General features: G+C 35.7%; 6 protein-coding genes across 11 annotated transcripts; 4 read left to right on the top strand and 2 right to left on the bottom strand.

Moving 5' to 3' along the window:
* The first annotated feature begins 3,848 nt into the window (after window positions 1–3,848).
* On the top strand, window positions 3,849–19,285 carry LOC143471072 (putative vesicular acetylcholine transporter-B). 2 transcript variants are annotated; one of them, XM_076969418.1, is made up of 17 exons: window positions 3,849–3,963; window positions 10,037–10,108; window positions 10,680–10,892; window positions 12,354–12,472; window positions 12,688–12,741; window positions 12,862–13,042; window positions 13,553–13,730; window positions 13,917–14,061; window positions 14,503–14,625; window positions 14,824–14,922; window positions 15,159–15,314; window positions 15,482–15,632; window positions 15,838–15,948; window positions 16,049–16,138; window positions 16,239–16,461; window positions 16,707–16,889; window positions 17,658–19,285. In XM_076969418.1, the coding sequence occupies exons 2-17, from the start codon at window positions 10,037–10,039 to the stop codon at window positions 17,837–17,839; spliced, it is 2,280 nt and encodes a 759-aa protein (XP_076825533.1). In that variant the 5' UTR covers window positions 3,849–3,963; the 3' UTR covers window positions 17,840–19,285. The 2 variants fall into 2 exon arrangements, with proteins under 2 accessions (XP_076825533.1, XP_076825534.1); XM_076969419.1 differs by lacking the exons at window positions 10,037–10,108; window positions 10,680–10,892; window positions 12,354–12,472; ... (11 more) ...; window positions 16,707–16,889; window positions 17,658–19,285 and adding an exon at window positions 4,942–8,001.
* Window positions 19,286–21,231: 1,946 nt separating this feature from the next.
* LOC143471359 (chymotrypsinogen B-like) lies at window positions 21,232–24,666 on the top strand. Its single transcript, XM_076969821.1, has 10 exons — window positions 21,232–21,414; window positions 21,659–21,810; window positions 21,941–22,107; window positions 22,200–22,300; window positions 22,391–22,554; window positions 23,076–23,197; window positions 23,485–23,682; window positions 23,762–23,862; window positions 23,934–24,049; window positions 24,237–24,666. Exons 1-10 carry the CDS (start codon window positions 21,342–21,344, stop codon window positions 24,462–24,464), a joined length of 1,422 nt encoding a protein of 473 aa, XP_076825936.1. The 5' UTR covers window positions 21,232–21,341; the 3' UTR covers window positions 24,465–24,666.
* A 1,442-nt stretch (window positions 24,667–26,108) lies between these two features.
* LOC143471358 (sialin-like) lies at window positions 26,109–35,854 on the bottom strand. Of its 3 annotated transcripts, none has more exons than XM_076969820.1 (13): window positions 35,641–35,854; window positions 35,347–35,492; window positions 33,772–33,888; window positions 33,553–33,639; window positions 33,207–33,440; window positions 31,359–31,533; window positions 29,454–29,575; window positions 29,205–29,366; window positions 27,583–27,699; window positions 27,328–27,451; window positions 27,073–27,206; window positions 26,575–26,690; window positions 26,109–26,499 (listed from the first exon to the last, which is right to left on the bottom strand). In XM_076969820.1, the coding sequence occupies exons 2-12, from the start codon at window positions 35,380–35,382 to the stop codon at window positions 26,589–26,591; spliced, it is 1,410 nt and encodes a 469-aa protein (XP_076825935.1). In that variant the 5' UTR covers window positions 35,383–35,492; window positions 35,641–35,854; the 3' UTR covers window positions 26,109–26,499; window positions 26,575–26,588. The 3 variants fall into 3 exon arrangements, with proteins under 3 accessions (XP_076825935.1, XP_076825933.1, XP_076825934.1); XM_076969818.1 differs by having other exon boundaries at window positions 26,575–26,701; window positions 35,641–35,853; XM_076969819.1 differs by having other exon boundaries at window positions 26,575–26,701; window positions 35,645–35,853.
* Window positions 35,855–37,438: 1,584 nt separating this feature from the next.
* On the top strand, window positions 37,439–40,312 carry LOC143471378 (chymotrypsinogen A-like). Its single transcript, XM_076969841.1, has 9 exons — window positions 37,439–37,455; window positions 37,650–37,748; window positions 37,841–37,941; window positions 38,037–38,200; window positions 38,722–38,843; window positions 39,131–39,328; window positions 39,408–39,508; window positions 39,580–39,695; window positions 39,883–40,312. The coding sequence occupies exons 1-9, from the start codon at window positions 37,439–37,441 to the stop codon at window positions 40,108–40,110; spliced, it is 1,146 nt and encodes a 381-aa protein (XP_076825956.1). The 3' UTR covers window positions 40,111–40,312.
* Window positions 40,313–41,754: 1,442 nt separating this feature from the next.
* On the bottom strand, window positions 41,755–51,477 carry LOC143471356 (sialin-like). 3 transcript variants are annotated; one of them, XM_076969816.1, is made up of 13 exons: window positions 51,287–51,477; window positions 50,993–51,138; window positions 49,418–49,534; window positions 49,199–49,285; window positions 48,853–49,086; window positions 47,005–47,179; window positions 45,100–45,221; window positions 44,851–45,012; window positions 43,229–43,345; window positions 42,974–43,097; window positions 42,719–42,852; window positions 42,221–42,336; window positions 41,755–42,145 (listed from the first exon to the last, which is right to left on the bottom strand). In XM_076969816.1, exons 2-12 carry the CDS (start codon window positions 51,026–51,028, stop codon window positions 42,235–42,237), a joined length of 1,410 nt encoding a protein of 469 aa, XP_076825931.1. In that variant the 5' UTR covers window positions 51,029–51,138; window positions 51,287–51,477; the 3' UTR covers window positions 41,755–42,145; window positions 42,221–42,234. The 3 variants fall into 3 exon arrangements, with proteins under 3 accessions (XP_076825931.1, XP_076825928.1, XP_076825930.1); XM_076969813.1 differs by having other exon boundaries at window positions 42,221–42,347; window positions 51,287–51,475; XM_076969815.1 differs by having other exon boundaries at window positions 42,221–42,347; window positions 51,291–51,428.
* LOC143471357 (coagulation factor XI-like) lies at window positions 51,433–55,949 on the top strand. The gene is made up of 10 exons (XM_076969817.1): window positions 51,433–51,714; window positions 52,941–53,020; window positions 53,232–53,394; window positions 53,487–53,587; window positions 53,683–53,846; window positions 54,367–54,488; window positions 54,772–54,969; window positions 55,049–55,149; window positions 55,221–55,336; window positions 55,520–55,949. Exons 7-10 carry the CDS (start codon window positions 54,875–54,877, stop codon window positions 55,745–55,747), a joined length of 540 nt encoding a protein of 179 aa, XP_076825932.1. The 5' UTR covers window positions 51,433–51,714; window positions 52,941–53,020; window positions 53,232–53,394; window positions 53,487–53,587; window positions 53,683–53,846; window positions 54,367–54,488; window positions 54,772–54,874; the 3' UTR covers window positions 55,748–55,949.
* The last annotated feature ends 1,439 nt before the right edge of the window (window positions 55,950–57,388 follow it).

Here is a 57,388-nt window from a genome sequence, read left to right as displayed (position 1 = left end):
AACTGGTTTCAATTAATGGACAGCCTCTATTCTTTTATCTCAAACTCTAACTTATTAGGCTATTGTATACATCATTTGCAAAGTCCTGTAAACACCAAAACAGACATTAAGTTAAATTTCTAGTAAAACAGTGATGCTTTCTGACGCTCTGATTTAGACAATAGCTGCAAATGACTGTGTAACTTTAAATTTAACTTACTGCGCAATGATTGGAATTTGCGATTAACCGCCCTTTTTTTGTAAACTTTTATTGAACGTTTCTACTTGTTGAGTTCAAGCTCTTTTCACTGTTGAAAAGAAAAACAGGTGAAAATTAAAATTGTAGGCTTATTTATTTAATGCAAGAAAACACTTTATTCAAGCTTCTATAAGTATTTTTCAATCTTCAGATCTCGTATTTGTATCAGTTTTAATGGGCTATCAGGGCCAAGTGGTTTGGCTGTACCCACATGACATTTTTTGGGAATGATTTTCCGAGCTCATACGACGATTTTCCGCGTTGTATTTTCTGTAAGTTAATTCGAAGGTGATAACATCCAGCAGTTAACCTTACGTCATTCGGAATAACGTTTGGCGGAAAAGTGCTAAGAAAGAAAGACTGTGAAAATGGGCTGATCTGATGTTATGGATCATCTGTAAGATGCACCTGGGTGAGCACACTGTGCATCTAATAATTCCTGACATACAAGCGATTGATTGTAATTGGTCATAATAAGCTCTAAACCTAACTTTGTTGCATAACGTTAAGATGATTTTAAGTTGGTGTGCGTATCGATTAAATTAGAAGTATATGATAACTCGTAAGAATAAATTGAGTGGTCTGCATTTTCTGAATATTTAACGTATACAAGATAGTTAAGTAAAAACTTTAAAGACGCTAAATAAGTTTTGTTATTTCCAGACAACATGCTGCAACATGACTCCAACCAAAAACAAATTTGTGCTCGCTGAAACGCAATAAAGATGTGAAGAAAACCTTAAACGCGATATTATCGATTCGCGCTATGACGCATTTCACGCAGAATTGCAAGAAGTTTCCACAAAATGAATATTTTAATGCTATAACTTAGTTAGATAATCGACAACCGCATTTGCCGCACCGGGAAACTTAGGTTAGCTGATCGCTGTTACGCTCGATTTTAAGCCAATCAATGACTAGTTTAATGAATAATTTGGCTAGTGCTTGCTAAAAGGTGTCTGAATGGATACGCCCATAGATCTATACATACCGCTACTAGAGTACTACCAAACCTATGGCTATATAGTTAGTATGGCATAAAACAGTAAATGAAATGAATCTTGATCGAAAAATTCTCACACAGCTACTTTTTTGACGAGGGCATTATACAAAGATCTTACATATTAAACTAAGCATAAAAGGGTAATAAAAGAAAATTTTTTATCAATTGCTATTGAGTGATAATTGTGCAAGAATGACGACGTCAGCAACGCTACGATAACGGCGACGAACGCCCACATTGCGCAGTCGCATAACGACTAATGGAGAAAGTGTGTCACTTCGACATTCCCAATGAGAGGTCCCTCCCAAAGGAACAGAGATATTTTATCAGACAAGTGGAAAGGTTGATCCAGATTTCTACGTCAATCTTCTCTTTTTCTTGATGTACAATTTTCTTCGTGCGCATTTTGTGTGGTGTGTTTTCATCAATCAAATTTGTTTTAATATACTAACATTGCTGTGCGTATTGTGTTTGGTGGCTGTACCTATTTACCACTTCTAAAGTTATTGTATTAATGTCTTCTGCCGTTTGTTTGTTGTTGTTTAATTGTTAGTGAGCATGATTTTTAATCCTTGCGTAAGGGTTTGCACCGTATACTTTAGCTCAGCTCATTCAATGATCAAACTAAACGTTGCAATCACGTATCTCAAAAAGAAAGTTATGTTTTTTATCAGGCTAAACAATGTGTAATGCATGTTAGGTAGTTACCTTATTTTACTTGAGGTATAATAATTATCACAACAATATCTGAAGCTATACAAAGTAATTGTAACATAGCAAACCGAATTACGTGTAATCGTTTAAACTTTAAAGAAAAAAAGATTCAAATTTTGACTAACATATAAGCAAAAACAATTGAAACTTTACAACTTTAAAATTTAAGTCAATATCCGCAATTTGACGAAAGTTATTTGCGAATTCTGGCAAAATTTCTATTTTCAGTATTCCTTTCAATTATATTCCATTTTATCGACATTCCTATTCCCAAATGTCAGGTTAGACAAATAACAGAAAAGAGAGTTTCGTGTTTTTGGCGTCGAGTGACATCCTGTGCATAAAAATCTGATTAAACGGACAGTTGCTACCGATCACAATTTTTATGTTAATTGCTTTGGGGGTTGAGATGAGCACCAGACACTTTTCTAAATTGAATCAATCACGTTAAGGGTGCCATTGTCAATTAATATAACAGAGAATGACAATGTTAAGTTACTCGTGTAAACCTCTTAATTCGGTGGATTGGAAGACGAAATTTGTGCACGTAGGCTTACGGTATAACTTAGTGTAAGCATCAACGTAACCCATTAATAGAACGTGGATGTTATATTAATATTTTGATCAATTACTTTTACTGTATACATGTGGCTGTAAGAATCTCAATATTTTGCTGTATGGATAAGTTAGGAAAATACTTCCCCAATCTTGAACGTTTGTTACGTGAAAGTGAGAAACAACTATAGTCTCTAAATAGGGCCAAAAAGGCCCACCACCATATACATGCAACAGCATATGTGTGACGTGTAAAATCAATACTGAGCAACCCTTCTGCGATAAAAAGGAGAAATTACTATTATGTTGATTGATATGGTTTTAGCGACGAAAGTACAGTGCAACTGACACTCAATAGCTTAGAAAAGATTTTATGATCGGACAAAGTTGTTCTTTTTTTCCCCAGCTTCTAGTTTTAATTTTACTAAATACTTTCTTCACCCTCTGGAGACAGCGTAAATAATTAACCTTGAGAAGTTTGACATACAAACTTAATTAGGCCAAGAAATGAAAAATGGAGAACGTTTTATTTTGTTATGATCCATTGTTGCTTCAAAACGCTCGTAAAAGTTTTAGAATACAGTCTAAATAACTACCCTGATAAAAATATTGTGACTTTTGAATAACGTTTTTCTACAGAATGCTTTTATATTTTGAAGCAACCGCGGTTTGATAAGATTTAGGTGTATTGTACGTATCAATTCGCAAAAAATGCATTAAGTCGGAAAATCTTTGAATTGGTAGAAAAATTGCTTAATTACCTGATTAAGCATTGCGTCACGACCAAAGTGAAGTCGCTTTACGAAGTAAAACCAAAAAGCGACTCAAGGTGAAAAAAGTTCAGCACGTGATCAGATTACCTTTATATTGACCAAGCAGCACAGATATGTTTGTCAGAAACGAATGTAGTTTTATTTTGATGATCTACGTCATAAATAAAGGATTTGGTTAAAACGTTTTGTGACTTTGGCTTAATATGTTAGATTATTGTGTCAGACTTTTATATGTGTCAGATTATTTTATTTATCAATTAAGATTTTAAAGTCGAGTTGTAACTTTGTAGCACAGTGTAGAGAATAGCACGATATCCACAACAAATATCTAAAAAATAATTATACATTTTGTAACTTGAGATTTTTGAGATCACATGGATTTGATAAATTTTATGACTTTTGATTTGATATTTGCATCTTATCATACGTGTTCGTTTGCAAAAGCGTGATGCAGCTATCTAAACCGATTTAGCATTATAACATTAAACACTGTAGCTAAATTATAAAAATATTTTTATGTTTCGTGGTGGAAATTAGTGGTAATAAAAAATGCTTTTTTGTCGACAGAAAATTAAGGCGACATTGCTTTAAAAACAAAGATATTTGCACTGGATTTTTCTCAATTGCTGGATTACAGCGTTCAGTGCTGTACTTTGCCACATCGAATACATCAAGCAAAAGTAAATAATATTTAATAAGAAGTCTATACTTTCTAGGCTTATTCAATTTTTTGTTGTGTGGTTTTTACAGTAGATCATATTTTTTTGAAATTTGTGTGGTTTTAATTGCAAGTTATTTTTGCTTATATTTAAAAAAAATTGATATTTGGGAACAAAATACTGTAAAGACAAATCTCCACTTTAACAACAAAGCAGAAATGATTAAAACCATCCAAAATAAAAATAAAAAATCTTGATCTCGTAATTTTGATACAGTTTCTTGAATTTTATACTAACACTATACTATCAAAACCCACTTAAACCCAAAATTATCCCAAAAAATTGAATTACTTACACATTTTTTGTTTTTGTGCTTTTATCCTTTGTTCTGTAACATTTTTCCGGGTAGTTATATTTACGTGTTGCCATGGAAACTAGTGACAAGTTTTCGATAAAAATATTGGAATCAAACTTAACCAGAAAGCTTGGAAAGATTATATAGCTGTTACCAGTTTGTAGAGTTGCAAAGTTTTCCGTCACAAAACGCCCGATATAAGTCAACTGCCGTACCTGCGCGTTATAATATTGATTTTTCCGATTTTCGCTATCAATTGAATTAAACAAAAAGGATCAATCTGTGGCTCCCAGACTAGCAACATAACGCTCAGCCGCATGGCCTGTCAGTCTGGAAAGCCAGTTGTACAATAACTCTAGGTTTTATATCCTGCACCATTCTGTAGGCATCCGCTTTTTTCTCAGTTATCTGGTAGTGGATTGTCGGTTTTTCTCTGAAAACAGTGCTGGTCCCTATACTTAAAAATTATATTAATAACGCTTTATAGAACACATGAATATTTTCATATGTTATAAGTTTATAAGTGAATGGCTGCTAAAGGCATTGACACAAATGAGTTTTCGGGGCTAAAACTTGCAAACTATGTTTTTAAAATAATTAGCGCACAATCTACTATGACTCATTTGTGTTTTTGCCTTTTGCAGGTGAAACAAAACAAGCGACTGCAAATCAGTTATCTTTCCGACGCATGTTTTCCAGTTCTGCAAAAGCCATACAAAAGAGTTCAATTTCAAATATTTTCATCTGATTGGTAAATGTGAAGAAGCAAAATGGAAGCCACATGTCGTTTCCGTGGTTTGGTGTACACCTTTGTATACAAAGGCATAAAGACGCTTCGGGATCTGTGCGCCCCAATACGCAATCGAATCAGTGACACCAAGTCCCAAAAACGTTTGATTCTTTTCATAGTTTGTGTCGCTCTTCTTTTGGACAACATGCTTTACATGGTCATAGTACCAATCATTACCGAATATTTTAAAACGACTAAAAATGAAAATTTAACCACCACAGCATCGCCGCCACACCATAACGCAACTATAGCAATGCAAGGGTTTTCTGCTGACATGGATGGTGACGAAAGCTTTCTACTTCAAAATTCTTCAAGCACGTTCACTCAGCTTATGACAAAATCCTTCCAGAAAAGTAAGTCGATATTTCCCGATATAAAACCTCCCCAGCCGTACGAAGGGAATGAAGATGCATTAACAGGTGTTTTGTTCGCGTCGAAGGCTATTGTCCAGCTAATGGCAAACCCTTTCACGGGCACTTTTATTGATAGGGTCGGTTACATAACACCGTTAACCCTCGGCTTAATGGTGATGTTCATATCGACTAGTTTATTTGCATGTGCTGAGAGTTTAGGCCTCCTTTTTCTTGCTCGAAGTATGCAAGGACTTGGATCTGCGCTTGCCGATACCGCTTCCCTTGGTCTTATAGCTGATAGATATCACGACGAAGCGGAGAGGTCAAAAGCACTTGGAATAGCTCTTGCTTTTATCTCATTCGGAAGTCTGGTTGCTCCTCCGTTCGGGGGAGTTTTGTGCGAGTTTGCCGGAAAAGAATGGCCTTTTCTCATTCTAGCAAGTATTTGTATGATGGATGCTTTACTTCTGCTCCTGGTCCAGATTCCTGCATCAGACGAGCAAAAGGCAAAAGATGGAAATGTCCCGGTGGGTACACCCATTTACAAGCTCTTTGTTGATCCTTATATTGCCGTCATTGCAATTTCTTTGACGATTGCAAATTTTCCTTTGGCGTTCCTTGAACCAACCATAGCAAAGTGGATGGAAGATACAATGAACGCTTCAAAGTGGAAAATAGGTTTAGTGTGGTTACCAGCCTTTCTACCACATGTTATTGGGGTCTGTGTAACAGTATACCTTTCCACTAAATACTTTCGCTATCAATGGCTTTATGGAGCACTTGGACTCGTTTTGATTGGCGTTTCAACGGTTGCCGTGCCTACATGCAAATCATTCGTGATGCTAATGCTACCCTTAGCCGTTTTGTGCTTTGGCATAGCCCTGATTGACACTGCACTGCTGCCTACTTTAGCTTTTCTTGTCGATGTTCGTCACACTAGTGTTTACGGAAGTGTATATGCGATTGCCGACATATCGTACTCTGTTGCTTACTCTCTTGGTCCCATCTTGGCGGGACAAACTGTCCACGTACTGGGGTATTTGAAAATGAACATTGGTATCGGTTTGTTGAATATGATGTTTTGTCCGTTGCTATTATTTCTGCGTGAAGTTTACGACTGGACCCCAGACAGAGGCGAACGAGTGACTCTGCTCAACGGAGAAAGTGTTCATGAAGAGATTGAAAGTTCCACGAGTCGAAAATCTGACAAGGAGTCGGAATCTGTCTGCGTGGTTCATCACCGTCGAAAGAGTTCAGTCACCTCCAGCGAGGCTATCGACAAAGATACCGCCTCAGGATGCTCCCTAATTCACAAAATACCTTCACAAAACGGACATACTGATATTGAAAAATTAACCGATACTGGAATGGTTGCAAATGAAGACAAAATTGTAGAAACATCAATAGCGCCTCGTCCTCGGCCCAGAAAGGCATCGTTGGTAAAACAACACGATCTTCTTGATGCCCAAGCGACCGTAGAGCTTTACAGCACGACAAAGTTAAACGGTGAAGTGGAAGCACTGATCATCAAGAAATCAGCTAGGAAGAGCTTTCCCTCCCAGACATCTTTAAGCCGAGGTGAACTCAAACATTTCGCGGATGAAAACGGTGTGGGATTTCATAACCCGCTCTTTGAAAGTCCCAACCGACATTCGTCAGATGTCGAATAAAAAATGAAATAATTATAAAAAACTTAATAACCTTTTTAATATATCGACACATATTAACTATTACATAATTAATAATATCATTAATTTGTTGCTTGGCGCACGTAACATTTCAACTCTTTATGTAAAGTTTCAGTATATGAAGTGAAGTGAAGTAAATGAAGTGTTGCTAAAGGGATGTTGCAAAGTTTGTTTACTTTTATAACGCTAAACGTAGTATAAACCCCGCCATTAACTACTTTAAGCATTTGTTGTTAAAATATCTGTGACTCTAGTTTTTGATGTTGTCAAAAACAGCAACCTTACAAATATAGTTCGCACAAAACGAAACACGGTTTTTGTCAATGATTTATATCCGTTTTAGATTCATATCAGTTACTATGTGAACAATTCTTTCTACTATATGTCCCTACGATAGGGTGCAGATATGTTCTATTTATTAGCAATGAAATTATTTTGATAGACATGCAGGTTTCAGCAAGCTTTTTACTTTGGTTTTACATAATTTTAAATCAAGCCATGTGTCAAAAATATTTGGTCGACATCAGCAAACTAATGCTGAAAAAATGTACCCTGGTTTGCTTGTCACATACATCATGTTTTACGAGAAATGATACATGTTTATATTCCCAAAACAATGTTTTAAATACGCTAACAAGCTCCTGTTTAAAGGGTATTTGTCTGAAGTTGCCAGAACACTTTAATAATTCATAAAATCGAAATGTTACAATTTTGCGCCGCCAGCTTATGCCGGAAACATCGTAATAGTATCGGCTACTGTACTTTGCCAAACATATGTAGTTATAATACTGTTACTGTCAAAGTTTAGAGAAAATTTCAATCTGATTGTGGGCTAGTTTTAAAACATACGAAAGGATGGTAAATACCAAGAATGAAGTGCTCTCTGTCAAAGATTTTGGAACAAATCTTTCTAGCTTTCAAACGAATGTAAAACAACCCCTTTACACAGCAGTAAGTTGTCCATCACAATATATTGTATATACGACTATATTCATACTTTCAGATAGTAATCCAATGAAAACATAAAGACATTCATATTATTCCGATTTGAATTATTAATATATCAATCGTCTTGTTAATTAATCACCTCTGGTACGGAAAAGAAAAACACGTTCTTGTCAAACTAGCTATAAAATATACTATCGACCGTTTTTCTCCGCCGCCAATCTTGGCAAGATTTCATCAATTATTCATGAGCAAAGAATCCAATATCACTTTAAAAATTGCCTCCTAAGCAAACCAAGTGTATTGAGCTATATAGGCCTAAGCGCTTAACTTTTCTACGATTTTTTGCCTTAGTTGAACTTGGAGCAAATAATCTGTGCAAAGGAAATTTTCGAATAGTAAACATTATGAATTTTATAACGTGTTAATGTTTAACTTCGTGATATCAAATTTATGTAAAATATCTTCATTATAAAGATGCTTTAAATCTTTATAATAATGTCGATTAAGCAAAAACATATCAAGTTATTCACACCAATGATGCCATTTTGTGCAAGACAACAATGACCAAGTGCTGAATACTGTTACACACTCTTGCCATGAAATGTTGAATAACAAGTTGTACAATTGCAAAATGTGATTTGCAAGCCATACTACTTGGTGTCGACTATCTCTAAAATATCTCTTTTTAGTAGGTTATAGTCATGTAAAAAAACAAGATTAAATATCTTTATTGTTATTATAATTAATCGATCAATATTTTTAAACTATTATAAACATATTTATCGATTTGACTGACCGTAAAATAGCTCAAAAAGTATACCAACAAGGGTATAATTTTTTGTTCTGGGTTCGCAAGATAATTTCTTTGTTTGCTTGCTTTTGCTGGAACTGTTGTTTCTATTGTTCTGGCACTAAATTGAACCTGACAGGAAAATTAAACCGGATAACATTTCCCTACTGAAATCATTAATCAAGTAATTTAGGTGGAAGTGTTTTTGTTGGAAAAGGCCGAAAGAAATAAAAAAGCGTCCTACTTCCTAAAACGGGGAAATATTTCGTTATAAAGCTATTTTTCTAAGTGTATGCCCATAACAAACATATCGCAACTGAATTTCGAATTTGCTTACGGTCTTAGGTTAACGTCGACGCTAAATTGCAAACGAAAAATCATTGAGAAAGCATTGTGGCTTTTTTCTATTCTTGTTTTAGAAGTAATACATATACAGTAGTAAATGTCATCACTAAAAATAGCTGGGAAAGAAGGATAAATTGCATCGGTGAGCTGCATTATCCGTTTATTTTCGTTGACTTTCCTCTGCTAATTTCATGAAGAGCAATCCAGAAAGAGGCTCGGCATTTCATTGTAAGCCATGACGTCATTATTTAATAAAAGTTGAAAATATTGATTGTTTTCAAAGTGTTGCGTCCCAAGAAATGTCCGACCAACATAATATCTGTAGATTTCTATAAACTCTTTTGAAGATTACGATGATGAATTTTAGTTTTTTTTTAAGGCATTGTCTTGTTGTATACAATTTGAACCAATGAATTATGCAATTGCGCAAGCATGTTGTTCAACATATCATTGCTAAAAAGGGACAGACGTTTTCTACTAAGATAACTAATGATACTGTATACAGTGGTTTCACAAGCACCCCTGAGAAAGTTACCGAATCATTGCAACTTTTAAAAACGAAGTTTGAAAGAACGGAAAATTTCATTTTGGTAAAAGTCACAATCAACCTTTTTTTCTGGAAAATAGCAAGACATGTTTTCAAATTTTCAAGACACTTTTAGGAATCACAAACCGTAAGAACGCAGGATAACAGTAAAACTGATCAAAGTAAAACCTTTTGTTTCTTGATTGGTGACTATCGCTACAACGTTGACATGCAACAATAATAACTAAACTTCAATTTTGAATACATTTATCAAACATTCAACTGTCTTTCGATCCAAGATGCCAGCAACTGATGCAGCTACATTCAGACGAAGAAGCACAAAACGGATAAGTCAAGAAAGTTTTAATGAGGTAAGTGTTGTCCTCCACCCTTTGTTGTAAGTGTCTTGTAAAGTACCTTTGTCAATCGAAATATAGTTATACAGTTAATAATATAGTAATATAATATAGCTTTCAATGAAATAAAATTTCTATCTTCGGTATAGAATTGTAAGTCGGAACGAGCTTTTCGGGTTCGGGTTCGGGCTTAAGTTTGAAAAAAATTCGGCCCAGATTGGGGCCCGAATTTATACTCACACTCTGCCATATCTGCGTCGTAATTTTACTTTCTTTATACAAATTTACATGTGCACAAAGTGTTAAAATCCTCCCGCAGAGAGCTAGGGCAACTTAGAAGATAATGACAGTAAAAGAATGGCATCAAAAATGACTTTCATTTATTCAGTAAATTTAACTTTTTGGCCTAATTCGGATCTCAAAGAAATTTTCGGGTTTGGGTTAACAACATGAGGCCCGTTTGCAATCCTGCTTCGGTATACAGTACGTTAAATATTTGCAAAAGCTGGCTTTATGAAACTTGGTGAAGTTTTATTTTTCTTCTCTTTGAATTAATTATTTAACGACACACTAACATTATTTTCAGAAAGACGAAAATGAAAAAGTTCGTCTCCCGCAACTTCCTATTCCTGATCTTCAGGAAACACTTCAACAATATTTGCATTGCGTGAAACCGCTGGTGAATGAAACACAATTTTCCATTACTAAAAGCATTGTCGATTCTTTTGGACGTTCCGATGGATTGGGACCGAAAGTGCAAGAAAAACTTCTCGAATTTGCTCAAACCAAGGAAAACTGGGTAAGATATCAATACAAGCAACCTAATCACATGAATACATTTGTTACCGGCTTTTCCTATTGCTGGTTCGAATAGACCTGCAGCTCACTATATCCGATTGTATTGCGAACGGTAAAACAAAGGCACGTCTACCAGCAGTACTTGTATCGGTAGAATGATCACTCGTTGTAGCAACAGACAAGGCGCAGCCTAATTGACCAGTGCTTCCGGCCGGAGGCAGACAAGGCCGCGGAACGTCAACAAAGCGTAACAGGAAAACAACGTTATGTTCCTCCCCTCCAATAAATTTCGATTCGGCATCGTTTGAATTTGAACGACATCATTTGGCATGCTGATTATATAGGCCACACATACGGCAAATACCACGACAAACTGCAAGGCAATCACAAAGCAACAGCCACTACTTTTGTTACCCTGATGAATTTGTGAATTTTAAGAAAACCCTTTCGACTACGTAAATTATAGTGGGCCACGTAACCAAGGTTCACAAAAACGATTCTTTACAAACACTGCAAAATGGTGCACTAGTGACAGAAATTACGATTATTATCACAGCAATAAAAAAAAACGAAATTCAAGGCACAGCATTTATATACAGATAATGTAAACACAAACATTTCATTACAAACCTAAGCAAAATTAAAAATAACTTGTTGTAAAAGAAATTTAAACATAAGATGACTATACCAGCACAATAGCACAAACACAATAAATTGTATCGATGAGGGACAGTTCATATGCTTCATGCCAATAACACCACAAAAGTTATAGAAATATAAAACGGTGGGATTGATGGATAAAATAGGCCGTGTGTAAACGGATTCGAGATAAAGTAGAATCATACTTGGGACTGTGTTATTTAAAACGCAAAACATAGAAAAAATAGCCAATGACACAAAAACAGCATAACACAAATAAACAATTAATACGTTTCGACATCTGGGTGATGAATAGGACGACGTGGGCTTCGGCGAAGTCAACCGTTATTTCGGGAGTTACTTACGTCATTAAAATCGTTATTCTCGTTACGATTTGCATGTAATCAGTTATTAAACAAGTAAGCTCCGGTCAAGGGCATGTCCAGTTGCTGGTGAAAACAGACCCGCAGCTCACTATATCCGATTGTACAGAAAACGATAAAAACAAGGCACGTCTGCCAGCAGCACTGGTATTGGTAGAATGATCACTCGTTGTGGCAACAGACTATAGGCACAGCCAAATCGATCGACCAGTGCTTCCGGCTGAAGGCAGACAAGACCGCGGAGCGAGAAATCAAGCGTAACAGGAAAACAACGTTACACATTTACGGAATTTAATTACGTGTCATAAACACAAATTAATAACTTTGGATATCTTTTGTTTATGGTTGGTGTTTGTTTTAAATATAGAGTTCATTTATTGCCATTAAAATTCAACAATTATGTTAACTTTCATTCTGATTAAAATACGTTTCCTGTTTAGGCAAGCGAGTGGTGGTTGAAGGACATGTACCTTGACTGCAGGGCCCCTCTACCTATCAATTCCAATCCTGGCATGGTACTTCCTAAACAAGAATTTTCTGACACAGGAAGTATGATCAGGTATTAGCTGTATATAGTTACATTTATCGGTTAATATTCTTGATGTTTACGAAAATGCGATTGTATTATAATTGCACTATTTTGTCCACAGCTTTTTTATATTTTTTAGAGGGCGCGTCTGCTGTACCAAAATGCACAGTGATTACTTAATTAGGGCTGACAGAAACAAAGTAACATTTAGACAAAATAACCATCGTTTACAACTTTTTATTTAGGTATGGTGCCAAGTTGACAGCTGGACTTCTAGATTTCAAAATTATTCTGGACGCGTAAGTAACGAGCTAGAGAACAACGAGTATTCGCACAAATTTTTTTCTTACATAAAAACATAAACTGCACTTACACCTTAGATACTACGATTTTGCATCTTTTACTGCATTTTTGAGTAGCCGTGCGCTTCCGGAAGACATAGCCAGGGGTCAGTTGGCTGGTCAATCGCTATGTATGGAGCAGTATTACAGGTTGTTAAGGTCTTATCGACTGCCAGGCTTCGGCCAAGACAAGTTGGTCACATTCAAATCGTTATCAGTCGACGAGCCAGACCATATTATTGTCGCTTGCAACAATCAGGTTTGAATCACAAGTTGATACCAATACTTTCATGGCAACAATAGAGTTTGATGGCGAATGCAGTACTATACACTTTGAACAAAAAAACTGATATTGTTATAGTCCGATACATCTTGTTATAAAACCATAAACTATACACAAATAGATTGAAAACTAGAGAGTTTCGGGGCAACAAATCAAAAACGAGCACTTGTTGTCTACAAAACTATTTAACGGTCAGGCGCATATGCGTGGAGCTTGTTAAAAGAAAACAAAACATATATGTTCATTATGACGACAAAAAACGCCTTAAACGAAAGTAAAGTTATTGTGTTAACATGTGCTTAGAATAAACTATTCCAGTATATTTGACGGGTTTTAAGTTTATTCTCTCAAATTAATTATTTAATGATTTAAGTATACTGAACATTATTATCTGATATTTCATTTCAGGTTAGGTATTCTTGTTCCAACGCCTACAGTGAAAGCATAGACGATTGGAATTGAGAACTATTTTCTCTTGTGTTGCAGTTCTTCTCTGTACCGGTAGCTCTGGGCTCATATCGGCTCACCGAAGCGGACTTTGCGGTTCAGTTTGAGAGAATAATGCAAATGGCTAAGTCCGAAGAGGTCGAAGAACCTCCCGTAGGCGTGCTGACTTCAATGAATAGAAGCGAATGGTCTGAGGCAAGAAATATCTTAATAACAGGTCAGTAGAATACAAGTATGATGTAAGATAATTACCACATATTTATGACTTACTTTAGCGGTGAATGTGAGAAATAAATTGATATGTGTAGCTAAAAACAAAAAAGCGACCTATAGATCAGTCACCTGCATTAAACAACAAAAACGCTATTTCTTTGTGTAAGCATTTTGTTATTATCGCTTATAGATCTAGTTAACCGGACTTCGTTAGATGCTATGGAACGATGCGTTTTCGTTCTCTGCTTTGACAGGACAACAAATGCCGATAGTGACCTGGCGATGGCACATCACATGCTTCATGGTTGCGGACCCGAACATAATAGTTGCAACAGGTAATTTTGGAAGAATTTAATTACATTAGTTATTGTCATGCTTCATGCATCGCCGGAATTGTAAATGCCACGTTATAAGAAGCAAACTGTACGAAATTATCATGTAAATGCTGGCATACTTTATTTAATGCTCTTCCCAAAACTTTCAAATTAAACGAATTAAACTTTCAAAAGCCTAGTCTGAGAGCACTGTAATTATTAATAGTCTCAATTTTTTCGTTTTTATTTCTTAAGTGGGTAGGTCTAACTAGATTATTCTGGTATAGGCTATATACAGTACATTGTGTACAAATTGTAAGTGGTCCTATTTGCAAGATTTATCATTTATATGCAAAACAGTCTTTATACTAAGAGTTTCTCTTGTTCCCGATCGTTTTGTTTTCTTGTTTTTGATTTAAAGCTTAGAATATAAAAGTAAATATCTCACGATATATTGTGCAGGTGGTACGACAAGACAATACAGCTCGTTGTAACACCAGATGGCACAATAGGGCTATCATATGAACACTCAGCATCTGAAGGCATTGCTGTCATAGCTCTCATCGAACATTTGCTAAAATACATGTTAGTATTAAGGGTAATTCAAAGAGAACATAAACGTGTATTTATGGATATTTTTCAAGTTGTACAGTAGGTTCGATACGTCTTGTAATCATGAGATAATTTTAACACATCCCAGCAGCAAGCGCTGGTAGCATTTTAAAGGGCATAAGCGATATACATAACTTCTGCTCATTGAAAGATGAACGTCTATCTTTCCAGGACAATGCGAGAGAAGAAAGGATTGTACCGATCTACTTCATCCCGGGAACTACCAATTCCGTTGCGGCTCAAGTGGGAAATTGATCGGGAAGTTTCAGGGCAAGTGGACGTAATCTAAAATTTCTTCACTACCAATTGTTACGTCACGAATTTTAATTTTTTTTGTCTTATTCAACTTTAAACCCTGTTGTTCATGACGAAGAACAATTTGTGTAATGCATAAAATGTTATAGCTTGATAAGTTACCTTATTAACAAATCTTTGAATCTATGTAGCTTTTGCTTTATGTAATCTATACTGTGAGTTATCGTTGCATTGTTTATGAAAACTTGAAGGTTTTTGGAAGCTGCAAAGTCCAACTCGAGCTTCGTTTCAGAAAATTTGGACATAGAAATATTTCGCTTTAAAGAATATGGAAAGGAATTCATAAAAATCCAGAATATGAGCCCAGATGCATACGTACAAGTGGCATTGCAATTGACATACTACAAGTAATTTATGCAAATTTAAAACATTTCATCAATCAGCTCTCCATCGATTGTAATATTTTTCACATTTCTTTCTACCATAATTAAAAACGAAGAATGATCAGAGCCTGCGCTCTTCATTGTCGTATTGCACCGAACTCTACGTATAGTCTAAAACGTTTGAATTTCAGTCTTTACGGACATCTCGTCTCGACTTACGAAAGCGCCTCAACGCGACGTTTTCGAAAGGGAAGAGTGGATAACATTCGGGCTGCCACTGTACAAGTGCTTGATTTTGCCAAGAGTTTTACCAACCTGGACGACTCTGGAAAAATAACAATGGTAACCTAAGCCTTGACTTGCATTTAGTTGCAAGTTCTTCGCAAACGAAGTCGAAGTTGATTTTATAGTTATGCAGTCGATGTAATATGGCAGAAAAGGCAGATATAGTTTATTTAAACAGAATTTCCCAACATAAAAAGAAATATTTTTTTTTGTTTTTAAAATGGCTCTTATGGCATACAGTAAGATTGGTTGCGTTCTTTAGGACGCAAAGAAGATGATACTGTTGCGGAGAGCGATAAAAGCACAAACTGATTTTACAATCGCTGCCATCACTGGGCATGGAATTGATTGTCACTTGCTTGGCTTAAGAAAGGTCACAGTAACTATCTTGACAGCAGTCATAAATTTACGGCTGCGGACGCTTTTGGGATGATTCATAGTCGTTAAAAACTTGTTTTGTTTGATTGATGTAGATGGCTGAAGAGATGGGGCTCGGTGTACCTGATATTTTCGCTGATCCGTCTTATTCACTTTGCAATTATTTTCAATTATCCACAAGCCAGGTATGTTTCCAAAGCTTAATTTATAACTAAACCTCTATAAACAACAAAGGTATATTTATTGCACGCTTGGTCTTGCACCACAGATGTTCTACTTTCTCAGATTCCGACAAACACGGATTCTTTTATGTGCTACGGCGCTGTGGTACCGGACGGGTATGGGGTTTCTTACAATCCTCATAACGACTCGATTGTGTTTTGTGTATCTTCCTTCAAGAGCTGTCAGAGCACAAACTCTAAAAAGTTTGTAACTGCTCTGGGCGAATCGTTGAAGATCATGGCCAACATCTGTCTGTTGTGGAACCAACGACGGTCGTCGAGTTTAGGTAGGTTTTTCAATATAGGTGTTGTACTTTTCTGGCTAAATGGAATCGGTGGTTAGTTGATTACTGAATAATTATTTATTAATGTGCTGTGTTAGTTGTTTTAGGTTAATGTTGTATTAAAGTTTACTATAACTCGCATGACGTACAGAGTATTTGTTTTCACTTGAAGGTGAAGAGCATTAGTCTAATTTTTTATACTGCTTTACAAATTTGCTTTTAATTTTTAATGTCTGATTCTATCGTAGAAACCATTAGTGCCCCAAGCAATTTGCCCCTACATCGTAGGCTGCACACACGCTCATGCTCGGTAGAGGACGATGATAATCTTCGAGAAAACGAAGAAGAACAACAGAAAACGGAAAAAGAGGCTAAACAAAGAAGCTTTCTACGCCAGAAGAGCTTTACAAACTCGAGACAACCAAGAACACGTAATTTTTATACCATAGTAGTAACGCGATGATAAAGTTTCGATACCTTATCTTAGGCCATTGCTCTGCAGCCTTTCCACTCTCGACAAACTTAGAAAAATTGCAGTTTCGTTGACACACCTCAACTATCTAATCATATATCTAAAACTATACATAGAATAAAAAATGTTTTTTCAATAAGATGTTGCCTGTTGTGGCTTGTTAAAAAATACTTGTTGTAAGTATGTTCGCCATATGTTTGGCTGATAATTTCAAAGAACAACTCGAACTTATTGTTTACTACTATTTTGGGTTGTTATCCTTTTGGACGGGCCCCGTTTGCGTCATCTATTAGCCTATTTAGGGAAAAGAAGATAAAGCTTTACCCTCACCAAAATTTTAGGTTGTGCAAAGAAATGTTTTGCGTAAATAAGATACGAGTTTATTACTGCAAGGTGTGTTGTATTCCGCTTTGCCAATCGTTCTGTATTTTACCGAAATAGTTTAAAGTCTTCTCCTAAGGAAAAAACGTATATGTTCAGATTTCACTGTGACACACCTGTATAATATCGACTCGCGACGCACGGTTTGAGGAGCACTTTGTAAGACAACGCATTTCGAAATTGAAAGATATACGTGTGTGTTGTATAAAGGAGTGAATGTAACAGACCTGAAACAAATTTAAAGTACAAATCAGTTGCCAGCAAAGTAAAAAACGGCAAGCGTACAAAGTTTTAAAGACACGGACAAAGAACGAAATAGGCTAATATGGTGCATTTATGTGTTCAGTTCATCGTTTGTCCACTCTCTCAGCTATTCCAGTTTCTCCACAAAAGAAACTTGATCGAAGATGTAGCGATGTCGCAATCAACAGGCCTCTGAATCAAACGACGGACGCGACACTAAACGATCTAGTAATCCCGGCCGATTTATTAAGCCTTATTCGTCAGGCCACAGAGACGCAACAGTAATTCTAATAGGGATTTACTGAATCACCTTTTCATCAAATCTAGTGTAAGCTACATTGACATTCTAATTTATCATCGCGTTTGTATTTGTGATTGTCAGGTTATACCATTTTGTAAAGTATTTATTTAACAGTTAATTAGGGCATCCTTCATTGTTTTCAGATGTTTGTAAACAATTGCTAAGTACGTGATTTACTGTTGTGCTTTTTTATTTATAACACTGTTTAACTTATTTTAAACTTTTGACGTCTAACTTTTTTACTATCATTGAGTCCACTTATTTGGTGCGATTTATGTTGCTGTGATGCCATTGTTATTTTACCAAACCTCCATCATTGAATATATTGCATGCAATAACGTTGTATAACCCTTGATATTTATATTTTATATTGTATTTATTTTTCTCGGTTTTATAGAAATCTCTTTCATCGCTTCTGCTCTTGTTACCGTCCTTTCAAATCCTTCATTCTTCAAACTCTTAACGAATCACGTGTTTTTTAATTTCCCAAAGAAATAATCTTTTGAAGAGTTACCTGCTCTGCATTGATTACATCCTTAGGACTCGCTCAATACTACCTGCGGAAGTAAAACCACATAGGTTGCTGACGTCACCATGCCCTCAACCTCAATTGGCTTACACAATTTATTGACGTTGACACCTGTGCTTCAGCGGTGTATGTACTCTACATAGATACATACCTGCAAAATGAAGTGTTTCTTTCGAAACTTTTTCTATTAATTTTTAGTGTTATATTAGTGACGTACATGTCATGATCATTACCTTAACCGTCGAGTAAAATTCTCTTGTTAACGTTTCTCGTTGACCTGAACGCTGGTGAATTTCTTGAAGCGCAATGCTGTATATTTAAGATTGTTACGCCAACATAACAAGAAATATAAATTTAACCTTGTTATTTTCATTCTTGGGTTTCAGTTCTCTTCGGAATATTTGTAATCGGAAAGTTTATAGAACTGATGAGCCTATCTTTTTCTATTTTCTAAATTTAAATATCTTCCAATGTGCTTTAGCTAAGTGGATCGCTTTGCACACACCTTGCCAAGTGAAAAGTAGAAGTGATCGAGTTTAAATGTGACATCATAGTGAAAACGAGACAAAAGACGAATGGAATTTTATGATGTCATAAGAGTTGACACAAGTGACACACACGAAAAAAGGATTCGTGAAGCTTATTGCAAACTTAAACGTATTGTATACAGTGCAGTTTAAGCGCCTCAGACGTTCACCTTGTAGTAAACTCACGTCACAAATCATTTAGTTACAAGTTTCTAATATGACAAACAGTTTCAATTTCGATTTTTGCGCGAAATACGAAGGTTAAAAATAAAGATGAGAATATCTTTATTCTTCCTTTTCGTCTAGCGAAGTGTTTGAATGGTGTAATACTATTATGTTACCTGATAAATCCTTACATCACGTACAAGTCACCTATAAGTTATAACTACATGGGTGATTAAAATAGAACGCAATGATTAGTAATGGTGAACGCAATGTCATGTTTTGGTCGTCAGATGTTGTGGATCGGCTTACCAAAATCTTCCGGCTCAGTAAAGAGAAAACGAAAATATATTTCCGAATCAGCAAATACGACCATCGTCAGTCGTTCTGTTATTGTTTGTCTGCGAATTGTAATCTTAACGCAAATTAATGTTATATTAATATGCTTTACATACGTTAAATGTTTAACCGCGTTTAATAAAAAAATAGTGGTGATAATACTTGTGGCGACAAATTAAAGAGCAATATTTAGTGTTCTGAAGGAGCTGTCGCGACCAACATACAAATTACATAGTGAGCAATTCGCAAAGAAATTAGCACTTGCTGATTCGTAATGACTATTTCTCCTTATGAAGGTCACATGGCCTGTTGTTAAAGGTATAGGCGGTTAGGTTAGGAGAATAGGTATACAAACAGTTTATTTTAGCTATTTAAGGTTTTATTGGAGTTAGATTTAGTTTAGTAGGTAGACTTAGGCTAGGTTTCGGTTACTATGTTGAAACATTAAAGTTAGGTCAACAAGGAACTGTGAAGAGTAGGTTCAAACGCATGATTTATTCCAGTGAAATAGTGGAAGCCTTGCTTTCAGAAAAAAAAGAGAAAAAGTTTTCACCAGCAAGCCTTAAAAGAAACGACACGGCCAACATAGGAAGCAATAACACCAAGAATTTCAAAGGCATGCAGATATCAGTAGGCGTTACGTATTTCAACTTCTGTTCAATAATGATAAACGCATTGGTCTATTTCAATCACAGGAAATTACAGCAGTGATAGGAAAAAGACTTTGAGATAAACCAGATAGGTAATATCAATATGAAGGGTTTAGTCATCAGTCAGTGTTAAGCTAAAACAGAAACCTTCATTTATCAAACTTGGTCCAATGGTTAATTCGTAAACAACACAATTTTGCTAAACAGCAAAAACAGCTTCAGTAAGATATAGTCAAGCTGAATTATGCCTAAACAAATATGTTTACGCGTAATTCTGCTAAATTGAGCAAAACTAAAGCACAAAATTGACTCGAAGATGCACCTAATATTTGATATTCTTTCGTTACGTTAGGTACCAAAACGTTTGTCAAGACCTGTGTTCAGAAAAAGTAGCAGTCCTCGTATAAGGCCCCAATAAAAAACATAGTTTGAAAAGGGCAGTGATCTGTGATTAGCATCAGTATAATTCCGGTATACCTACATTATGTTTTTACGTTATCTTTTATATGTAATCTATTATAGTATCCTAGTGGTCAGTGTGCAGTCCATGTTGCACGCTTTGCCCGTTTGTACAAAGCACGAAGTACACTTAAAATAAGGGCAAAGAGCAAAAACTTTCATGGTCTACAAACCGCAATTTTAATTTTAGGAAACCAATCAATAACTTGCAGGATCTGTAACGAAAATCGTATTTACTTTAGCGCGGATAAAAGAAAACAGCTTACACAAAGTATACGTGGGCGGATTTTTGTTGGCATGGCAAGCTACTAACAGTAATGGCCCTATAATTCAGAGTAACCTAAAATTAAATCTTGTTTATAATGGTCGCCTTCGTGATTTTAGAGAGCGTTGTAATAAACAAAAATATTTGCGGTTCATAACATGGTCCAGGAAGCGTGTAGGCTTGAAACAAAAATTTTGTTTGCAAGGGAATAACAAACCGGCCTATTACGGTGATACTAAAGACGGAAATATGTGGGGAGTTTGTATCTTAATCGGGGTAAAATTTAAATCATTAATTTTCAGATACAAGTGCTTAATAAGCGATAACTTTTAGATTTCGCAGTCTGTTGAGCAGATGATGGACCTTTAATGCTTTGTGGACTGTTAATTTCCGGACCAGGCCTAATTGTTTTTTTCATTTGTAAAATGTTACTAAAAGGTATCTCATGGTTGAATTTTATTCCAGTTTAGTACTGTGCAGCCGTTATAAAGTCATTCAAATCGAGCGTTTTTAGAACTTCAGAATTTAAGCTAGAAAACATTATAAAAATTTACTATGATATGCTGGCTTTGGACCCTGTCAATTTTAATCTATGCTTCCTGCGCACAGCATCAAGTGAATTCTGCAAGTAAGCGTTGTGCAGTGAACCTTCAGCAATGCATATAAGTTTTCATCGTAGTTTTTGTTAAAGTCAGTAATATATTTGCTTATTTTTTGTGTTGCTTCTTATACACGTTTACTAATACCCAAAAAACCAGAACTCTGTTGACAATAACTATGTAACTTATCATCTACAAACCATTACTATCTTTGAAAACGTCAGATTTAGCACAAGATCAGATTTCTTAAACTTTGGAGTTTTTCTTTTGCAGTTAACTTGGACGGCTTGGTCACTAATGACCTAACTGAATGGACTGGAAAAATTTCGAATCTTAGAAAGGCGGCAAGTATTCGCTTTATTTCCTTAATTGACAGCAGACAATACATCGTAATGAACTTAGAGATTCATGGTTTTCGAAACAGGGTAAGTGCAAAATTTGAATTCAAAAAAGTTGCGATACTAACATAAAACTATATGACATAGTGCTTCAAAAGGCAGTTGTTCTAACATACACTTTTGTCAGTTGGTTGTAAATAGTCTAATTTATAAACAGATTGCAATCAACCGCGCGTCTGACAAATATGGCCGCATGACCAGAAGGAGCTATTGTAATTTAGGAAAGCAAATTATAGCGCCAAACAAAACATTTTCATTTATTATACGTGCCTTAAGAGACAGCCTGGAAGTATATCTCAACAGCAAACTGATATTTAACCACTTGTAAGTTTTGTCATCTTGTAGTTAACAAGGTTGTCGTTTTCCTTTATTCGTTTATGTTCTAAAATTATTTGCTTGTTACTTGTTCGAAATAGACTTACCAGGTCAGAGCACAAAATCAGTTTTATAAAAACCATTCGGGTATACGGATCTGCAAGGACAACGAGCTTGACAAAACTTACCGATGACGATTTATGTACGTATGTTATAGTTTATCGTGAGAAAACTGCATGTTTCTTTTTCTCTAATAGAAGAATAGGTGCGTTAACGTATATCATGGTTTTAGTTAGTCGTATTCAACAAGAAGGTTGTGGACAGTACCAAAACGGTGCAGAGCCTAACATCGGCGTTCCTAATTTTTGCCCAAGGCGGACACCACGCCAAGACCAGTCTGCTGATTGTCGCATAATAGGTGGGAGTAATGCAAAACCGGGTATTTTCCCATGGCAAGTGAGTGAGATATCTGTGTTTGGTTAATGATAGGTTAAAAGTAGTAAGGTCTTATGTATCTTTTGCAACAACCATTTCGCTGTTTAAACACCCCACTTGCTTGTTGCACTAGTTTTTATGTTTGAGGACACTCTATGCTAGGGTTTCTCAACTGGGGGCCATGAGGGCGTTCTACACGGGCCACGTAGAGATGCGTCACTACTGTTCTATAGTGTAGCTGTAGGAGAAAACGAGGCAAAACTGGACAAGTTTCTCACGTGTTTGTATTTGCTGTGCAAAATTAGCGGTGCGAATACTACTGCACATGCACTAGTGAAATACAAAGTGTTTTGCGACCAACAATCTACATTTTTTATTAATGGCCACGGATTTTGAGGGTCACTGTAAGGGAGCCACGAACAATAAAAGGTTGAGAACCATTGCCCGATGCTGTTGGGATGCTTTATTAAAACAACGACGATAAAAACGTTTAAAAAAGCTTGGAATATTTGCAAACGTTATAATACTATTTACTGTTTCAGGTTTCAATCAGGAGAAAGCCAGAATATTCCAGCACAGACAACCCACACTTGTGTGGTGGAACGCTCGTAGGAAGTTGTTGGGTGGTGACAGCAGCACATTGCTTTTTATCAACGTCATCAAGGTTGACATCGATTGCTATTGCTTTGTGCTGTGCTATAGTCTTGTGCTAGTTCATAGTCAACAGTTTGTTAGATTTGGGAAATATTCACTGACTGCCGGAGTGGAATGTTCTATTTTTCTCACACTATAGCGCTATATAATTCGATTCTTAAGGCGATGTTTTAGCGGGTAAATATTGTTAAAGTTAACTACCGACACTTTGTTTATGAACAGCAAAAAGTAAAAGCGCTGTGTTGGTTTAATTCAAGGTTTTTGCTCGTATAAAACTTGAGTTCCTTGTTTTTACAGCGCTTTAAAAAGATTAGTAGTCCGTGTTGGCGATTTTTACAACAGAGAGGGGTTTACGTACAGCGCTGACCCGAGATACGAAAATTCCCAAGATATTGAGCTCATGGCCGTCTATATACATGATGAATTTCAGTCGAGAGAAGCTGCGCTAAACGACGTTGCCTTGATAAGGCTGAAGACTTGTGTGAAAACCGACGGGTATATCTTGTTTTTCCACAGCTCAACTTTTTCCGGATAGTAACTTTTGCCTAAATTACTCAGGGATTTGTGTTAACAGGACGTTTGTTCGCGCCGCCTGTTTGCCGAGAAGGGCAAGCCAGTTCCTGACAGGGGAGGAGTGCGTGGTAACCGGCTGGGGAGCTTCAAATTACACGCAGTGTAAATCATTTGTTTTTAACGTTAAGTTACATAAAGCTACTTGGCAGGTTTTTCAACTATTTTTGCTTTAGATGTCAACCAATATCCTCCTTGCTTGCAGAAGGCAAAGGTGATTATTCAACAATATCGAACTTGTCATACTGCGTACGGTGACGACTACGATCCTCATGTTATGATGTGCGCTTCGGTAAGCGTTTTGTTTTCATGAAGTATATTGGAAAATATAAGTTGGGAGTTCTGGGTTTTCCTAAAATCGTTAACTAAATATAGGCTACTGTATTAATAAGTTTACCTTTTCCTCACTCACAGCCCTTCATACTCCAATTAAGCGCCAAGTTTTTCATTTTCTGTTCTAACAGCAAGATTGTTTACAGGGAGAATGTACAGATACGTGCCAAGGAGACAGCGGAGGTCCTCTGATGTGTTTTGATGGTGAAAAAACGGTGTTGTGGGGCATTACAAGCTGGGGTGTCAAATGTGGATTTTCCGCAAAGCCCGGCGTGTACACTCGCCTATCTCGCTATATCAGGTGGTTGTACATGGTAATGGAACTGCAGCCAAAAATCAACAAACACCCAGTTTGTCCGAAACCAAGATTTTAACGTTTTAAAGGCGCCAGACATTTATGTACATTGTACCTACTTCAATTTTTCAACTGTCTGATTTTCACGTTATTTGACGTCAAATTATTGCCATATTGTTTGACATTATTTCTGCTGGCCTCTTTGGCATGAAATGAAATTAAATGATATTGTGTTGTCATTTGTTGTATATTTTGCTATTAAAATCACTTATACAGAGAAAGAGTGTTGGTAAAAATCATGTTGCATTTAAAATATAAGCCCATTGAAAATAATTGTTGATAAACTTTACCTTATATGTTTTTCATAACTGTGCTTTTGTTATTCACACAGCTAATCGTTCAATCACATCATGTACACCCATGATAAATAATTTCCACGCAAGTAATACAAATAACTTGAAATAAGTGAGGCTAAGAGCAGATATATTCATATTACAGTACGAGATTGAATTCAAAAATTTAACATTTCAGTTTAGGCGTATGCAGTTAACTTCAAAAGTAAATAACTTTTATAAACTAAAAATAACACTAGCTATGTCTAATTTCTCTGTATGCTAATTATGCTATGTCTAATTTTGAGCCTGTAAAATATTCCACTTTTGCTTACAAAGTTGATAATGACTGAACCGTGTTAACTCAGTATAATTAGTATATAGTAATTAAGAAGCAGGAACAAACAAATTTGGCTAGAATTTTGTCTCAATTGAATTTTGCAAATATATCATGATACCAGACAAGAAGGCAAACCCATAAGTTTTAAAGTATAAATACTATAGCGCTTACGTCACCACCATTTCCGAGATGGACAACAAATACCGCAACTAACTTATCAACAATTTGTAATTAATAGTAACGTTCAACTCTATAAAACAAAACAGTACATCAAACGACCAAAATTTTCATTTTAGCGCATAATTTTAGTACTTTTCTCTAAAAATCATGTTTTTATGTTGTCTATTACGTTCTGCTGTCTAAAAACTTTAGTTTTCAGATTAGACATGTACATCTAATTACATTTCGTCGATACAAATGTAAAAATTAGTTTCGTAAACTCAATTTTCGTCTTCAAACTTTGTCGTCATCATTTCTATAAACACGGCACCCGGAAGAATTTTAAATCTTCAAATACATTCTTGTACACATGGGGTTATGCGGTTTAAAAAATTTTTCTTAAGGTTATATATAGTTTTTAGCCTGGGTATAGAAGGTTAGATACATTCAAGCTCAACTCATTTTCTGGATTGATTAATCATCCATTTGCGCAGCAATTGCGTCAAACCGCCCACAAACAAATTATGTTTCATTATTTAGACCTTGGGACTGCTGCACGGAGCCAATAGTTTCAACCGAATGCTTAATCGCATTTGGCAAAAGTCGCGATGGCACGATTACTATCAATTTGGAATTGTTTCTCGATCTTTTGCACAAGCCTATATACTTGTGTTATCTACGCTTCCAATCAAGTTGGGCAATAGCTTCAAATATACTTTGAACTCAAAAGGCAACTACAAGAGAAGTTCCAGAAACATTTTTTTGAATTATGATAAACAAACTATTTCATTTTCAGCTTAGTCTTGTCGTTTTAATGCACCATACTATTGGGTATTTGCTGTAGGGTGAAAATTTACTTTTACTGTTCTCTTACTTGCTTTAAAAACACCGCTTGCTTATACTGATCTTTATTTCTTAAAGCTGTAAGGACTTTAAACTTTTCATTAAAACGGAACTTCTAGAGACCACGTTTCATTTAGATTACGAAAAGTAAGCGATGTATCAAGATTAAAATTTAACACCTTTGCAGCAAAAAGATAAACCGGATAAAAGCAAAATGGAGAGATTATTATCAAGTAACCATCGTTTGCAGTTATGTATACTGCACTTAGATTGCTGCCTACTACTCTCTAGTGGTAACAGGAGAGGAAATGCTAACAGAAAATAGTTCATACATTTTGCAATGATTGTTTTATTCTTTTCTGGTTAAGTTTATGTTGATAAGTTATTCTCATTAATCGTCTGGTTTCTCTATATCAGAACCTTGATTTCTTGCGTTTCTCCTGTAAAACCACATATCAAGTTTAAGTGTTTCTTGAGAACAAAGAACAGTGTTTCTTGTGTCTTCAATAACTTACCTTCCTTTGTCTCTTCACCTTTTGCCCAAGATTGTATGCGATCTGATGCAAAGAAAAGAAAAATGACTGCTCCAAATGCGCCAATTGCTGCTGCTAACCAAAACACCTTCTTCCAGCTGGACACCAACTACATCAGAAAGAAAAGCCGTTGCACTCGTATACAAAGAAACGTTCTCAAAATGGTAACAAGCTAACATGTGTCGCTATAAAGAACACCATGCACAAGGCAGTGATATTACATCGCAGGTTACGTGACAAAAATTGAAGCTTTTGTAATGTTAAGTGCGGTTGCGTCTCAATTCATTCCCGGCCAACTTGCTAATGATCACTTCAATGTCAATTAATTCATGGTTATAGTTAGTAATACTGTAGATTGTTTTCAACTCAGCTGAGAAATTTAAGGTTAACCCGAAAGAGCTTCAGTTTTTTGCCAAATTGGGACAGGCAAGAGTGAGTTCAAAGGTGCATTAGCCATCCAACACTTCAAGCATTACTTACGTTGTCACTTAAGAACGCTCCTGCTACTTGCGGCGCTATAAAACCTATCACAGAAGCAAGCGTATTTGATATGGAATAAGTGATTCCCCCAAAACTTGGAGAAATATCAACGAAGGAACAAGCGTGTCCAGAAGCTAGGGCATTGTAATAAAAAAAAATATAGTTTATACGTATAAAGTTCTTAAAAACTTCAAAAATCTACTAGTCAAAAGCTTATACTGAATATCGCACCAAAAAAAAATAAAAAGTTCTTACTAGTAAGACCAAGAATTCCCCCTGAAACTGAAATGAGGGCAACTGCTGGCCAAATATTACAGTTTAAGTAAGCTAGAATCACCAATGAAATGCTAGATATAGTCAAAGGCAACACAGAAGCAAGCTACGAATGTAAAAGTTTTAAGTTAAAACAACATTTCGATAAAAATGGACAGATAACTAAATTATGTTTATGCAGTTTTAATAAGTTTTACTGAGATATTGTAACGGAAATGGGTAAAAAATACTTCTTACCTTTCGAACAGTAACGATTCTCGCTAACCGCTTAGTAAGGATCATATCGGCAATAGAACTTCCGACAAGATTTAAAATGAGTCTGATTAGAAACGGAAGGGCAGCAAGAAATCCGACCTATTAAAGTCAAATATTTTCATCAATCTTTCTTTTTGTTTTTCGGTTTTTTTGATTGGTCTGCAACAAGCGCACACGTGCGAACGGGGTTGACCCCATCTTCGTTTCGGTCGTTTAATGAAGTTTCAAACCAACATCTCCGCGAAAATAAATTTAAAAACCGTCAACTGATACGATTGGCGCATAACATTCAAAGTCATAAAACGCAAATTGTTGGTTTTAAGGGCTAGTAAAGATTTTTTATCATTTGCTACTTGACTACCTATTGCTTTGTAACGTTTTATCATTAAAACCGAGCTCTTGATAACTTGCAAGAACGGGGGGAAAGAGAGGGGTTATCTTATGTGAAGTTAACTTGAACTCCCTCGTGAAGATTCCTGCTTAAACCTGGTGAGCCTAGTGATAAAGATTTTTGCTTAAGCCTATTAAATGGGCAGGAAACCGCGTGAGAGTGATGCCCACTTTTAGACATGTTTTAGGGCCTTGCCAAGACACTACAGTCTGTTCTCGGCGAGCGTCGAACCGGCAATCTCTCAGACGTCGGCCTGCAGCAATATCAATAGTTTCACAGCAAACAAGGGAGATATGAAAGAGTGCATTTTACGTTAGGTGTCGCCATATAAAAGAGACTATATACAAAGATATTAATTTTAATCCATTTTAATTGTGCTTTGTCATTATTTTATACTACTGTTTAATTCTTGCTTGTTCTTGTTGTATGGTTAATCATTAAAAAAAGATTAATCCGTGCTCGACTCATTTTTCCGAGATTTTTGCGAGTTTGGTAAAAAAATGCTTTTACTGTATAACCAACACTTGACACCAAAAGATAACGTCATAGACATACGAGAAGAAAATGCATTTTGTGTAAACCTTTCATGCATGGTGTGTCATCGCTAAATAGCGTTTTTAAACCAATTGCAAAATTTTTTATAAAATAAATACGTGACTAAATTTAAATTATAAAAATGTGGATGATTTTTTAAATTTCATAATTCAAATTTTGCAACTTTACCCCCAACTTCTTTTTTCAAAATAATACATTTTATTTTTTATTTTTACTTTGTTTTCAACGTATTTACACACAGTATGTAAAAACATCAATACAAAAGTTTCACTCCCAACGCACTGTGATTTTAGTTTTCCATCTTTCAATAAATTATTGACTTTCAAGAAATGCAAAAACATCCTAAAAAATCTTAAGCGGTGCGAACATGACAAAGTTGGAGATAACCATTAACTTTAAGCGCCCGCCTGGCGTTACAGTGATAAGTTACTCTTTTAGGCTAAACTCGGCAGCAATATATTATCCTTGTAATAACCTTGAGAAAAGAGACTAAAAAATAAATAACATATTATGAATGTGTCTATCGGATAATTTGAAACGAAAAAGAGAGAGCAGCAAGAAATTCTCGCTCCAAAATTTATTGATAAATTAAATTTTGAAAAAATAGTTGTCCCCGTCTTTGGGTTTGTATGAACAGACGCTACGTATAAGAACCTACAGATTTAATGTCCAAACCGTAGACCCTTGCGATGTACGTTGGAGCCATTATACCGAGCGTGAACGTTAAATAATTGTCAGCCAGATGAGAAGCAATCGTCGCCCATGCCGGAACGGATTTTGCCATTTCAAGCCAAGGTATTGCTTCTTTTTTGGTTGGAATCTAATCAAAGATTGCTGATAAAATAAGGACGAATAAATACAATCATAAAAAGTAGTTTTACGTTGTTTTCTTGATCTGTGTTGTTACCTTGTCACCATGTATGCTTTGTTCAATGTAGTCCTTTTCCTGACGTGATATCCGAGGGTGCTCTGCCGGTGTGTCATGAATTATGGACAACCAAACAACAGCAAAGACTATTCCGATAGCTCCTGCATAAAGGAATTCCAGTATAAAATACGAAATTTGTCGGTAGTTGCGGATTAGATCAGGCACGTTGTAAATAGACGTTTATAGCCAAGTACAAGTTACATTTACAAGTTAAATAAATAACAAGCTTTTGTCAAACTCAAAATCTGTCGTTCTAGTTGAGGCAGTAACAAATTACTTCAACGGTATAAAATAAAAGTAATTGGCGAATAATTTGTGAAATCCTTTGTTAATTTTGCTGAGTGAACTCGGTTATCTGGTTTCTTATTCTGTTGCTTAATTGCAGTTCAAATGAATTAGCCTACTTGTTAAATCACTTGCTACTAGTTGTAAAAGTTTAATTTTAAACAAATTCATGAAAGCATTAATGCAAATTAGAAAATATTGATACAAAATTTAGAAAGTATTAAAAATTCAAATTTATTACAAATAAAATAGATTTGAAAGTAATTTTAGGTATCGGCTCTTTTTTCGAATAATCCGTGTTGTCTTTTGGCCGATTAATCGGTTTTAATGATCGTTATTGCTAAAGTTGATTTAAACAAGGCTTAAGTAATCAGCAGTCGATTGATGGGTATGGGTCGAATTTGGATGACTGAATTACTCGGTTTAATAATATAATTATTGGCAATCGCTAAAATTTTACTTAAAGCTTTTCAATTTTCTCATAACAAACTTACTTGAGATGGATGAGTTTATTTAAACTTTATATGCACTTGTAATGATTTATTTTATTTTTTAAAACTTTTTAAAATTAACGGTATAACATTTTGTCTCAATGTGAAAAAATTAGGGCTGGAAAAATTTGGCCGGCTTGTAGCTGATAGCGGCTAAAGGTTTTTAGCGACTAAAGATTTTGTTAGCCATTAGCTGAAAACGTACACGTAAGAGAAAATCTGGGGAAAAATTGTTGGTAATCCATTGATTCAGGTAAATGTTCTGCCCTGTTAAATATTTTAATGCTTAAAAATTTTGTTTTCCTGACAAATTTGTGATGTAGCACGGCAGAAATTGCTAATACAACACTTTCATCACGTGTTTTGAAAATGATTAGTTTTGCTTGCAATTAACAATGTAACTTTACAATTAACAGCTATGGCAGCTAACCACCAGTAAACGGCTAATGCAATCCGGCTAACGGCAAAAGAAAATCGGCTAAATTCTTAGCCCTACTATAAATGTGTTCATATTGAAACTATAATTCTTACGAATTTATTTTTAGTGATGACTTTTACAATTGCTATATAGTAGCAAGTTAACCTACTTCAACTGCAATCAAGTAATGTAATACGCAAACAAAGTACTAATAACTACTAAGTAACTTCAACTTTGAATAAGTAATTGAATAACTATACTTTTGTACAACCATTATATATTTATAACGTATTATATACTAGCTATAACCAGGTATCCAATAACTAATTTCATGTGTTAAATAAGTATCGGAATAATAGATATGAAACCGGCAACCAATCTCATGCCGATCGTTAATTTAGCCTTTAGCTTTGTTTATACTTTCAATTCAAATAAAGTTCTTATAATGAGGGCACACGCGGTTGACCAAAGTTGGGAGAAACACATTACAACCTATTTCCATTCGGAATGGTCACCATGGCATCGTGACTCTCTACAAGCCTATTTTTCAGCTATATCCAACTCCCAACACCTCATATATTTATAAAAGATTAGACATTAAGTTTAGCAATTCATAGAAGATTTCTCTGAGGAGTCTAGCCAACGACCCTGAAACAAATGTTAACATGCGAGATAAAAACGGTAAGTGACCTGTAATATAAAAAGATGCCTCCCATCCGAATGAGCTGACTATTCCACCGACAACGGGATATACAACAAAGTACCCCATAGATAAACCCGACAGAGTGATGGAAACTAAACGACTTCTCTCCAGTGGAGGGGCCCAATAACCCCAAGCAACCCATGCGGTTGGAAACGTCACACCCTGAATTATACATAAGAAGATGATTTAGTTAGTTTTTATGCATACATGTTTGTATGTATGACCATGGTCAGTAGTCAGTTATTTCGTATATGTTTAGTATATGGCCTATACTGTTGAGATCAGTATCGGTAAACATCCTAAAGTAGGTTGTTGTGGAAAAAAAAAGCGTAAAAAAAGCCAAACTTTTAAAATGTCAATCGCCTGAAACAAAAATGTGCTTTAGGCATGCAGTATGTTAAAGCTTTAAATTAAAACAAAAATTAAGTAACATATTTTTGCTCTCTTCTTTTTTTGTTCAATGTATATTGAATAATTTCAAATGGTCATAATTTTTGTGTGAAGTTTACGTGATTACATGAATGTGGGGAGTTTTGTCCATGTTGTATGGGTAATGTTATATGAGCTAACTTTCCAGTGGGGAATTGTCAGCTAATAAAATATTATCATTTACACAGATCATCGACTGTTCATATAGCGCGTCGAATAAAAATAGCAAAACGAAGACAATTGTGTACGCTTGACAAGTCTATGACTGTAGCTTATAGGGCTTAAGTCAGATTAGCTTTACACTGTATATTGCCTTTGATTAAATAAACTGTTTATTTAAATGTCATCATATGGCGATCTAATCAATGGTCCAAGTATATTGTGCGTTCACCAAACGTTCCAAACACCTCTCGTTTTATTAAATAATAACCGGGATCGTCGCATTAAAGTCACTACAAGTCATGACCATACCATGGCATTCACCATGTTGTTTTCCATTACCAATCGTATAAGTTTTTTGTAACTTTGCTTTAGATATATTGCCGAAAAATAAGACTTCAGTCTTCACGGTTTGCAGCTTTGCATTTATATTTAAAAAATTCACGTTTACTGTTTTGTCATTTATCGTTTGGTTGAGAGTTTAGGAATCTTATCAAATTGGTAAATACTTACCTGTTGCACGCATAAAATATTTTACGATTCAGTTTTGTTTCGCGCTAGAAAAAAAAAAGTTTTGAAATTAATTTCAGGCAAAATTTTTACGTTGGCATTAGTTCGTTGACGATAAATGTTAGCCTGTATACAACTTACTGCTTCAGAAAATCTTTTCTATTAGCCTCACACATATCTTTTCTAAGGTACAATTGGTTCGCGTTTTAATGAATAACAAAGCAGCATATCAAAAAAATGATGCAATCGCCTACTATCGTTATAGCGAAACTAAGGTTAGTATGTTCAGTCTGTGACAAAAAAGTGAAGCAGCTTAAACAAGTCTTTAAAAACGGGTATTTTACGTGCAACGGTAGCAACATACAACTATAAAATATGTTCTCGGGGTCTCAGCATGCAGTCACATGTTTGAAGGAGGTCGTACTATATTTTCCGAATGATTTGCATCCCTATAATGCTAGGATCCCTTACTAATGTTTGAAGAATATACAAGAAATTACAATTACTGTAAAGAACTCAAGCAGAAGTGTATTGCCAGAAGTAAAATTAACCTTTGGGTCCCCAGGAACATATTTTAAGCTTTAAGAATTATACTTGTGTATTAACATCAGTGCCTGTGAAACATGCAGCAAGACGTACATTGTTTCACATATTTTTCGTTGTTGGTCTTTAAGAGAAAGTCCGTCATGCACTACTATACAGTTCAACAAATCGCTCAAGTAAAAAGCAATATTTACTTGAAAAGCTCCCAAAGTGATCCGCAAAGCGACCAGCAAAGCTAAACTACTCTTAGCCACAAGCGGCACCAATAGGGTAAGTAGAGCGCAGAGCAAAGACGAAACTCCTAAAACGATACGTATGCCATATCGTTTTGCCATCCAAGCTCCTGGAATATTAGTCACACAGTATCCGTAGTAAAACGACCCCATCACTAAGGTTTGTTCTGTAATGGACCATTCAAAATCTGCGTCCTATAACACAAATAAATCTTAGACAGACAACTTATTGCTTCTTTTAAACACGTCATAGTTTGAAACTTACTGTCAATAAGCAGTTATAATTCTTTGATTACTAAAGTAATACCTTCAGTTTGTCGTCTGTCCTTGTTACATTGATCTGTCGAGTGCATCCGCCAGTGGTTGTTAAATTGTTCGGTGAACGACTTACAGTCTGAAAATACAAACTTGTTATATAACAAGATCTTTAAAATTTGTCCACTCAATCCCATTAACTGTTGTCTGCTTCGCTTAATTCCAAATGTTTTATGATTTGGGACTTAGGTTATCTTGCACCATCATGTACCATGTTAACAATTGCAATATTAATTCCATTTCGCAATGAGTAAGCGTTCAGTGTACCCAGCGCTGTCATCAACGCTAAAACGTATCTTGCTTTGATGTAGCATCCGGGAGATTCCTCCTGTGAAAATCAAAGTATACAACTATAAGCTGATCTTATTAGTTGAGATTTGATTTGTTATGTCAATGGTTGTCAAATCTCAACCTTTTGTATACCATGTACTCTTTATCATATAAGTTAATATTTAAATGTGTTTTCAACTCTGTTCGATTGACAAAAATAACGACAAAAGAAAGTAAACTAAGCACGAAGCTAGAAGACAGTGTTTATAATTTCGTTATACCAACCGGTGTAGAGCAAATGTCAAGCAGGGTAATGTGGTCAGGTGCACTAATACGCTGCCAATCTACGATCAATGGTCATTATTCTGAGTGTTTGCGCATTAGCACCTTCACGCGGATTTAATATTTAGGATCCCGCGCATATGAAAGTTCAAAAAGGATGAGTATTTATTTTCATTAAGTCATTTGTAAAACGGCATTAGGTTCTCGAACGCAAATTAATTATCAACTTATCACATTTTTTGATTAATAAGCTGCGGTTATTATTAAATTTTTGGGTCTTTTTAGGTGACTTGTATATTCAAAGAATTGTGTGAACAAGCGTGACTTGTTATATTTTTAAAATCTTACAATATCGCATAACGAAATAACATATAACAGCAAAATAACAACCTAACAAATAATTTAAACGCTTATGCAAACATATACTGTATTTTAGTCTAAATTTACCGGCAGTTTGGCTTATAATAACGTTTTTACACATCTTTGCAACAATGCTCATGGCTTAATTGAGGTAAAATGTCGGTTTTGTCAAGTATTTGTCTTCAGTATAGAAACTATTGGCATGTTTTAAAAACAAGGGTGATTTACATTCAAAGATCGAAAGACGGTAAATTTTTTTCGAAACAAACTGAATAGATATTTAGTCTAGATATTGCGTAATTTAATAAAGTAAACTGGCCAACATGTTGATAAAATCGTATATGTTACCGATGCAAATAATAGACTCGGGATTTGTTTGTGTCTACAATCAGCGATATTCTTGTCCCCAGTAACCAAACTAATTTTTCTCCTACTTCGTCCCAACGGTATATACTGGTTTCCATTTCCTCTCAGTTATAGCTATGCAATATATAATCATGATCACAAAACGTTTGGGTCGCCAGACCGTAGAATTTTTTTATGGGTGGTGAAAAAAAGTATTGTCGACCCTTGCCATAATGTACCACAAAATAACCATGTGGGCAGTTGGAAAAATTAGATAAAAGTATGTTTACTTCTCGGGGAACGATACTTTGAGCACCAATGCTTCGTAATCAAAGTTTGCTTAAAAACAACCGAAAAGTAAATAAACAAGCTCACAAAAAACTGACAACTGACATCGCTCAGTTTAAGTCGTTCTAACACTTTCCTCCGTCCGAGAATAAAAATTGTCACAATAAAAATAACCATACCATGCCACCAATTCAAATCGAAGTGATAAAAAAGCTGCATTTGCATTGATAAAACAAAATACCTCAAGTATGCGTTTGGACTTCAAATGGGCCGGCATTTTGTTAACTTTGCAACTGCTTTTATTGCCCGCATCTGTTGGTAAATGGTTTCGTGTAGACTTTGTGTCGAAGAATTCCGAATTCAAAATGACCAGAGGCGAAATATAACCTGTAATTTTATCTTTTGATCATTTTTGTTATTACACCAAAACATGCAATTGTCATATTGGCGGTTTTACTGTACTAAACCTATACTAAATGCTGATGTAGGCTAGACTACTAATTATTCTACTCAAAGTCAACATTGAAATACAGACAAACATGAAACCTTATTTGCTGCTGTTTCTATTTGACAGGGTAAATTCAAGGCTAGTGAAAACAACCAATGTAATGCTAATTATGTCAAGTAATATACTAATGGTAAAACTGCAAAGATTAAATTGACATAGCTACAGAAACAGCCGCGTTATGTCGACTATCGGATATCGGATAACGACAACATTTTTGTGATATCCGCTTTGAAGGGAGTTTACGCCGTGCAGTAACTGACTGAGATGAAAAACAGTTCTTTGGGCGGCAAGCTCCTATATAGTTAATAGATTTTGAAGCAATATGGCTAAACTGTGGTAATGGTCCGCCTCAAAATAACCACTTCTAGCCAAAATAACCCAGAATTCAAGATATGATCTCATGGAAGGCGTGCCTGGAAGTTGATTAACTGATGCTGCATCCAAAATGATAGCAGGTTGGTAGCGGTACATGAAAATACAAATTATAATAGGATTTATTACCATGTCACGGGATGTTTTACGCACATTTTTTATGGGCGTTGCATTTTAATGATGTATCACCCAATTTGCAAGGAACTAGTTTATGGTGTAAGCTAATCACTGCTATTTACAGTTTGTTTTTATCCCTACTACTCCGTGAACTGTTATTGTAAGTTTTTAACTTAGTGTGCACGTGCACTGTTTGTTTACTCCACTATTATACAGTAACTTAGACCAAGGTGTGTTAACATCTGTTTTTAGTAGTGTTGTGCTTTGCTTCATTTGTGAGAATACTTGTCGGTTTTTATAACTGTTCTCACAATGTCGCATTTCTTTACCGTTTACATCTGCATATTTTTGAACTTATTTCTCTTGACGCGTTATTCCGCTGTCTCTAACGAATGTTTTGGTAATTTACGCCCCATGCTTGTTTTCGTAACACGTGGCCAAGTTTGATTCGGTTTTGTTGGTGCTCTCCTGACAAGTTTTGTGGTGAATTTATTCTACGTTTGAGTTTTTATTGAAGAGCAGAAGTTAAACGCTGTGAAGTGAAGCCTTGTTATATATGTAATATTCTGTCGTTTTTAACAAGCCTCTATACCCAAGCTTCCCGTACGTCTTTAGTGTTCATCTACGAGCCACACGTTACGCAACAAGCCACGCAACAAGCCACTCATGCCAGAGTTTTAAGTCAAGCCCGGCTTTTCGGGTTGGGTTCGGGCGTAAGTTTGCAAACAAATTCGGGCCAGTTTCGAGACCGAAGTTATATTCACACTCTGCCATATTTGCGACGTAATTTCACTTTGTTTACAAGAATGTGGATGTGCGCAGAGTGCTAAAAACCTCCCGCAGAGCGCAACTTAAAAAATGGTGACAGTCAAAGAATGGCATCAAAGGATGACTTTGCTTCATTCATCAAATTCAACTTTCGGGCTTAACTCGGGCTTCAAATAAATTTTCTGATAGAGGCTCAGGCCGTGTTCGGGTTAACAATATGAAGCCCTTTTATAACTCTGACCCAAGCCGCCCGGGGAACTTTTAACTCAAGTTAAATAACAATATAGAAATCTTACTTCATCAGGCACACCGGGAAGCCGGGAAATTTCCCGGTGGGAAATTTAGAAACCATTACTATCTTTGAAAACGTCAGATTCAGCTCAAAATCAGATTTCTTAAAATGTGGAGTTTTTTTCTTTTGCAGTTAACTTGGACGGCTTGGTCACTAATGAGTCTAATGACCTAACTGAATGGACTGGAAAATTTTCGAATTTTACAAAGGCGGCAAGTATTCGCTTTATTTCCTTAATTGATAGCAGACAATACATCGTAATGAACTTAGAGATTCATGGTTTTCGAAACAGGGTAATTGCAAAATTTGAATTCAAAAAAGTTGCGATACTAACATAAAACTACATGAAAAAGTGCTTCAAAGGGCAGTTGTTCTAACATACACTCATGTCAGTTGGTTGTAAATAGTCTAATTTATAAACAGATTGGAATCAACCGCGCGTCTGACAAATATGGCCGCATGACCAGAAGGAGCTATTGTAATTTAGGAAAGCAAATTATAGCGCCAAACAAAACATTTTCATTTATTATACGTGCCGAGATAGACTGGAAGTATATCTCAACAGCAAACTGATATTTAACCACTTGTAAGTTTTGTCATCTTGTAGTTAACAAGGTTGTCGTTTTCCTTTATTCGTTTATGTTCTAAAATTATTTGCTTGTTACTTGTTCGAAATAGACTTACCAGGTCAGAGCACAAAATCAGTTTTATAAAAACCATTCGGGTATACGGATCTGCAAGGACAACGAGCTTGACAAAACTTACCGATGACGATTTATGTACGTATGTTATAGTTTATCCTGAGAAAACTACTGTACATGTTTCTTTTTCTCTAATAGAAGAATAGGTGCGTTAACGTATATCATGGTTTTAGTTAGTCGTATTCAACAAGAAGGTTGTGGACAGTACCAAAACGGTGCAGAGCCTAACATCGACGTGCCTAATTTTTGCCCAAGGCGGACACCACGCCAAGACCAGTCTGCTGATTGTCGCATAATAGGTGGGAGTAATGCAAAACCGGGTATTTTCCCATGGCAAGTAAGTGAAATATCTGTGTTTGGTTAATGATAGATTAAAAGTAGTAAGGTCTTGCGTATCTTTTGCAACAACCATTTCGCTGTTTAAACACCCCACTTGCTTGTTGCGCTAGTTTTTATGTTTGAGGACACTCTATGCTAGGGTTTCTCAACTGGGGGCCATGAGGGCGTTCTACACGGGCCACGTAGAGATGCGTCACTACTGTTCTATAGTGTAGCTGTAGGAGAAAACGAGGCAAAACTGGACAAGTTTCTCACGTGTTTGTATTTGCTGTGCAAAATTAGCGGTGCGAATACTACTGCACATGCACTAGTGAAATACAAAGTGTTTTGCGACCAACAATCTACATTTTTTATTAATGGCCACGGATTTTGAGGGTCACTGTAAGGGAGCCACGAACAATAAAAGGTTGAGAACCATTGCCCGATGCTGTTGGGATGCTTTATTAAAACAACGACGATAAAAACGTTTAAAAAAGCTTGGAATATTTGCAAACGTTATAATACTATTTACTGTTTCAGGTTTCAATCAGGAGAAAGCCAGAATATTCCAGCACAGACAACCCACACTTGTGTGGTGGAACGCTCGTAGGAAGTTGTTGGGTGGTGACAGCAGCACATTGCTTTTTATCAACGTCATCAAGGTTGACATCGATTGCTATTGCTTTGTGCTGTGCTATAGTCTTGTGCTAGTTCATAGTCAACAGTTTGTTAGATTTGGGAAATATTCACTGACTGCCGGAGTGGAATGTTCTATTTTTCTCACACTATAGCGCTATATAATTCGATTCTTAAGGCGATGTTTTAGCGGGTAAATATTGTTAAAGTTAACTACCGACACTTTGTTTATGAACAGCAAAAAGTAAAAGCGCTGTGTTGGTTTAATTCAAGGTTTTTGCTCGTATAAAACTTGAGTTCCTTGTTTTTACAGCGCTTTAAAAAGATTAGTAGTCCGTGTTGGCGATTTTTACAACAGAGAGGGGTTTACGTACAGCGCTGACCCGAGATACGAAAATTCCCAAGATATTGAGCTCATGGCCGTCTATATACATGATGAATTTCAGTCGAGAGAAGCTGCGCTAAACGACGTTGCCTTGATAAGGCTGAAGACTTGTGTGAAAACCGACGGGTATATCTTGTTTTTCCACAGCTCAACTTTTTCCGGATAGTAACTTTTGCCTAAATTACTCAGGGATTTGTGTTAACAGGACGTTTGTTCGCGCCGCCTGTTTGCCGAGAAGGGCAAGCCAGTTCCTGACAGGGGAGGAGTGCGTGGTAACCGGCTGGGGAGCTTCAAATTACACGCAGTGTAAATCATTTGTTTTTAACGTTAAGTTACATAAAGCTACTTGGCAGGTTTTTCAACTATTTTTGCTTTAGATGTCAACCAATATCCTCCTTGCTTGCAGAAGGCAAAGGTGATTATTCAACAATATCGAACTTGTCATACTGCGTACGGTGACGACTACGATCCTCATGTTATGATGTGCGCTTCGGTAAGCGTTTTGTTTTCATGAAGTATATTGGAAAATATAAGTTGGGAGTTCTGGGTTTTCCTAAAATCGTTAACTAAATATAGGCTACTGTATTAATAAGTTTACCTTTTCCTCACTCACAGCCCTTCATACTCCAATTAAGCGCCAAGTTTTTCATTTTCTGTTCTAACAGCAAGATTGTTTACAGGGAGAATGTACAGATACGTGCCAAGGAGACAGCGGAGGTCCTCTGATGTGTTTTGATGGTGAAAAAACGGTGTTGTGGGGCATTACAAGCTGGGGTGTCAAATGTGGATTTTCCGCAAAGCCCGGCGTGTACACTCGCCTATCTCGCTATATCAGGTGGTTGTACATGGTAATGGAACTGCAGCCAAAAATCAACAAACACCCAGTTTGTCCGAAACCAAGATTTTAACGTTTTAAAGGCGCCAGACATTTATGTACATTGTACCTACTTCAATTTTTCAACTGTCTGATTTTCACGTTATTTGACGTCAAATTATTGCCATATTGTTTGACATTATTTCTGCTGGCCTCTTTGGCATGAAATGAAATTAAATGATATTGTGTTGTCATTTGTTGTATATTTTGCTATTAAAATCACTTATACAGAGAAAGAGTGTTGGTAAAAATCATGTTGCATTTAAAATATAAGCCCATTGAAAATAATTGTTGATAAACTTTACCTTATATGTTTTTCATAACTGTGCTTTTGTTATTCACACAGCTAATCGTTCAATCACATCATGTACACCCATGATAAATAATTTCCACGCAAGTAATACAAATAACTTGAAATAAGTGAGGCTAAGAGCAGATATATTCATATTACAGTACGAGATTGAATTCAAAAATTTAACATTTCAGTTTAGGCGTATGCAGTTAACTTCAAAAGTAAATAACTTTTATAAACTAAAAATAACACTAGCTATGTCTAATTTCTCTGTATGCTAATTATGCTATGTCTAATTTTGAGCCTGTAAAATATTCCACTTTTGCTTACAAAGTTGATAATGACTGAACCGTGTTAACTCAGTATAATTAGTATATAGTAATTAAGAAGCAGGAACAAACAAATTTGGCTAGAATTTTGTCTCAATTGAATTTTGCAAATATATCATGATACCAGACAAGAAGGCAAACCCATAAGTTTTAAAGTATAAATACTATAGCGCTTACGTCACCACCATTTCCGAGATGGACAACAAATACCGCAACTAACTTATCAACAATTTGTAATTAATAGTAACGTTCAACTCTATAAAACAAAACAGTACATCAAACGACCAAAATTTTCATTTTAGCGCATAATTTTAGTACTTTTCTCTAAAAATCATGTTTTTATGTTGTCTATTACGTTCTGCTGTCTAAAAACTTTAGTTTTCAGATTAGACATGTACATCTAATTACATTTCGTCGATACAAATGTAAAAATTAGTTTCGTAAACTCAATTTTCGTCTTCAAACTTTGTCGTCATCATTTCTATAAACACGGCACCCGGAAGAATTTTAAATCTTCAAATACATTCTTGTACACATGGGGTTATGCGGTTTAAAAAATTTTTCTTAAGGTTATATATAGTTTTTAGCCTGGGTATAGAAGGTTAGATACATTCAAGCTCAACTCATTTTCTGGATTGATTAATCATCCATTTGCGCAGCAATTGCGTCAAACCGCCCACAAACAAATTATGTTTCATTATTTAGACCTTGGGACTGCTGCACGGAGCCAATAGTTTCAACCGAATGCTTAATCGCATTTGGCAAAAGTCGCGATGGCACGATTACTATCAATTTGGAATTGTTTCTCGATCTTTTGCACAAGCCTATATACTTGTGTTATCTACGCTTCCAATCAAGTTGGGCAATAGCTTCAAATATACTTTGAACTCAAAAGGCAACTACAAGAGAAGTTCCAGAAACATTTTTTTGAATTATGATAAACAAACTATTTCATTTTCAGCTTAGTCTTGTCGTTTTAATGCACCATACTATTGGGTATTTGCTGTAGGGTGAAAATTTACTTTTACTGTTCTCTTACTTGCTTTAAAAACACCGCTTGCTTATACTGATCTTTATTTCTTAAAGCTGTAAGGACTTTAAACTTTTCATTAAAACGGAACTTCTAGAGACCACGTTTCATTTAGATTACGAAAAGTAAGCGATGTATCAAGATTAAAATTTAACACCTTTGCAGCAAAAAGATAAACCGGATAAAAGCAAAATGGAGAGATTATTATCAAGTAACCATCGTTTGCAGTTATGTATACTGCACTTAGATTGCTGCCTACTACTCTCTAGTGGTAACAGGAGAGGAAATGCTAACAGAAAATAGTTCATACATTTTGCAATGATTGTTTTATTCTTTTCTGGTTAAGTTTATGTTGATAAGTTATTCTCATTAATCGTCTGGTTTCTCTATATCAGAACCTTGATTTCTTGCGTTTCTCCTGTAAAACCACATATCAAGTTTAAGTGTTTCTTGAGAACAAAGAACAGTGTTTCTTGTGTCTTCAATAACTTACCTTCCTTTGTCTCTTCACCTTTTGCCCAAGATTGTATGCGATCTGATGCAAAGAAAAGAAAAATGACTGCTCCAAATGCGCCAATTGCTGCTGCTAACCAAAACACCTTCTTCCAGCTGGACACCAACTACATCAGAAAGAAAAGCCGTTGCACTCGTATACAAAGAAACGTTCTCAAAATGGTAACAAGCTAACATGTGTCGCTATAAAGAACACCATGCACAAGGCAGTGATATTACATCGCAGGTTACGTGACAAAAATTGAAGCTTTTGTAATGTTAAGTGCGGTTGCGTCTCAATTCATTCCCGGCCAACTTGCTAATGATCACTTCAATGTCAATTAATTCATGGTTATAGTTAGTAATACTGTAGATTGTTTTCAACTCAGCTGAGAAATTTAAGGTTAACCCGAAAGAGCTTCAGTTTTTTGCCAAATTGGGACAGGCAAGAGTGAGTTCAAAGGTGCATTAGCCATCCAACACTTCAAGCATTACTTACGTTGTCACTTAAGAACGCTCCTGCTACTTGCGGCGCTATAAAACCTATCACAGAAGCAAGCGTATTTGATATGGAATAAGTGATTCCCCCAAAACTTGGAGAAATATCAACGAAGGAACAAGCGTGTCCAGAAGCTAGGGCATTGTAATAAAAAAAAATATAGTTTATACGTATAAAGTTCTTAAAAACTTCAAAAATCTACTAGTCAAAAGCTTATACTGAATATCGCACCAAAAAAAAATAAAAAGTTCTTACTAGTAAGACCAAGAATTCCCCCTGAAACTGAAATGAGGGCAACTGCTGGCCAAATATTACAGTTTAAGTAAGCTAGAATCACCAATGAAATGCTAGATATAGTCAAAGGCAACACAGAAGCAAGCTACGAATGTAAAAGTTTTAAGTTAAAACAACATTTCGATAAAAATGGACAGATAACTAAATTATGTTTATGCAGTTTTAATAAGTTTTACTGAGATATTGTAACGGAAATGGGTAAAAAATACTTCTTACCTTTCGAACAGTAACGATTCTCGCTAACCGCTTAGTAAGGATCATATCGGCAATAGAACTTCCGACAAGATTTAAAATGAGTCTGATTAGAAACGGAAGGGCAGCAAGAAATCCGACCTATTAAAGTCAAATATTTTCATCAATCTTTCTTTTTGTTTTTCGGTTTTTTTGATTGGTCTGCAACAAGCGCACACGTGCGAACGGGGTTGACCCCATCTTCGTTTCGGTCGTTTAATGAAGTTTCAAACCAACATCTCCGCGAAAATAAATTTAAAAACCGTCAACTGATACGATTGGCGCATAACATTCAAAGTCATAAAACGCAAATTGTTGGTTTTAAGGGCTAGTAAAGATTTTTTATCATTTGCTACTTGACTACCTATTGCTTTGTAACGTTTTATCATTAAAACCGAGCTCTTGATAACTTGCAAGAACGGGGGGAAAGAGAGGGGTTATCTTATGTGAAGTTAACTTGAACTCCCTCGTGAAGATTCCTGCTTAAACCTGGTGAGCCTAGTGATAAAGATTTTTGCTTAAGCCTATTAAATGGGCAGGAAACCGCGTGAGAGTGATGCCCACTTTTAGACATGTTTTAGGGCCTTGCCAAGACACTACAGTCTGTTCTCGGCGAGCGTCGAACCGGCAATCTCTCAGACGTCGGCCTGCAGCAATATCAATAGTTTCACAGCAAACAAGGGAGATATGAAAGAGTGCATTTTACGTTAGGTGTCGCCATATAAAAGAGACTATATACAAAGATATTAATTTTAATCCATTTTAATTGTGCTTTGTCATTATTTTATACTACTGTTTAATTCTTGCTTGTTCTTGTTGTATGGTTAATCATTAAAAAAAGATTAATCCGTGCTCGACTCATTTTTCCGAGATTTTTGCGAGTTTGGTAAAAAAATGCTTTTACTGTATAACCAACACTTGACACCAAAAGATAACGTCATAGACATACGAGAAGAAAATGCATTTTGTGTAAACCTTTCATGCATGGTGTGTCATCGCTAAATAGCGTTTTTAAACCAATTGCAAAATTTTTTATAAAATAAATACGTGACTAAATTTAAATTATAAAAATGTGGATGATTTTTTAAATTTCATAATTCAAATTTTGCAACTTTACCCCCAACTTCTTTTTTCAAAATAATACATTTTATTTTTTATTTTTACTTTGTTTTCAACGTATTTACACACAGTATGTAAAAACATCAATACAAAAGTTTCACTCCCAACGCACTGTGATTTTAGTTTTCCATCTTTCAATAAATTATTGACTTTCAAGAAATGCAAAAACATCCTAAAAAATCTTAAGCGGTGCGAACATGACAAAGTTGGAGATAACCATTAACTTTAAGCGCCCGCCTGGCGTTACAGTGATAAGTTACTCTTTTAGGCTAAACTCGGCAGCAATATATTATCCTTGTAATAACCTTGAGAAAAGAGACTAAAAAATAAATAACATATTATGAATGTGTCTATCGGATAATTTGAAACGAAAAAGAGAGAGCAGCAAGAAATTCTCGCTCCAAAATTTATTGATAAATTAAATTTTGAAAAAATAGTTGTCCCCGTCTTTGGGTTTGTATGAACAGACGCTACGTATAAGAACCTACAGATTTAATGTCCAAACCGTAGACCCTTGCGATGTACGTTGGAGCCATTATACCGAGCGTGAACGTTAAATAATTGTCAGCCAGATGAGAAGCAATCGTCGCCCATGCCGGAACGGATTTTGCCATTTCAAGCCAAGGTATTGCTTCTTTTTTGGTTGGAATCTAATCAAAGATTGCTGATAAAATAAGGACGAATAAATACAATCATAAAAAGTAGTTTTACGTTGTTTTCTTGATCTGTGTTGTTACCTTGTCACCATGTATGCTTTGTTCAATGTAGTCCTTTTCCTGACGTGATATCCGAGGGTGCTCTGCCGGTGTGTCATGAATTATGGACAACCAAACAACAGCAAAGACTATTCCGATAGCTCCTGCATAAAGGAATTCCAGTATAAAATACGAAATTTGTCGGTAGTTGCGGATTAGATCAGGCACGTTGTAAATAGACGTTTATAGCCAAGTACAAGTTACATTTACAAGTTAAATAAATAACAAGCTTTTGTCAAACTCAAAATCTGTCGTTCTAGTTGAGGCAGTAACAAATTACTTCAACGGTATAAAATAAAAGTAATTGGCGAATAATTTGTGAAATCCTTTGTTAATTTTGCTGAGTGAACTCGGTTATCTGGTTTCTTATTCTGTTGCTTAATTGCAGTTCAAATGAATTAGCCTACTTGTTAAATCACTTGCTACTAGTTGTAAAAGTTTAATTTTAAACAAATTCATGAAAGCATTAATGCAAATTAGAAAATATTGATACAAAATTTAGAAAGTATTAAAAATTCAAATTTATTACAAATAAAATAGATTTGAAAGTAATTTTAGGTATCGGCTCTTTTTTCGAATAATCCGTGTTGTCTTTTGGCCGATTAATCGGTTTTAATGATCGTTATTGCTAAAGTTGATTTAAACAAGGCTTAAGTAATCAGCAGTCGATTGATGGGTATGGGTCGAATTTGGATGACTGAATTACTCGGTTTAATAATATAATTATTGGCAATCGCTAAAATTTTACTTAAAGCTTTTCAATTTTCTCATAACAAACTTACTTGAGATGGATGAGTTTATTTAAACTTTATATGCACTTGTAATGATTTATTTTATTTTTTAAAACTTTTTAAAATTAACGGTATAACATTTTGTCTCAATGTGAAAAAATTAGGGCTGGAAAAATTTGGCCGGCTTGTAGCTGATAGCGGCTAAAGGTTTTTAGCGACTAAAGATTTTGTTAGCCATTAGCTGAAAACGTACACGTAAGAGAAAATCTGGGGAAAAATTGTTGGTAATCCATTGATTCAGGTAAATGTTCTGCCCTGTTAAATATTTTAATGCTTAAAAATTTTGTTTTCCTGACAAATTTGTGATGTAGCACGGCAGAAATTGCTAATACAACACTTTCATCACGTGTTTTGAAAATGATTAGTTTTGCTTGCAATTAACAATGTAACTTTACAATTAACAGCTATGGCAGCTAACCACCAGTAAACGGCTAATGCAATCCGGCTAACGGCAAAAGAAAATCGGCTAAATTCTTAGCCCTACTATAAATGTGTTCATATTGAAACTATAATTCTTACGAATTTATTTTTAGTGATGACTTTTACAATTGCTATATAGTAGCAAGTTAACCTACTTCAACTGCAATCAAGTAATGTAATACGCAAACAAAGTACTAATAACTACTAAGTAACTTCAACTTTGAATAAGTAATTGAATAACTATACTTTTGTACAACCATTATATATTTATAACGTATTATATACTAGCTATAACCAGGTATCCAATAACTAATTTCATGTGTTAAATAAGTATCGGAATAATAGATATGAAACCGGCAACCAATCTCATGCCGATCGTTAATTTAGCCTTTAGCTTTGTTTATACTTTCAATTCAAATAAAGTTCTTATAATGAGGGCACACGCGGTTGACCAAAGTTGGGAGAAACACATTACAACCTATTTCCATTCGGAATGGTCACCATGGCATCGTGACTCTCTACAAGCCTATTTTTCAGCTATATCCAACTCCCAACACCTCATATATTTATAAAAGATTAGACATTAAGTTTAGCAATTCATAGAAGATTTCTCTGAGGAGTCTAGCCAACGACCCTGAAACAAATGTTAACATGCGAGATAAAAACGGTAAGTGACCTGTAATATAAAAAGATGCCTCCCATCCGAATGAGCTGACTATTCCACCGACAACGGGATATACAACAAAGTACCCCATAGATAAACCCGACAGAGTGATGGAAACTAAACGACTTCTCTCCAGTGGAGGGGCCCAATAACCCCAAGCAACCCATGCGGTTGGAAACGTCACACCCTGAATTATACATAAGAAGATGATTTAGTTAGTTTTTATGCATACATGTTTGTATGTATGACCATGGTCAGTAGTCAGTTATTTCGTATATGTTTAGTATATGGCCTATACTGTTGAGATCAGTATCGGTAAACATCCTAAAGTAGGTTGTTGTGGAAAAAAAAAGCGTAAAAAAAGCCAAACTTTTAAAATGTCAATCGCCTGAAACAAAAATGTGCTTTAGGCATGCAGTATGTTAAAGCTTTAAATTAAAACAAAAATTAAGTAACATATTTTTGCTCTCTTCTTTTTTTGTTCAATGTATATTGAATAATTTCAAATGGTCATAATTTTTGTGTGAAGTTTACGTGATTACATGAATGTGGGGAGTTTTGTCCATGTTGTATGGGTAATGTTATATGAGCTAACTTTCCAGTGGGGAATTGTCAGCTAATAAAATATTATCATTTACACAGATCATCGACTGTTCATATAGCGCGTCGAATAAAAATAGCAAAACGAAGACAATTGTGTACGCTTGACAAGTCTATGACTGTAGCTTATAGGGCTTAAGTCAGATTAGCTTTACACTGTATATTGCCTTTGATTAAATAAACTGTTTATTTAAATGTCATCATATGGCGATCTAATCAATGGTTCAAGTATATTGTGCGTTCACCAAACGTTCCAAACACCTCTCGTTTTATTAAATAATAACCGGGATCGTCGCATTAAAGTCACTACAAGTCATGACCATACCATGGCATTCACCATGTTGTTTTCCATTACCAATCGTATAAGTTTTTTGTAACTTTGCTTTAGATATATTGCCGAAAAATAAGACTTCAGTCTTCACGGTTTGCAGCTTTGCATTTATATTTAAAAAATTCACGTTTACTGTTTTGTCATTTATCGTTTGGTTGAGAGTTTAGGAATCTTATCAAATTGGTAAATACTTACCTGTTGCACGCATAAAATATTTTACGATTCAGTTTTGTTTCGCGCTAGAAAAAAAAAAGTTTTGAAATTAATTTCAGGCAAAATTTTTACGTTGGCATTAGTTCGTTGACGATAAATGTTAGCCTGTATACAACTTACTGCTTCAGAAAATCTTTTCTATTAGCCTCACACATATCTTTTCTAAGGTACAATTGGTTCGCGTTTTAATGAATAACAAAGCAGCATATCAAAAAAATGATGCAATCGCCTACTATCGTTATAGCGAAACTAAGGTTAGTATGTTCAGTCTGTGACAAAAAAGTGAAGCAGCTTAAACAAGTCTTTAAAAACGGGTATTTTACGTGCAACGGTAGCAACATACAACTATAAAATATGTTCTCGGGGTCTCAGCATGCAGTCACATGTTTGAAGGAGGTCGTACTATATTTTCCGAATGATTTGCATCCCTATAATGCTAGGATCCCTTACTAATGTTTGAAGAATATACAAGAAATTACAATTACTGTAAAGAACTCAAGCAGAAGTGTATTGCCAGAAGTAAAATTAACCTTTGGGTCCCCAGGAACATATTTTAAGCTTTAAGAATTATACTTGTGTATTAACATCAGTGCCTGTGAAACATGCAGCAAGACGTACATTGTTTCACATATTTTTCGTTGTTGGTCTTTAAGAGAAAGTCCGTCATGCACTACTATACAGTTCAACAAATCGCTCAAGTAAAAAGCAATATTTACTTGAAAAGCTCCCAAAGTGATCCGCAAAGCGACCAGCAAAGCTAAACTACTCTTAGCCACAAGCGGCACCAATAGGGTAAGTAGAGCGCAGAGCAAAGACGAAACTCCTAAAACGATACGTATGCCATATCGTTTTGCCATCCAAGCTCCTGGAATATTAGTCACACAGTATCCGTAGTAAAACGACCCCATCACTAAGGTTTGTTCTGTAATGGACCATTCAAAATCTGCGTCCTATAACACAAATAAATCTTAGACAGACAACTTATTGCTTCTTTTAAACACGTCATAGTTTGAAACTTACTGTCAATAAGCAGTTATAATTCTTTGATTACTAAAGTAATACCTTCAGTTTGTCGTCTGTCCTTGTTACATTGATCTGTCGAGTGCATCCGCCAGTGGTTGTTAAATTGTTCGGTGAACGACTTACAGTCTGAAAATACAAACTTGTTATATAACAAGATCTTTAAAATTTGTCCACTCAATCCCATTAACTGTTGTCTGCTTCGCTTAATTCCAAATGTTTTATGATTTGGGACTTAGGTTATCTTGCACCATCATGTACCATGTTAACAATTGCAATATTAATTCCATTTCGCAATGAGTAAGCGTTCAGTGTACCCAGCGCTGTCATCAACGCTAAAACGTATCTTGCTTTGATGTAGCATCCGGGAGATTCCTCCTGTGAAAATCAAAGTATACAACTATAAGCTGATCTTATTAGTTGAGATTTGATTTGTTATGTCAATGGTTGTCAAATCTCAACCTTTTGTATACCATGTACTCTTTATCATATAAGTTAATATTTAAATGTGTTTTCAACTCTGTTCGATTGACAAAAATAACGACAAAAGAAAGTAAACTAAGCACGAAGCTAGAAGACAGTGTTTATAATTTCGTTATACCAACCGGTGTAGAGCAAATGTCAAGCAGGGTAATGTGGTCAGGTGCACTAATACGCTGCCAATCTACGATCAATGGTCATTATTCTGAGTGTTTGCGCATTAGCACCTTCACGCGGATTTAATATTTAGGATCCCGCGCATATGAAAGTTCAAAAAGGATGAGTATTTATTTTCATTAAGTCATTTGTAAAACGGCATTAGGTTCTCGAACGCAAATTAATTATCAACTTATCACATTTTTTGATTAATAAGCTGCGGTTATTATTAAATTTTTGGGTCTTTTTAGGTGACTTGTATATTCAAAGAATTGTGTGAACAAGCGTGACTTGTTATATTTTTAAAATCTTACAATATCGCATAACGAAATAACATATAACAGCAAAATAACAACCTAACAAATAATTTAAACGCTTATGCAAACATATACTGTATTTTAGTCTAAATTTACCGGCAGTTTGGCTTATAATAACGTTTTTACACATCTTTGCAACAATGCTCATGGCTTAATTGAGGTAAAATGTCGGTTTTGTCAAGTATTTGTCTTCAGTATAGAAACTATTGGCATGTTTTAAAAACAAGGGTGATTTACATTCAAAGATCGAAAGACGGTAAATTTTTTTCGAAACAAACTGAATAGATATTTAGTCTAGATATTGCGTAATTTAATAAAGTAAACTGGCCAACATGTTGATAAAATCGTATATGTTACCGATGCAAATAATAGACTCGGGATTTGTTTGTGTCTACTATCAGCGATATTCTTGTCCCCAGTAACCAAACTAATTTTTCTCCTACTTCGTCCCAACGGTATATACTGGTTTCCATTTCCTCTCAGTTATAGCTATGCAATATATAATCATGATCACAAAACGTTTGGGTCGCCAGACCGTAGAATTTTTTTATGGGTGGTGAAAAAAAGTATTGTCGACCCTTGCCATAATGTACCACAAAATAACCATGTGGGCAGTTGGAAAAATTAGATAAAAGTATGTTTACTTCTCGGGGAACGATACTTTGAGCACCAATGCTTCGTAATCAAAGTTTGCTTAAAAACAACCGAAAAGTAAATAAACAAGCTCACAAAAAACTGACAACTGACATCGCTCAGTTTAAGTCGTTCTAACACTTTCCTCCGTCCGAGAATAAAAATTGTCACAATAAAAATAACCATACCATGCCACCAATTCAAATCGAAGTGATAAAAAAGCTGCATTTGCATTGATAAAACAAAATACCTCAAGTATGCGTTTGGACTTCAAATGGGCCGGCATTTTGTTAACTTTGCAACTGCTTTTATTGCCCGCATCTGTTGGTAAATGGTTTCGTGTAGACTTTGTGTCGAAGAATTCCGAATTCAAAATGACCAGAGGCGAAATATAACCTGTAATTTTATCTTTTGATCATTTTTGTTATTACACCAAAACATGCAATTGTCATATTGGCGGTTTTACTGTACTAAACCTATACTAAATGCTGATGTAGGCTAGACTACTAATTATTCTACTCAAAGTCAACATTGAAATACAGACAAACATGAAACCTTATTTGCTGCTGTTTCTATTTGACAGGGTAAATTCAAGGCTAGTGAAAACAACCAATGTAATGCTAATTATGTCAAGTAATATACTAATGGTAAAACTGCAAAGATTAAATTGACATAGCTACAGAAACAGCCGCGTTATGTCGACTATCGGATATCGGATAACGACAACATTTTTGTGATATCCGCTTTGAAGGGAGTTTACGCCGTGCAGTAACTGACTGAGATGAAAAACAGTTCTTTGGGCGGCAAGCTCCTATATAGTTAATAGATTTTGAAGCAATATGGCTAAACTGTGGTAATGGTCCGCCTCAAAATAACCACTTCTAGCCAAAATAACCCAGAATTCAAGATATGATCTCATGGAAGGCGTGCCTGGAAGTTGATTAACTGATGCTGCATCCAAAATGATAGCAGGTTGGTAGCGGTACATGAAAATACAAATTATAATAGGATTTATTACCATGTCACGGGATGTTTTACGCACATTTTTTATGGGCGTTGCATTTTAATGATGTATCACCCAATTTGCAAGGAACTAGTTTATGGTGTAAGCTAATCACTGCTATTTACAGTTTGTTTTTATCCCTACTACTCCGTGAACTGTTATTGTAAGTTTTTAACTTAGTGTGCACGTGCACTGTTTGTTTACTCCACTATTATACAGTAACTTAGACCAAGGTGTGTTAACATCTGTTTTTAGTAGTGTTGTGCTTTGCTTCATTTGTGAGAATACTTGTCGGTTTTTATAACTGTTCTCACAATGTCGCATTTCTTTACCGTTTACATCTGCATATTTTTGAACTTATTTCTCTTGACGCGTTATTCCGCTGTCTCTAACGAATGTTTTGGTAATTTACGCCCCATGCTTGTTTTCGTAACACGTGGCCAAGTTTGATTCGGTTTTGTTGGTGCTCTCCTGACAAGTTTTGTGGTGAATTTATTCTACGTTTGAGTTTTTATTGAAGAGCAGAAGTTAAACGCTGTGAAGTGAAGCCTTGTTATATATGTAATATTCTGTCGTTTTTAACAAGCCTCTATACCCAAGCTTCCCGTACGTCTTTAGTGTTCATCTACGAGCCACACGTTACGCAACAAGCCACGCAACAAGCCACTCATGCCAGAGTTTTAAGTCAAGCCCGGCTTTTCGGGTTGGGTTCGGGCGTAAGTTTGCAAACAAATTCGGGCCAGTTTCGAGACCGAAGTTATATTCACACTCTGCCATATTTGCGACGTAATTTCACTTTGTTTACAAGAATGTGGATGTGCGCAGAGTGCTAAAAACCTCCCGCAGAGCGCAACTTAAAAAATGGTGACAGTCAAAGAATGGCATCAAAGGATGACTTTGCTTCATTCATCAAATTCAACTTTCGGGCTTAACTCGGGCTTCAAATAAATTTTCTGATAGAGGCTCAGGCCGTGTTCGGGTTAACAATATGAAGCCCTTTTATAACTCTGACCCAAGCCGCCCGGGGAACTTTTAACTCAAGTTAAATAACAATATAGAAATCTTACTTCATCAGGCACACCGGGAAGCCGGGAAATTTCCCGGTGGGAAATTTAGAAACCATTACTATCTTTGAAAACGTCAGATTCAGCTCAAAATCAGATTTCTTAAAATGTGGAGTTTTTTTCTTTTGCAGTTAACTTGGACGGCTTGGTCACTAATGAGTCTAATGACCTAACTGAATGGACTGGAAAATTTTCGAATTTTACAAAGGCGGCAAGTATTCGCTTTATTTCCTTAATTGATAGCAGACAATACATCGTAATGAACTTAGAGATTCATGGTTTTCGAAACAGGGTAATTGCAAAATTTGAATTCAAAAAAGTTGCGATACTAACATAAAACTACATGAAAAAGTGCTTCAAAGGGCAGTTGTTCTAACATACACTCATGTCAGTTGGTTGTAAATAGTCTAATTTATAAACAGATTGGAATCAACCGCGCGTCTGACAAATATGGCCGCATGACCAGAAGGAGCTATTGTAATTTAGGAAAGCAAATTATAGCGCCAAACAAAACATTTTCATTTATTATACGTGCCGAGATAGACTGGAAGTATATCTCAACAGCAAACTGATATTTAACCACTTGTAAGTTTTGTCATCTTGTAGTTAACAAGGTTGTCGTTTTCCTTTATTCGTTTATGTTCTAAAATTATTTGCTTGTTACTTGTTCGAAATAGACTTACCAGGTCAGAGCACAAAATCAGTTTTATAAAAACCATTCGGGTATACGGATCTGCAAGGACAACGAGCTTGACAAAACTTACCGATGACGATTTATGTACGTATGTTATAGTTTATCCTGAGAAAACTACTGTACATGTTTCTTTTTCTCTAATAGAAGAATAGGTGCGTTAACGTATATCATGGTTTTAGTTAGTCGTATTCAACAAGAAGGTTGTGGACAGTACCAAAACGGTGCAGAGCCTAACATCGGCGTTCCTAATTTTTGCCCAAGGCGGACACCACGCCAAGATCAGTCTGCTGATTGTCGCATAATAGGTGGGAGTAATGCAAAACCGGGTATTTTCCCATGGCAAGTGAGTGAGATATCTGTGTTTGGTTAATGATAAGTTAAAAGTAGTAAGGTCTTATGTATCTTTTGCAACAACCATTTCGCTGTTTAAACACCCCACTTGCTTGTTGCGCTAGTTTTTATGTTTGAGGACACTCTATGCTAGGGTTTCTCAACTGGGGGCCATGAGGTCGTTCTACACGGGCAACGTAGAGATGCGTCACTACTGTTCTATAGTGTAGCTGTAGGAGAAAAAACTGGACAAGTTTCTCACGTGTTTGTATTTGCTGTGCAAAATTAGCGGTGCGAATACTACTGCACAGTGCACACGCACTAGTGAAATACAAAGTGTTTTGCGACCAACAATCTACATTTTTTATTAATGGCCACGGATTTTGAGGGTCACTGTAAGGGAGCCACGAACAATAAAAGGTTGAGAACCATTGCCCGATGCTGTTGGGATGCTTTATTAAAACAACGACGATAAAAACGTTTAAAAAAGCTTGGAATATTTGCAAACGTTATAATACTATTTACTGTTTCAGGTTTCAATCAGGAGAAAGCCAGAATATTCCAGCACAGACAACCCACACTTGTGTGGTGGAACGCTCGTAGGAAGTTGTTGGGTGGTGACAGCAGCACATTGCTTTTTATCAACGTCATCAAGGTTGACATCGATTGCTATTGCTTTGTGCTGTGCTATAGTCTTGTGCTAGTTCATAGTCAACAGTTTGTTAGATTTGGGAAATATTCACTGACTGCCGGAGTGGAATGTTCTATTTTTCTCACACTATAGCGCTAATTCGATTCTTAAGGCGATGTTTTAGTGGGTAAATATTGTTAAAGTTAACTACCGACACTTTGTTTATGAACAGTAAAAAGTAAAAGCACTGTGTTGGTTTAATTCAAGGTTTTTGCTCGTATAAAACTTGAGTTCCTTGTTTTTACAGCGCTTTAAAAAGATTAGTAGTCCGTGTTGGCGATTTTTACAACAGAGAGGGGTTTACGTACAGCGCTGACCCGAGATACGAAAATTCCCAAGATATTGAGCTCATGGCCGTCTATATACATGATGAATTTCAGTCGAGAGAAGCTGCGCTAAACGACGTTGCCTTGATAAGGCTGAAGACTTGTGTGAAAACCGACGGGTATATCTTGTTTTTCCTCAGCTCAACTTTTTCCGGATAGTAACTTTTGCCTAAATTACTCAGGGATTTGTGTTAACAGGACGTTTGTTCGCGCCGCCTGTTTGCCGAGAAGGGCAAGCCAGTTCCTGACAGGGGAGGAGTGCGTGGTAACTGGCTGGGGAGCTTCAAATTACACGCAGTGTAAATCATTTGTTTTTAACGTTAAGTTACATAAAGCTACTTGGCAGGTTTTTCAACTATTTTTGCTTTAGATGTCAACCAATATCCTCCTTGCTTGCAGAAGGCAAAGGTGATTATTCAACAATATCGAACTTGTCATACTGCGTACGGTGACGACTACGATCCTCATGTTATGATGTGCGCTTCGGTAAGCGTTTTGTTTTCATGAAGTATATTGGAAAATATAAGTTGGGAGTTTTGGGTTTTCCTAAAATCGTTAACTAAATATAGGCTACTGTATTAATAAGTTTACCTTTTCCTCACTCACAGCCCTTCATACTCCAAGCGCCAAGTTTTTCATTTTCTGTTCTAACAGCAAGATTGTTTACAGGGAGAATGTACAGATACGTGCCAAGGAGACAGCGGAGGTCCTCTGATGTGTTTTGATGGTGAAAAAACGGTGTTGTGGGGCATTACAAGCTGGGGTGTCAAATGTGGATTTTCCGCAAAGCCCGGCGTGTACACTCGCCTATCTCGCTATATCAGGTGGCTGTACATGGTAATGGAACTGCAGCCAAAAATCAACAAACACCCAGTTTGTCCGAAACCAAGATTTTAACGTTTTAAAGGCGCCAGACATTTATGTACATCGTACCTACTTCAATTTTTCAACTGTCTGATTTTCACGTTATTTGACGTCAAATTATTGCCATATTCTTTGACATTATTTCTGCTGGCCTCTTTGGCATGAAATGAAATTAAATGATATTGTGTTGTCATTTGTTGTATATTTTGCTATTAAAATCACTTATACAGAGAAAGAGTGTTGGTAAAAATCATGTTGCATTTAAAATATAAGCCCATTGAAAATAATTGTTGATAAACTTTACCTTATATGATTTTCATAACTGTGCTTTTGTTATTCAAACAGCTAATCGTTCAATCACATCATGTACACCCATGATAAATAATTTCCACGCAAGTAATACAAATAAGTGAGGCTAAGAGCAGATATATTCATATTACAGTACGAGATTGAATTCAAAAATTTAACATTTCAGTTTAGGCGTATGCAGTTAACTTCAAAAGTAAATAACTTTTATAAACTAAAAATAACACTAGCTATGTCTAATTTCTATGTATGCTAATTATGCTATGTCTAATTTTGAGCCTGTAAAAATTCCACTTTTGCTTACAAAGTTGATAATGACTGAACCGTGTTAACTCAGTATAATTAGTATAAAGTAAGAAGCAGGAACAAACAAATTTGGCTAGAATTTTGTCTCAATTGAATTTTGCAAATATATCATGATACCAGACAAGAACGCAAACCCATAAGTTTTAAAGTATAAATACTATAGCGCTTACGTCACCACTATTTCCGAGATGGACTACAAATACCGCAACTGACTTGTCAACAATTTGTAATTAATAGTAACGTTCAACTCTATAAAACAAAACAGTACATCAAACGACCAAAATTTTCATTTTAGCGCATATTATAAATTATTTTTTAGTACTTTTCTCTAAAAATCATGTTTTTATGTTGTCTATTACGTTCTGCTGTCTAAAAACTTTAGTTTTCAGATTAGACATGTACATCTAATTACATTTCGTCGATACAAATGTAAAAATTAGTTTCGTAAACTCAATTTTCGTCTTCAAACTTTGTCGTCATCATTTCTATAAACACGGCACCCGGAAGAATTTTAAATCTTCAAATACATTCTTGTACACATGGGGTTATGCGGTTTAAAAAAATTTTCTTAAGGTTATATATAGTTTTTAGCCTGGGTATAGAAGGTTAGATACATTCAAGCTCAACTCATTTTCTGGATTGATTAATCATCCATTTGCGCAGCAATTGCGTCAAACCGCCCACAAACAAATTATGTTTCATTATTTAGACCTTGGGACTGCTGCACGGAGCCAATAGTTTCAACCGAATGCTTAATCGCATTTGGCAAATATCGCGATGGCACGATTACTATCAATTTGGAATTGTTTCTCGATCTTTTGCACAAGCCTATATACTTGTGTTATCTACGCTTCCAATCAAGTTGGGCAATAGCTTCAAATATACTTTGACCTCAAAAGGCAACTACAAGAGAAGTTCCAGAAACATTTTTTTGAATTATGATAAACAAACTATTTCATTTTCAGCTTAATCTTTTCGTTTTAATGCACCATACTATTGGGTATTTGCTGTAGGGTGAAAATTTACTTTTACTGTTCTCTTACTTGCTTTAAGAACACCGCT

Source organism: Clavelina lepadiformis, chromosome 9 (assembly GCF_947623445.1).
Source record: "Clavelina lepadiformis chromosome 9, kaClaLepa1.1, whole genome shotgun sequence".
Lineage (NCBI taxonomy): Eukaryota > Metazoa > Chordata > Ascidiacea > Aplousobranchia > Clavelinidae > Clavelina > Clavelina lepadiformis.
This window is presented reverse-complemented; position numbering and strand designations above follow the sequence as displayed.

Excerpts from the sequence above, each read along its gene's own strand:
- LOC143471072 (XM_076969418.1), top strand. The coding sequence starts at position 10,037 with ATGCCAGCAACTGATGCAGCTACATTCAGACGAAGAAGCACAAAACGG. Across the intron at positions 12,473-12,687 it reads GACACAGGAAGTATGATCAG|GTATGGTGCCAAGTTGACAG; the intron begins GTATTAGCTGTA and ends CTTTTTATTTAG. Across the intron at positions 16,890-17,657 it reads CTCGAGACAACCAAGAACAC|TTCATCGTTTGTCCACTCTC; the intron begins GTAATTTTTATA and ends TTATGTGTTCAG.
- LOC143471359 (XM_076969821.1), top strand. The coding sequence starts at position 21,342 with ATGATATGCTGGCTTTGGACCCTGTCAATTTTAATCTATGCTTCCTGC. Across the intron at positions 21,811-21,940 it reads TTCATGGTTTTCGAAACAGG|ATTGCAATCAACCGCGCGTC; the intron begins GTAAGTGCAAAA and ends ATTTATAAACAG. Across the intron at positions 23,863-23,933 it reads AGCTTCAAATTACACGCAGT|ATGTCAACCAATATCCTCCT; the intron begins GTAAATCATTTG and ends TTTTTGCTTTAG.
- LOC143471358 (XM_076969818.1), bottom strand. The coding sequence starts at position 35,382 with ATGCCGGCCCATTTGAAGTCCAAACGCATACTTGAG. Across the intron at positions 29,367-29,453 it reads AAAGCATACATGGTGACAAG|ATTCCAACCAAAAAAGAAGC; the intron begins GTAACAACACAG and ends ATCTTTGATTAG. Across the intron at positions 27,452-27,582 it reads GAATCGTTACTGTTCGAAAG|CTTGCTTCTGTGTTGCCTTT; the intron begins GTAAGAAGTATT and ends TTACATTCGTAG.
- LOC143471378 (XM_076969841.1), top strand. Across the intron at positions 37,942-38,036 it reads ACTTACCGATGACGATTTAT|TTAGTCGTATTCAACAAGAA; the intron begins GTACGTATGTTA and ends TCATGGTTTTAG. Across the intron at positions 38,844-39,130 it reads TTTTTATCAACGTCATCAAG|CGCTTTAAAAAGATTAGTAG; the intron begins GTTGACATCGAT and ends TTGTTTTTACAG.
- LOC143471356 (XM_076969813.1), bottom strand. The coding sequence starts at position 51,028 with ATGCCGGCCCATTTGAAGTCCAAACGCATACTTGAG. Across the intron at positions 43,098-43,228 it reads GAATCGTTACTGTTCGAAAG|CTTGCTTCTGTGTTGCCTTT; the intron begins GTAAGAAGTATT and ends TTACATTCGTAG. Across the intron at positions 42,146-42,220 it reads AGGTGAAGAGACAAAGGAAG|GAGAAACGCAAGAAATCAAG; the intron begins GTAAGTTATTGA and ends GTGGTTTTACAG.
- LOC143471357 (XM_076969817.1), top strand. The coding sequence starts at position 54,875 with ATGGCCGTCTATATACATGATGAATTTCAGTCGAGAGAAGCTGCGCTA. Across the intron at positions 54,970-55,048 it reads ACTTGTGTGAAAACCGACGG|GACGTTTGTTCGCGCCGCCT; the intron begins GTATATCTTGTT and ends TTGTGTTAACAG. Across the intron at positions 55,337-55,519 it reads ATGTTATGATGTGCGCTTCG|GGAGAATGTACAGATACGTG; the intron begins GTAAGCGTTTTG and ends GATTGTTTACAG.